Source organism: Nicotiana tomentosiformis, chromosome 1 (assembly GCF_000390325.3).
Source record: "Nicotiana tomentosiformis chromosome 1, ASM39032v3, whole genome shotgun sequence".
Lineage (NCBI taxonomy): Eukaryota > Viridiplantae > Streptophyta > Magnoliopsida > Solanales > Solanaceae > Nicotiana > Nicotiana tomentosiformis.
Genome location: NC_090812.1, coordinates 122,834,465 through 122,906,553, shown reverse-complemented (window position 1 = coordinate 122,906,553; position 72,089 = coordinate 122,834,465). Strand labels below are relative to the sequence as shown.

Below are 72,089 nucleotides of genomic sequence, written 5' to 3'. Positions count from 1 at the left end.
GAGATGGGGTGTTTGGACTGGGTCAATTCCGAATTAGGCCTGGTATTGGGCTGGAATTGATTTAGGGAATAGCCACTTTCTATTTAATTGAAGAATTGCAAATGTAGCCCATTAATTAAATAATCTTAGCAATTTCAATAAAATGTGGTAAAACTATAATTATTATATATGTTACTAATTAATTATCTATAAATAATGCATATTTCGAATTATAGCACTAATTTCAAAATATTAGCATAGTAACCTAATTCACTAAAAATTAAGGAGTAAATTTGCCAAATTAATTATAAAACATATGTAATGTATATACAAAAATCATTTTAATAATCATAAGATGGTAAATACATTTGTAATTACATAATATTAATACTACGTCATTAATTTAAGACTAGTACTTAATTAATTTGTATAAAATAGATATTCTTTAATAGAATTTACTTTTAAAGTAGTTATTGTAAGTTATTAAGTATGAATAAATTAGTTTTAAAAGGGAGGGTAAAAATTGGCCGTCAACAGCTGCCCCTCTTTGACCGGAGATGATGAAAGAGTTTTCGGGCAAAGAAATTGAAACAAAGCCAATTTTTTCCCGACTTTAGGCAGGTATTGCAAGAAATGGAGATGGTGAATTTGAGTTGGAGAATTTAGCTGAGGAAGAATCTAGGAAAGATTTGGGGATATTTAACCGAATTCTGGCTTTGAATTGCTTACATACCTCGGGCTTAACGAGGATCAAGTCTCATGTAGTTCTGGAGTATGGATTTTGGGGAAGCGACACTCGCAGGAATTGCCCCAGTATTGTATTGTGACGATACAGTGAGACGGAAGATTGGTCACTCATGGTATCTTGAATTTTGCGGCCTGATTCGAATGATTCTAAATTTAGAGGTCGCTAATCATCTTGAGATGGGATCATGGGCCTGTTACTGGGTTGGTTGTCCCCACAACGTTATAGTTCGGTCTGCTGCTAAGAAAAGGTTCCACGCTACGGTGTTTGTTCCTGTAAAACAAATGAAATACATGTATACCAATATATTATATTTCATGATATATTAAGATGCGATGTAAATGATGCAGGAAAGATAATGCATGGCTGTCGGTGATCCGTTATTTGGGATTGAAATGATGGGATACTTGATCCTGACTCGATTTGTTAGCCGGGCTGTGTACCGTTTCGCAGCTGTCGGAGCATTTGAAAATTATCCCCGCTTGTTGGGAGAGCTTGATTGTAAAAGTGCGTCTCCTCTTGTTGGGAGAGCTTTGCACTGAGAAATGTCTCCGCTTGTTGGGAGAGCTTGATTTATAAAGTGTGTCTCCGCTTGTTGGGAGAGCTTTGCACTAAAATATAAAGTATTCTTCTTTCGTGAGTGATTGATTAAAATTGTAATCATGCCTAAAGCTGCACGAACAAAACATTAAAACATTCAAAGTAATAGCGAAATGAAATATAAGCATGCTCAAGAGGTACTCTTGACTGTGAAGCTAGGTGCGGCCATCGATTGGCCGGGCGTTAGTGACAAGGTTTACAATTGTCTATCCTGGTGTCCGTGGTTGATGGAGCGGTGTTGTGGATTGCTTTTTATTGGTGAAGTTTGCAGTTTGTTATGTACAAGGCTCTAGTTGGAGAAGCCGACGTTCGATTTGTACAAGGCGCTTTGATTAATTGAGCACGCGGTTTGCTATATACAGGACTTCGATTGGGAAAGCCGACGTTGGATTTGTACGGGGTGCTCTGATTGATTGAGCAAGCGGTCTGCTATATGCAGGGCTTCGATTGGTGAAGCCGGCATTCGTTTTGTACAAGATGCTCCGATTGATTGAGCCGGCGATTTTCTATTTACAAATTTCTGTATCAGGTGTCTGATTCCGAGGCACCTGCAGAGAATTCAAGAGTTAGTTTTAGTTGTGCTTGAAAATTTTAAGTAAAAGGGAGGAGAGATAATCTTAGGTAAGTGGCGGGTCTGTCATTTGCCCCAGTGTTGTCCCAGCGATTTGTTACTCCATGTTGACCCTGCACTCAAAGAAAACTTCTTAGTAAGGCAGGCGGGGAAGTTGGTTTACATCGACCATGGTATTGATTGCGTTTGACATGATTGCGCCACGAAGTTCGGTAGATGGAACAGATTACTTTTATATATATATATATATATATATATTGAAAATACTTGTTTTTTTAAGGCAAATTCCGTCGCTTCGGATTATGACATATTACGAAAGGTTCTCCACACGTGAACGTATCCCTTCAAGAAATTTCGTCCCTTTGTTGTCGATCTTCTGTGACATCTTTGACAACGTGGTTACTTGATGTTGCGATTGTGTCCTATTTAAGGCTAATGCAGTACAGAGGTTTCCAAAGGTTATGACTGAACCCTTTCAGGTTGCCTACGTATCCAAAATGAAATCAAGTCTGAACATAGTTTGTGGGATGATAATGAAATATGATGAAACGACCGAGCCTGACTCAGGCAGCCTACGTATCCAAAATGGAATCAAGTCGGAGCGTAGTTCAGTTACAACAGATGCAAAATTATGATATTAAGAAATAAAAATGGTCGAGTCTGACTATGACAGCCTGCGTATCCAAGTGGAATCAGGCTAGAACGTAATTCAATTACAAAAGATGACTAAATCCGATGAGGATTGCCTACGTATTCCTTTCTGAGGAAATCAAGTCAGCGTAGTTCCTGAACAACATACAAAAATGATATCTGGTTTTTCTATTACAAGAGAAAGGGGGAGAGAAATCGAACCCTATATGGGTTGCCTACGTATCCCTCCGTGGGAAGTCAGGTTGAACGTAGTTCTATTACATCAAAAACCCTAACTCTACTTGTCTTCAGGCATAATATCTCTTGATTGCGTCCAAGTTGATTAACTTCATGCTGACTCTTCCATCTATTTCTGCTAAGATTAGAGCTCTACCGAACATTGCTTTGTGGACCACGTAAGGACCTTGACAGTTTGGTGCAAACTTCCCTTTAGCTTCTTCTTGATGGGGAAAGATTTTCTTTAAAACCAACTGCCCCGAATTAATTGGTGAGGCTTCACTCTTTTGTTAAATGCACTAGCCATCCTGTTCTGGTTAGCTGGCCATGACATACGACATCCATTCCTTTCTCATCAATGAGTATGAGTTATTCTTGCATAACCCGTATCCACTTTGCATTGTCCAATTTTGCTTCTTGAATAACTCTTAAAGACGGTATCTCGACCTCTGCGCGTATCACCGCTTCGGTGCCGTATACCAACATGTATGATGTTTCCCCGGTAGATGTTCTCATGGTGGTTCGATAACCTAATAGAGCAAAAGGTAACTTCTCGTGCCATTGTTTGTGATTGTCCACTATCTTTCGTAGAATCCTCTTGATATTCTTGTTAGCTGCCTCGACTGCATTTCCGATAGTGACAATTGTTCCCTTCAGAGCATATTCTTCATCTAACATGATCATGTTAGCTCCCTGATTTCAATGATTTGGCAACGGGTTGTGATTCACATTAGGTAGTGTCGGAGTGCACTGAATGGATTCACTCTTGATCAGGGTTTCGATTTCATTTTTCAACTTGAAACAGTCTCCAGTTTCATGCCCCGGTATATTAGAATGATACACGCATATCTTAGTGGCATCAAAATATTGGAGGGATGTTCAGGAACCCTTCCCTCGATTAGGTTTATCAATCATACTCTTCTTAACCTTTCAAACAATTGGGCCAGAGGCTCGGCAATCGGGGTATAAGTTCCGGGACCCCTTTCTTCAAAGTTGGGACGAGGGCGTGGTGCATACATAGGTCGGTTTTGGTGAGTAGTGGTTTGGATAGGAGCATATGGTCATTGTGGGTTTTGAATGTTGTTGGCTTGAGGAGGGTTGTATTGTGGTTGAGGCTGGTAGTATGGTTGTGTATTATAGACTGGAGGTAGGTGAGTGGTAGTGAGTGGTTGTTCGAGGAATAAGAGGTGCTTCCATGAGATAGGTTAGTTTGATAGTAGGGGACGACTGCTGAGACTTCTTCTTTCTTTTTCTTTCTGCTACCGATCAATCCTGACCAGATAGCCTTGCTGGCCGCTTGCAGTGCTACCATAGATTGCACCTTACCATATTTTATGCCCTCTTATAATAAATCTCCCATCTTAACCAGCTCGGGGAACTTTTGACCCATCATTCCCATCATCTTTCAAAGTATATTCCCTCCTGGGCTCGGATGAAGTACTTGGTTAGTTCGGTGTCGTCCAGCGGCAGTTGGGCCCTGGCAGCTTCCATCCTCCATCATCGTGCATATTCTTGAAATAACTCAGATGGTTATTTCTGCAGGTTCACCAGCGCGAATCAATCAGGAGTGATCTCTGTATTGAATCGAAAATGGTTCATGAAGTCCTCTGACATATCTTGTCAAGTTCTCTAATTTCACGGGTCCTGTCGGGTATACCAGGTAAGTGCTTCTCCTGTTAGACTCCTTATAAACAACTTCATCCTTAGTTTCTCATTCCTTCCTACTCCGACCAACTTGTCACAATAAGCCCTTAAATGTGCGTGAGGGTCCCCTGTCCCATCAAAGACATCGAACTTTGGCGATTTGTACCCTACTGGCATATACACATCTGGGTGAATACATAGGTCCTCATAGTCCAGGATTTCACTTTCTCGGGCAACTTGGAGACTCTTCATTTACCTTCTCAACATTTGCATCTACTCAAATACCGACTCTTCTTCCTTACGCCTGGCCTCGAGCTCCAGCTCGGCGTACTGATCAATCTCATATGGCACCCTAACCGTGACAGGTGTTGTAAAGGTAGGTTCGGTAATGGCATATATAGGGGGAACGTACCGCTCGTGAATAGCGGCATGTGCCACAGGTATGTGTTGGTTGGTGGTGAAAGTGACTCCGTCACAAGGAGGGTTTGTCGCATTAGTGGTAAGAGGCGGGTTCTATGATGTCTGAGGGTATTGTGGTATGTTGGGAGTGTGAATAAGGGGATTTGGTGGGTTAGCATGGGTTACTGGAGGTATGACTTGAGTGGTGGGGTTGAGGTTGGAGTTTGTTGTTTTGGCACGATGTTGAAGGAAAATAATCTGGAAGTGAATCCAAAGAAGGGAATCTGGGTGGTTAAGGAAGTGTTGTCACGGCCAGGTGCGCCAATTCTCTGATATGTTGTACCTCCTCTCTTAAGGACTCCATTTCCTTGGCCATCCTGGCCACGCGTTCATCATTCCTAGTGCTTTCCTTTTCCCCCGATCGCCCCGGGATGTCGGCTATGACCAGAGCATGTTCAGTTGGGTCTTCTGCAGCTGATATCTTTCCCGTAGACCTTAGATTGTATGGTGGATCTGCCAGTTTTAGTCGATGCAAACCAACTTTATTTTCTTTTTGGGGGGTAATAATAAAGCAAAAGAAAATAAGAAGAAAGAAAATAAAAAGAGCAAGAGTCAGTCTATTCATTTTTATACAGGCAGAAAAATCACATAAAGCAGGCAATTCGTGCATTACAAACTAGCGTGTTCCTAAAATTCGCAGGGACCTCTCATTGCCGGAGGCCTAATTCGTGGATGTTTGACGGACATTTAGACTTGACACATTTAGATCCGAAACAATTTTGTTTTCATCGATAATTTGGACTGATACAAGTGGGAACAAGGATTACATCATAGAGTTGCATGGGCTTAGACAATTTGCCCTTTTTGGAAAGTAAAGAAGAAAACTAAGGGCAAAAGCACAAAATAGGGAAAGGAGGGGAAATCAACCAATTCTAATAACCATCCCCTGAGTCGCTTCTTGCACCCTTCTCTTCTTCTGGCTTCTCTTCTGGATCCTCCTCTGGGTCTTCCTCAAACTCTTCCTCATCATCATTGAATTCAGACTCTTCCTCTGGATCTTCTTCTGGTTCTATGCTTGACTCTATCTGGATGCATTCCACTACCCGATCATCCTCTTCAGCTGGTGGCAACATATGGTCAATGGATCCCGGGACCACTTGACAATGCATTAATGTGGTCACAAGATAATGTAGCATGATATCATGGTAAATCTACAAAGCAACCACCAAGTCCTCTAACCAGGATATACCCTCTATGCTTGGGCGGGCCAGTTCTTCTTCTTCGTTAATCCAGACGTAGTACTCGGGGGTGCACCATGAATTTTGACCCATATGCATTGTTAATAGGTCATTCCACTCTTCTTGCAGTTTCCTTATCCCGGGGATTGGAATTTGGTCATTGTAGTCATCCTCGTATAGCGTCGTCCTTGTCCACAGAGGCACATCTTGAATCATCCCAAATTGTCTTAGGACCCGCAGAGGTGAGTATGCTTGAATGCCTTCTAATCCGATCAACTTAATGAAGTACTTTTGGGAGTCCTCAAGATTGCCCTTCTACCTAACCAAGAGAGTTTCCAGTTGATCCATTCTCCTGTCAGATTGGTTGGTGTTTCCCTCCATTCTTCTTGCCTATGTGGGGAGATCTAGTGTCTCATCCTTTCATTATAGTTGCGGATCATATTGTCGACACCTACGAAGTAGCCGATAGTGGCCTCCTGCTGGAAGAAGTGTTTGGTAGCCCAAATCCGAAGCAGCAAGTTGCATCCTTTAAAGAAATCGTATCCTCATACACAAGCGGATAAAGCTCTCAACATCTCGGTTAACACCATCGACACCAAAGTAGCTTGAAGATTGCCGCGGAAGGTTGTTAGGACCACTGGTAACAGGTTGATGTTGATAGGGTCCCTTCGTTTTGGGAAGACCAATAATCCCAACAGTGCCATTGCAAAAGTGATAGGCCTGAGGCCCTCCCACATTGCCTGGTCACATTGAAACTCCCCTGTATAACATTCGTAGCTTTCACAGTGCCCAAACCTGTCGAACATCTGGTCGAGGCTCACACATCCGTCCTTGATACTTCTGAGACTTCTGCTAATTGTAAGACTTAGAGCATCCAAGAACCGATAACCAGGCATAGTAACTGGCAGCACTGGCTTTCTTCCATTGAATGTCAGCTCCGTAAAACTTGTGACTTCTTCCAATGTCGGTACCAGCTCACAGTTAGCAAATTTTAACACCATTTTAGCTGGATCCCAAAATTTTATCAACAGGAGAGTGAGCACCGTGTTTGCTCGAATGTTCATCAATGCAATTAATGCCCCTAGGTGCGTCCGAAATTCATCTCAATGTTCCCAACGAATATTCTTCCACCACTGTTTCGGCTTATGCGGTGCTCCCATTACCATGCTAATTTCAGGGATGTTCTGGTTGATTTCCATTTTCTGAGGTGGGTAGAAGAAAAATATTTGGTTAAGTGTTTGCTTCAGATCCGTAAGTGTCTTGTCATGTTTGTTTGTCTTTCCACAGAAATTATGCGTTGGGTGCATGACTCGTTGACATCAGGGCGGCTTTCGTAATTGTGTCTTGGTGCCAAGGACCAACTCACCTAAGGTTTATGCAGTATGACCTATTTTACTAGAGTAGAGTGTTTCCTACTTTTGAATTAGACTGAGAACTTTGAGAAGTTATGTCAGTTGACCTGACAAAGCCATTCTCTGAAACTAGAGAGTTTTGGAAAGAAGGTTCAGAGAGGTATAAAAGACAACCCTCGCGTGCCATTGTGTGTGATAGTGTACGGCCAAGACTTGATTGGAAGAGATGTGTTGATAGTGTATATAAAGCAGTAACAAACAAGGGTGTAGCAGCAATAAGCAAGGTGATCATAGAGAGCAGATAATTGTCAAGAGCAAATAAGGCATGTAAGCATGTAATTGCAATTTCGATTATAATTAAAGTGAAGTACAAACAAATCCAGAAGCCAAATTAGTCTAAATCTGCTAAGGTCAAAACCTAAGTGTGTATCCCGAGCAGAGTCGCCATGTTGTTGCACCCTATTTTGCACTAGTCAAGACATGACTCAACATGTGGGTTCTCTGTTGTTGATGAAAGAGAGTCACCACCTAATATTTAAAGGTATACTAGGGTACCTATTTAATTACTAAGCCATGTTATTTATTGGTCTGCTAACCGGTGAGATTATGGGTAAGGGTTCTTGTTATTTTAAGGGGAAGGTGTTAGGCACCCCTTAAAATCCACCTGAGGTAGCTCTATAGGACTTAGACTAAGTTTGGGATCAATTGTTTATAAAATGCTTTGATTAGTAGTACTGCTTACTGTATACCTAAGGGGAGAGTATGATATTTATAAAAGTAATGTGAGACCCTAAAGGTATATGAGTTTATGAAGAAGTTCAAAAGATATATTGAGAGAATTTTGAAATTGGTATATGAGTGGTCTAGATTTTACAAGCTTATAAAAGAGATTGAATTATGAAAATACTTTGATTTGAGGGATGATTATTTATATAATTCTAAAGGGTGTTTTGTAAGAAATAGAGCCTAAAATTACCTTAGATTCTAAGGGTTTTCAAAGAAGAGGTTATTTGCCGAAAATTCCTTAAGGGCGATAGTTCTTGAAGTTCTTATTTTCCTTTTGAAAATGAAGCTGAGATCTCACTTCCCTTTTGAAATAGAGCTATTGTTTTACTAAGGTCTATTGTTTTAGAAAATCTTTAAAGGAAAAGAAAGGTGAGCGGAAACATAATAAGTTGTGAGCAAATTATAATTAGCGAATTAAGGATCTACTACTAACTAATTTTCGTTTTAAATCCTATATTGTTTAAGGCTTACCTAAGTTTATATGATATTAAAACATAAAAGAAAAGCATGTGATCTAATATATGAGTGTTATATACATGAGAGACGAAACAACAACAAAGGCATAACAAATGCAACCAACAATTAACTAAACTAGTAGAAGCAGTAAACTAAATTAACGAGACAGTAAATAATAATAAAGACGTTGAGGGAAAGAGGACTGGACTCTGGTGATTGAACCTCAAGAAGGTAGGCCCAGCAGTAAAGAGACACGAGTACGGCTAATTTTGGGCTCCTCGACGAAATGCAACAAGGCTGGAACTGGGCCTGAGTTCAGCAGGAACTCGGCGGCCCAAACAGATGTACATGTCAAAAGAATAAGAAAGTCATTAGATACATATTCAACATATACTCAGCATACTCTAACAACATATCACACTCTGATGCATATGACAGGTACACAAACAGATAATTGAAACAAGAATAAAATTAATACTATAAGGGGAAATTATATATTAATGTGGTGGTTTTACTTAGCTTCATATTGGAAATCTTTCGTTGTAATTAAATATTAAACCCTTAAAGAACCGAATGTGTCAATGAATTAAGAGCTAAGGAGGGAACCCCACTCGAGGTCGATGCTCCCTTTGGATCCCCCGACACTTCAAAATTCCCAAGGGACGCAAGTGTAACACCCCAGAAAATTTCGAAGTACTTAAGTGGTAAGCCCTGTAAATTTTGCAAAGAAAATAATATTTCATGGTGTCGAACTAGGCTTATGTGTTTGAGGATTGTAGAAATTCTTCGCGGCGAACTTGCGAGCCGCGGTTCGAAATTTTTGGGTTGAACAATGCATCGGAAAGTAAAGAAAAAATTTTGGCAGAAAAATGCATTTCTGCGGTCCATTATGCGACCGCAGAATAACTCTGCAGACCGTATAATGGCCGCAGAGTGAGGTAGTTAATTGGGCCAATTGGAAGCAATTATGCGGTCGACTATGCGACCACATAACTGTTATGCGGTGTATTATGCGACCGCATAATGGTTATACGGACCGCATAGTGACCACATACACAGACAGTTCTTTTGGCTATTTTGTAACCAACTATGCGACCGATATGCGGTCCGCATATCGGTTATGTGATCGCATATGGGATCGCATACCTTGTTCCGGAGCTCTATTTTTGGATTTTTAAAATCCGACCCTATTTCGTTAAATACACTCTTTAGGTCATTTTTGAGCTATTATCTGACATTTTAGAGAGAGAGAGGGTGCCCTAGAGTGAGAAGGTATTCTCCAATATTTGTTCTTCAATTCTTGCTCAAGTTTTGGAAGATTAAGAAGGCAAGCTCACTAGATCTTCATCCTAGAGGTAAGATTCTACACCCTAAACCCTAATTTCGAAATCATCTAAACATGGGTAATTAGCAAGATAATGTTTAGGCATGAGAGTTGATTATTTTACATGCATGTGATATCAAGGGGTGTAGGAATATTGTTGAACTAAGCATGGTAAAGATTGGGTTGTGGGATGATGGAATCCTCCATAAAAGGGACCTTAAAACCTTATGCACACCTTGTGTTTGATAAAATGCTCAAATGAGCTAGAAACATGATCATCTTCCTAATTGTGGTTCAATTTATTATATTTATAAAATAGATTGAAGTTGCTAAGAATTCTGGAATGTTTTAGAGTTTAAGGAAGTTCAATTGAGGTATATTGGTTAAACTCTTCTTTAAGAGTTGGAATTCTCATTATTCTTGTAAGTTCTGAGATGTTGATTATAAACCGAGTATTCCGATAAGTTTTGTGATAAAGATATATGTTCAATTCGTATTTCAAATGCTCTTATCATAATGCATTATAAATTGAGGATATGTCCCAAACTATGGATTACATATCCACATGTTATAATTTCTAGTCATGCTTTATGTAAAAGGTATTATGCCAAGTTGTGTAGAGATTGTGATTGTTATACACCTCCACCCATAATATATATATATATATATATATATATATATATATATATATATATTGGGGTGAGGCGGCATGACCACTTTGTGTAGGGGTTATGGTATTGTGGGACTGCACCTCCACCCGCTTACATTGGGGTGAGGCGGTACGACCGCTTTGTATATGGTTTTGGTATTGTTGTGGCACCACCACCCATATACATTGGGGTGAGGCGGCATAGCCGCTTTGTGTTGGTATTGGTATCGTTGATGCATTTCCACCCGCATACATTGGGGTGAGGCAGCATAGCCGCTTTGTGTAGGTTCTTGGTACTGTGGTTATACATCCACCCACATATATTAAGGTGAGGCACCAGGGCCGCTTGATTAGAGTTGTGGTATTGTACGTACACCTCCACCTGCATACATCGGGTGAGGCGGCGGGGCCACTTTGTGTGAAGATGGTTATATAAGATCTCATCTTAAATCCTATAAATGTTGTTGATAGCTTTTAATAAGATTGCTATGGTCGAGACAGTTATCTATATTCTCTTTATTCATGAATGAGTTTGGGTAAAAGAAATCTAATAGGCTTGCTCGGTCGGGTTCACTCGGTTGAGCGCCGGTCGCGCTCCACGGTTTTGGGGCGTGACATCAAGGCCCAAGGAAATACTTGTGCCAAAGAGGGTAGCCCAACCTAGAGTCGAACTTCGCTCCCAAATACCCTTAAACACAAACAACATGTTTTCCCTATGAGTTTAAGTGCCAATGAGGCCCTTCCAATGTAAACTAAATACTAAAGTATTACTTACCACAAAATATATACTTTTCCCTTTTAATAGAATAATATAGATTACTTTGATACTAAATAAGAAACACATATCAAGTAAACCTAAGAGGGGGTGACTTTAGAACACAGATAGATGAAAAATAGAAGTTTCATATCATACTGTTGCAGGAGTAAGTCATTAAGGAACAACATATTAAAACATGTATTAATAACACAACTTAACACCTTAAAAATCATCAATGCAGATTCAAACAAACAGTCATGGTAAACCACTATTACAGAGAGGTTATCAAGGTCATCAGGAATGGGATTAAACTCTCATCATGACTACAAATTCACAGATTCAAACATGGGATCCCTAAGGTCTCAACATGGTCATGCTTCTAACAGTATTAACAAGTCATCATGTTCAGATAAAATCAGTAAAGGACTTCATAAGGCTTGAGAGTAAGGTTCAGTTTTAGATTAATAATAAAGAGAAGAACTGGACATAATTTAAAACAAAAACATGGTGATGTAGAGTCAAACAGTGATACTTGCAATATTTAATCAACTACACATAGGCATGGTAAGTAAGGTAGTGACCTCATATAAGCAGGGGAACTTTGCACATTATAGAACCAATTACAGAATCAAATCAACATGTTAGTGAAGAGAGGAAATGGAAACATTGTATCAAAAACAAATTCAACTCAAACATAAGCTTAACTTAGTATATAAGTATGAAGTGATCATGTTTCAGCTCCTAAATTGATTATAATAGAATGTCTGAGTCCTACTTTCATGAAAGATAAGTTGATGATAGATGCATACAAGCTTTACAAAATCAACAGTGGCTCAAAGAGATTGAGAACAAAGATGTACTGCACAAGTTTTAAATTACACATGTATATGAAGATCTCAACTAATCATGGGACAAACAAACATAGTTATGCAATAATTACCAGTTGGCTTTATCCTAACAAGATCATGACTTACACTATGAAGAGGAAGATAGCTTAACCTCAACAGAATATATACAACAAAAGTTCATGAAAAGAAGATAGTTTAACTCAAGCAAGATAGTTTCCTACAAATGTATACAACAGTCGAGTATGATCATGAGAAGGTTATAGTGATAGCTCAGAGATCACCCTCAGAGTTAGTAGATACAGATGCAGAGAAGGAAAGTATCTAATCACTTAGATTCTTTCACCTTAGTTTAGTGATATGGACACATTGAACTTTTAGATATATCTCAACTAGGATCATCAAATAATGAACTCAACAATAAGGCAAATAAGATGCAAAGAACAATATGAAGATCACAACAGAATCATTAGTGAAGGGAAAAACATGAAGTTTAGGTACGCATGATTGGTTTAACAATAGTGGCTAAACAAAGTAAAAGACTATAGTAGTAACTCAGAAAAACAGTTAGACAAATGCAAGCAGAGACACTTCAAGTTTAGGCTCAAGGTTAAAGGCAAGGGGATATAAGTCATCTTAGTTATATTATCAGGTATTAAACTCAACTTCAAAGCTCACAAAAAATTACAGAGGTGTAACAAGACAGAGATGAGCTTACTGCAAGTTAATGAGAATTATGAAGTTCATATTGAACATAAACACATAAGAACTTAGGCATGTAGACTGTAGGAAAGCTCGGAACAAAGATTAATAATTATCAATGACTTAATCGATTATCACTTAAAGAATCATAACAGAACAAGCTGACCACAAAAGGTCATCAAACTAACAAAGCATAAATATCAAACATGTCAAACACATATAGAATAATTATAATCTATAGAATCTATCTCAGTATACTCTTGTCATTCAAGGAGACGAACAAATGAGAAAAGTGAGAGAGAGAGAGGTGCTGACCTTTTCGAGGGAAGCAGACCAAACGAACTCTCTTTGTTGCTCAAAATTCCCAGAACCTCGAGGTTAAACCATCGATAGAACTCAGCAAAAGAGAGAGAAAACAGTAAGAAATCTAAGAAGGGAAACCCTAAATAACTCAGTGTCTTTGTGTGCTTATTGCGTGTTCGTATCTGTGTGTTAGGTGAGAGCATTGAAGACCCCTTTTATAGTGTCATTTAAGGCTTTAGGGTTTCAAATTTCAAACTAATATAGTGGAGAGCGATGATGAATTGATGATGTGAGCATAGTCGGGTAAAATCATAAAGAATAGAGGGGAAATCAGTGTCGATTTTACCTGAGTATGAGAGATATGAGAGACTGAACGTTGAAGCATAAGAGGCCATCGGTCAGAACCCTAATACCCATAGGTCATTGCATTTGACCTCTAGGTGTTGAATATAAATTATGAAGCCAGCTAACGTCTCATGCTTGCTTCGATTTGAAAGGACGAAAGAAGAAATCCGGCGAGTTGAAGTTTCATCTTTTTTGTCTGACTTCTTCGATTAGGGCTTTTGAAATCGAATGGTGAAAATTGAAAAAATGATGAGATCAGGAGTACAGGAACAAAATGAATGACCATGCATGCCATGGATTTGAAAGGTCAATGGCGATTTGAGGTTTCATCTCTGGGGGTTAGGGTTCGAATTTGGGGGAATTTGAATTTTGATGGTAAAACAGGAAAAGATTCAGCGAGAATCGTGGATATGAGAGACGAATGAGATGATTTGAAGTTAATTTTAAGACATTGCACTAATTTGTGCAAGGTCTGTTGATTGATGGAGCTGGGGCAGAAGAGAGAGGAAGGGGAAAGAAGGGCGGCTGGGCAGGTGACAAATGATTTAGGGTTTTTGGGGTATTAGGGGGCCATCTCTAAGGTTAAAGATAGGAGATAGGATCTGGTCCGTTGGATCTGGTGATCAACGGCCCTGAAATTTCGAGCATTTAAGGGTTTTTAAAAATGAATTTTAATGGCCATTGGATCATAATATTTGGACGGTGGAGATGGGATCTTTGGGCGGATGTTTAAAAATTAAAGGAAAATCAGAGATTAAATGTGAGTCGTTGATTAGATGGATCAACGGGTTAGATGCATGTGTGTTTGTTTTGTGTGTGATAAATGAGGGTGACGTGGCACGATCTCATTGGTTCAATGAGAATGACATGGATTGCCAAGTTGAAAGGGGATAGGGTATTTGGACCGGGTCAATTCCGAATTGGGCCTGGTATTGAGCTGGAATTGATTTAGGGAATAGCCACTTTGTATTTAATTGAAGAATTGCAAATGTAGCCTTTTAGTTTTTAACCCTTTTAAAATTAATTTAAATAAGCTTAACAATTACAATAAAATGTGGTAAAATTATAATTATTATATATGTTACTAATTAATTATCTATAAATAACGCATATTTCGAATTATAGCACTAATTTCAAAATATTAACATAGTAACCTAATTCACTAGAAATTAAGGAGTAAATTTGTCAAATTAATTATAAAACCTATGTAATGTATATACAAAAATTATTTTAATAATCTTAAGATAGTAAATATATTTGTAATTATATAATATTAATACTACGTGATTAATTTAAGACTAGTACTTAATTAATTTGTAAAAAATAGATATTCATTAATAGAAAATACTTTTAAAGTATTCATTGTAAATTATTAAGTTTGAATAAATTAGTTTTAAAAGGGAGGGTTAAAATTGGCTGTCAACACGACCCAACCCAAGCCTACACTGACTTCGCAAAATGCAAATGGGGAAGTCGCATTTGCGACATCTGACCTCCCCTGCCCACTTCGGAATTGCGAGGCTGGTGCTAGTAATTGCGACATCAGAGCACCAGCACACTAGCAAATCTTGTTTTTAGTCCAAACCATTCCGAGACGCGTCAGAAACTCATCCGAGCCCTCGGGGCTCCAAACCAAACAATCACACTAGTCTAAAAACATCATACGAACTCGCTCGCACTATCAAAACACAAAAATAACATCTAGAACTATGAATCGGAAATCAAAACGAATGAATTTCAAAGAAAAGTTCAAAAACCTCTAGAATTGCAACCAAGCGTTCGAATCCTATCAAATCAACTCCAAACGATACCAAATTTTGTAGATAAGTTCTAAATAGCATAACAGACCTATTCCAAGTCCCAAAACCAAATTCCGAACCCGATAACCAAAAGTCAACATACGGTCAAACTTGAAAAAAATCTTCTAAAACTCAAATTTCCATCTTTCTGCAAAACAACACAAATCAATCTACGGACCTCCGAATTCGATTTCGGGCATACGCCCAATTTCAAAATCACGATACGAACCTATCGGAGCCATCAAAATACCGTTCCGGGGTCGCTTTTACAAAAGTCAAAGTTTGGTCAACACTTTCAACTTAGACTTCTTAGTCATGAGCCAAAGGGTCCAAATCAACCAGAAACCTTCCCGTAACGAAACTAACCAACCTCGCAAGTCATAAAACCACAAATGCACATGTGTGAAGCATCAAAAGGAAAAACGGGGCGCAAATACATAAAACGACATGTCGGATCGTTGCAGGGGAGGGGCTTAGGAATTAGAGCTATCATACCTTCTAATTAGTTATTGCAAAATTTGAGGAATCTCATTGTTGCTACTGTTTTTGTGCTATTGCAGACGACTATGAAGCCAAGTCTAGAATAGCCATGGTTACAAGAGCCATGCATTCAAATCACTAGAATACGATTAACCACTAAGTTCAACTTTAAACCCACAATCAACGTGCAATATTTCTAGGTTTATTTACATTTTCTCAATGAAAAGAAGAGTATCGTTATTGGGGCAAATATTAAATGCACCATATCGCTTTCCAAATTCCAATTAACTTATTGGGCGTGGCAATTCACTTGTTTATTCAGTAAAATCAAAAATTGTATGAAAACATCATTCACATCCAGTAATAATCGACAACTTAAAAAACTGGATGGAAGGACATTGTAGTGTAAAAAATAATATTAATCTAACTTAAAAAGAAGATAATTTTGAACAAAATAAACTTGGGTTTTATTTGGCAAACACATGTTTGACCATAGATTTTGCCTACATTTTGGCAAAATCCCAAATTCCAATGGCCAAAATATCACTATTATATTTTTTAAAAATTACCCCAAACTTTTTTATTTTATAAAAGAGCCCACAATTTATTATTTTATAACGATGTTGCTTCGTCTTCTCGGTCATCTGATAGTGTATCATGTAATTCATTATAAAAATAATAATTTTGTATCAAATTTATTTATGTTCAGGACTATGGTTTGCAATAATACAATGAATGTTATTGATAATAGTACTGTTGGGTATTTGTGATAGTTTTTAGAACTTGTGGGTATAAGTCATATTTCAAGTTTTTCCAAACTAAACTTCACCCAAAACAGATATCCAAACACATTTTCATCTTTAAACTAAACTTTACACAAATCAGATTTTTCAGAATAAATTTGGGAATCTATGGCCAAACGCTAGCTAACTCGTTGCTACCGGGAAGCATTGAATTTTTATTTTATATGTATGGGTAGTTAAGTTTTTAAGAAGGGTATATTAGTAATTTAATTTTTAAGTTAAAGATAATATATATATATATATATATATATATATATATATATATATATATATATAGATCATGATTACCCAAACAGAGCCTAAAAGTTGGATATAATATGTCGATTTTGTTGACGGTCTTATAAGTAATAACTAACATTTAAACAAAATCTAAAAGGTGATTCCCTGAATATAAGAGGACTAATTGTTGTTTTCTAAACTTAAGAGCAAGTTTTAGCATAAGACTTCCATTCCCAAGGCCTATCACTATCAGCCAATCGGGTGCGTACATTACCAAAATTTCAAACCTCAAGGATCTATTTGTAACTTTTCCAAACTTCAGGTGCTCCAAATGAATATAATCACTTTATAAGAACAAGACTATAACTAGCTCTGGTGGTGCTCAACTGTCGTATCCGTCGCGCCGTTCCCGGAAAGGTAATCGGAGTACATCAGAACGATAAACACTGGACAGCGAAAAGTAGAAACTAAGGCTTTTTCGTCTTTCAATGTTACAGAGGCGCTTGTTTTGCACGAGGATTTCGAAAACCATTTTCCAATCAAACCCCGGACATAACCAGAGCAAATGGAGTGTAAAGCAAGTTTCAAAGTCCAATTTCTCAGCGGCATTAGAAGAGATAAGTACTTTCATCTCCGACTCTGATTTCATCGCCGTCTCATTGAAGAATACTGGGGCCTACTCTGCACCCTGGCAGCGTATTCTGCCAATTGACACCGCACACACCGCCTATCTCAAAGCCAAATACGCCGCTGAACGGTTTCAGGTCCTTCAGTTCGCCGTTTGCCCTTTCTCCATTAGAGGTTCCAAGCTCATCGTTCACCCGTGCGTTACTTTTAACTCACTCATCTCTCTCTCTCTCTCTCTCTCTCTCTCTCTCTCTCTCTCTGTTTTAATTTTTAAATTTCAAATCGCAAGATTGTGCTTTTAATTAATTTTCTGTTCAATCAGTAGTAATGTGTCTTTAATTAATTTTCGCTTGCGTGTGTGAATTATCTACTGAAGAGGTTACAGTTAAATGTTGGGGCACATTGGAAGAAGCATGTTTTTTTCGCATGTGCCAGCTGGTCGTGCATAGAAAAAGAAGATGAGGAAAGGGTATTGTGTAGATGCAGTAGTATATGCAGTTTTCTTCATCAGATTTGCATCATTATTTTGAACTTTCAAACCCCAGAAAATCTCACATTTGCTATTGATTCCGGGGATTTAAAAGGAGAAAGAAATGTGGCTGAAGGTATCTTACCGGAAGAAATAGGATAAATGGTACTTTTTGGTTTAGAACTACAGATGGTATAGTGCTGAGATTTCGTAATGTTGCTTTCTTTGTAGCCTAATAAACACCATTGGTACTTCTCATTGCTTGAGAACATAATTTTGAGTGTTAATAGTCTTTGTCTGCTCTTTACAGTTTGGATTTCTTTTTCCCAAACCCTTCAAAATCTTTTTGGCAATTTTGATGGTGGCACAGTGATATATCTACATAGGCATCAGATGTCCGTGATGGTGGCATCAGTAGTTGTTTTATGGTGGCTCATAGAAACAACTTCACCCAGTTTTATGAATGTTTTTCTTCTTCTTTCCTTTCATTTTAACTCTGGTTGACGATTATGCTCAACTTTTTTTCAACAAAAAAAAAATGATAATGAAGAAAATGTTGTGTTCGCTCTTTCTTGTGTTAGTTAGGTGCTGGTGTAATTGAACTATTTTAGATGAAAGATTAGTGGCTACACTTATAATTTCTAAGTTGAAGAATGATGATTTTGTCTGGAAAAAAAAAACATGAAACGTGAATAACAAATGTTTTGTGCTTTTGGTGCAGATACAACTTTCATTTGTTCCCTCGTGATGAGTTAAAAATAGGGATGCCTTCTTATAGTTTCTCTTGTCAATCATCATATTTGACCTCTATGGCTCGAGAAGGTTTTGATTTCAATGCCTGCATATATGATGGTAAGCTGAGCTAGACCGGTTTGAAATGTAATGCATCACTGACATGTTTCCGTTAAGTATTCATTTTGACTTTGAATCTTAATTGCTTTCATTGTACTCTTTTTTAATAATAGTTGTTACTGTTTTCTCCTGCATACCTTTTGCTGCCAGAGTAGCTTTTGACTGAAAGCTGGAATTAACCTTCCTGTCCCCTACCTTTCTTGATCTGACAGGCATATCATATTTATCCAGATCGCAAGAATCAGCTGCAATAGATAGAATTGGAAATGCATCACATATTACCTGTACAGTGCAATCTCCATCAGGGCATACAGTTGCTGATTCCGTATTTGCAGAGAGGATCAAATCTCGACTTAAGCGTTGGATAAGTGCTTGCAGAGACACCAACAAGAAGCCTGAAGGTGAGCAAAATGGTATTGATTATTTTTGTCAATCCAACTCTTCTCTGCTCTCTCATTTATACTCGTGACATCTTCCAGATGCTTTAATCAGTTCCTTGAGAAAAATTGTCTCGGGAGATGAAGTATATGGATCCAGACCATGCTTGAGCATAGATGTATGCAGTGAACGTCAAGTGCACCTTGTGTTGGAGGTTTCTATCTTGTCTCTTTTACCTTTTGAATTATTCTCTTGAATTTTGAACCCCCCCCCCCCCCCCCAAAAAAAAAAGAAGCTAGAGATGCTGTTTATGGTAGGTTACAATAATCCAAATTTGATTATGTCTGAACAAGGATGTTTTATTCTTTCAATTGTTGTCAATCTTGAAGGTCCTGCATATTCCATTATATTGAATCAAAAATCACTTGAAGTTTAAACTGATATTTGTTGAACTTTTATATTGGGTCAGACACTGAAGGATTTTGTTGATGTCATACCTTTACTAACCCCAGCAAAGGGAGGGACGACAATGTCTGTTCGAGTTGTTTTGACAAGTTCAGAAGAAGACAAGATTCTTTTACAGGTAATTAACTAGCTTACAGTCTTTGTTTGTAATGCTTGTTAATGACTCATTTCCTCCTCTGGATATTGCTTTATACTCACAGAAGGAACTTCAAAATGAGGAGAAGGAGCATAATAAGCGCATTCGTGGCTTTCGAGAGGTGATCGATTTGATTTCCGCTTCTCAGAAACCCGTTGTTGCCCACAACTCTCTTAATGGTCAATCTCTAAGTGGAAAATTTTGCTCATGTTAGAATTTGTGGCTCCCATACCTTTGTGATATTTACACATGTTGTATTTTCTTCGGCAGATTTTACCTTTGTCCATTCCAAGTTCTTAGCTCCATTGCCATCAACGCTGGATGAATTCAAAAGTTCATTATGTGAGGTCCTCCCAAATGTACTTGATGTCAACCATCTTATGAAGGAAATCAGCCCTCTGAAAAAAGTGAACAATTTGCCTGCAAGTATCTCATATTTGAAACAAAGATTTTTTGCCCCTATTGATATGGAGATATCTAACCAAGGCAAGTACCCCCAACATCATGAGTCGCGAGTTAGAACAATCGTATTTCCACCTTTCTTTATAACAGGGAGATCGGTTTTATGGCCCATTACAAGTGTTATTTGAGTTATATAGCCCTTTTCACGGGAGATCGATAGAAATTAATACAGGAGATTAGTAAATAAAATATATGTAGGATCATTTTTCTGCAATTCAAATTGTAACTGGTTATAGGAGATCATTTCCTCCTTTATAACGTGGTTATGCTTATAAACACTTGCAGCATGTAGCCAGCGGGAAATGGCAATATTCCTGTGAAGGAAGTTTTCCTTCTTGCTAATTTATTACAACATTTTTATGTTTAAAAACCTACCTATTCTAGATTCTCTCTCATCTCCCTCCACCCCTTCCCCAAATTTTTCTCTTTTAGTTATGTTGCTAATTGGACTCCACTATTTCTGGTTTTGCATGTAAAATTGCCATTTGGTTTCTTTTTCAACTGTTTAGTTCAATTCTAATCAATGTTAAATTACTTACAGCAGCTGAGGCCACGGAAGTGAAGACTCTGGGACATGATGTTTTGAAGATAAGCGAATTGTTTGCGAAGCTGTACTCCATACTAAGAATTGCACCAAAAGCTCCTGAAGCTGCTGAGGGCCATTTGCCTGATGCAATTGAATGCTACTTAAACTTGTTCAACCCTTGCTTTGCCAGTTCTCATGGTCTTGCTGATGAAGGTGTTAGTGTGTGGACTGATAGTACTAGAAAAATTAGTATTAAGAATCTAGTTTTCCTATGGGGATTCAGGGGTGGGACATCTGCAGGACAGCTGAAAAGCCTCCTACATGGTTCACATGAAGTTCTCCATAATGAATTTGATGTTAGGCTAGTGGATAAAAGTTGTGCTGTAGTTGTTTTTGGGAACCCTGGCTTTTCGGAAGTCCTGTTGCAGCTAATGGATTCTGGAGGTATCTGTACTAGTATCCTGAAGGAGATGCTGGCAGACGGCCTGACAGCCGCAGGTTATGAGGCGTACCAAAAAGTCTGTGAGTTAGGTCTATGGGAAGCAGATTTGGCCAGTTCATTCGAAAGGGCTTTGGAAGAAAATGATAGCTTCTCAGAAGCTCACTCACAGGAGCTTCCAGGGATATGTTGGAATAATGATGAAATGATTAACCTGGATGACCTTTAAGACAGCTCCTTAAATCTGATTCATATCTAACATTACAAGAGCCAAGAGAGGCTGCTTTCTGGTCAGTGGCGAGTTGATATACTATGATCCTATAGATTTTGTTGGTGGCCTTTTATTGCCATTGGAGATGTATGCAGGAATCAAATTGATAATTGATGCATCAAATGGAGTGAGTAGCTGCTGACATGGAACATTCAGCCATTGAATTTAAGTAAACAGGTATCCTAAGATTGATGGCATTTGCTTCTTTCAGGGTGGTCATGTATTTTTTGGACGATGAGATCTTAGGATAGCTGAATGTTGGAGGATAATTCAGTAGAGTGGCATTATTTGGTGTAGCAAAGAATCTGTTTATTGGGTCGTCGTTTTCCTTTTCCCCCTTGAAGTTCTTGCCAAGTTTCTAATCAGGTGGTGTATGTTTGAAGTTTTAGAGTTTGCAAACATTGAGTGTTTGCATGTGAAGCAAAAGTGTAATGAGATTATTTCCATAATGTCTTTTTCTCAGTTGATGTCTAAAAGCCTATCCAACGCTCTTTTTGAGCATTAGACCATTGTTAAACAAAACATAAATAATTCAAGCTATCAAATATATGAAACTATGCTGATTATGATACTTTTTATCCTTTGTGTCTTTGTGCTTTAATGTTCAATTATACTTCCAGGGATGCCTACGCTACTTTTTTACGCATGAAAAGCCAGATGGGATTTTTAGTTTCAGTTCTCAAATATCAAACTAATCAAAAAATGTTCTCCAAATATGGAATGCAAGTGCATTCTACATACTGCCATAGTTTTTCTTGAAACTCTTCATAAGATATACACCTCTCTTTATCTTGATATCTAGTTTCCAAACTTAGTGAAGTCCCCATACCCGGTAACCCAGCCTCAATTTTTCAATTTATGAGCATTGTACACTTATATTTATCTTGAAATAAAGCAAAAACAGAAGACGGATAAGACGAACATATTGATAAGCAGATTAAAGGTGTCCTCACATCGCATACACACTTAAGAGATAAATTTACACCAATTTTTACTTTTAGGGGGATGATTTTGATTATTTTATTAGGTAATCTTCTTTAACGTTGAGACCTGAAAATTGCAAATCTGGAAGACGGATTATGTTCAAATTTTGATACTCCATTAGACTTTATGGCACGTTTTACAATATTTTATTGCAAGTTGAATCCAGAAATGCCAGAAGTGGAAGCAGATCTCGCAGCAAACAGCTAGCTTTGCTGCACCTGCTCTTCTTAGTTAGCTAAAGCTAAAACTGTTGAACATTTGCACGCTGACACGAAAAGCAAACTCAAAAAAGAGTAGCTCTGCAGCAGAAAATCGAAAAAAATGGCAGCGATGGCCTTGAAAATTACAATAAACTCTAATCCCAATACCAACGGTGTACTTGCGCCTCCTCCGAACAAGCTACAGGCTCATCTTTTACCCTCAAATCAAAAGATTTTTGGCCGAAGAGTCCTCGGGAGTACACCTCTCTCATTGAAACGAAGTAAAAGGAATTGGCATGTGCCACTTCGAGTTTCGAGTTCGAGTCAATCTTCCGCGTCAAACCCCTTTGATGTTGTCATAATTGGTGCCGGAATCATTGGGTTGACCATCGCCCGCCACTTGCTCCTTTCCTCTGATCTCTCCGTCGCCCTAGTTGATGCTGCTGTTCCTTGCTCGGGCGCAACTGGAGCAGGTAAAAATTTATCGATACTTTGACGACCAGACCCCAAATTATTAGATATTGGAATGAAATGAGTCCAAATAGAGCGGAATGGATAGTGAGGATTTATATGCCGACCCAACTAGCTTGGAATGGAGTAGTAGTAGTAGTTATTGTTGTTGTATAGTTGACCCCAACTAGTTAGGAATCAATGTCTAGTAGTAGTTTTGTTGTTATGGTTGTATTATATTCTTATCAGAGGCGGACTACTCAGGATTTGAACTTTATTAGTTCCACTTCAAAATCGTACCGTAGTTCATTTAATTTACTGCGTTCCAAATCTATCATTTATACTAAGTGGGATTTTTAACACATACAGGATCTGAGCTTTCGGATGAACCCATATCTGTTCGCCCCCGATTCTTATGCGTGCCGTCTTGGCTAAATGCTGTATATATCTTTAGTTGCACATGCCTCTAATCACGAAACTGATATGATCTAATATGCACAATGTACAGTTTTCCACAAAGGGTACAATATCAGAGTGGGTGAATCAAGTTTAAAGTCTTTGACTCTTTTAATCCACATGCTTAATACAACGAGAATTAACTCAAGTTTATTCAAATTCACGAGCTATGCCAGTGTATTGATTGTAGTTAGATTACCCACAAATATCAACTGAATAAGTATGGCAATGGTAAGTCTTTACACCTCTTACATTAGAAGAAGTTAATTTGTTTTTTATAATAACTATTTAAAGTGTTAACATTTAGCGTTTCAAATTTCTTCATAAACTTCTCTAAGGTAGTTGAACAAGTTATAAGCTCTTATTCTCTCACCCTAGAAATTTGGAGAACATCATCTGCTGGCATGTCATTTTAAGGAGGAACTTATCGAATGATATTCTATTCCTACTGTTTCCGGTGTCTTGACTGATTAATTGTGGATTTTTCTTTACATTTTCGTTGGCATTTGAGCTGGTTCTAGGTCAAGGATACATATGGAAGGCACACAAATTGCCAGGTACTGATAAGTGGAAATTAATGATGAGAAGCCATCAATTATGGGAGAGCCTAGCCAAGAGCATTCAACTTCAAAGCATGGATCCTTTAGAGGTACTTGGCTGGAAGAAGACAGGTGACTTAATATCCTTCTATGTATCTGCCTTTCAGTTATTCTACTTGCCGCTGTTTAGTCAAGGGGCTTTAAGCGCATAACGCAACTAAAGTGTGGGCTTAAATAAAAAAGGCACATTGAACTGAAAAAATAAAAAAATATATTTAATTTGGGAAAAAAGTAACAAATTCATTCATAATATTTTCCTTAACAGCTAATATACCTATTATATTTGTTGTTTAGTGCCGGTTGATTAAAGACAGAACTCATAGGCAACAAGGTGCACGCCTTAGTGTCTTGTCTCATATTGAAGTGCAACTTAAGCAAGGTGAAGTGGCCTCCTTGAGCTTTTCTCAGCTTCAGGGCTTAAGCGGCCTTAAATGAGCCTTTGACAACACAGAGTCAACTTACATTAACTCTGTACTATTTAAGACTTTAGCAATGAATCTGGAAATTTATCATGTTATATGTCTTGCTATTCTGACCAATGTGTTTCTGAGTGCTACTTAAGCAGCCCAAGGGGTTAGAATATGATCGAAGAATCGTGAAATATCACATCATTTTCCTGTCTTTTAGAAGACATTTTCAGTACTGAGGAGGTCTGTTCCTCCTTAATGGTACACATGCTCAATTGTAATTCTTTTTCCTTTTTCTAGAACGCTCATTTACAAATGACAAAAGGTGGTATATTCTAGGACATCAGTCTGGAAGATTTTTCAGGTCTGAGACAATTCTGGTAAATGCAAAAGTTAAAGTCACTTCATATTTGTCTAGTCCTTCTCTGTTTAATAGACTTTCTGCAACAGAGAGCCCAACATTCTTTCAGTCTGTTCAAAATTGCTAGATTGGCGCTCATTCTTTGCAACTCCGCACCTCGTGAGCTAACTTTTGGGGTTGAGTTAGCCCAAGGTCCACTTTCTTAACATGATATCACAGCCACATCCATTTTGTTCTTGGTTTACCCAATATTAGACCCCCATGTCATGTCATTCATGCTCCAATTGGCAGGGTTGGTGTGCAAGGGGGGAGGGTGTTAGATTGTCCCATATTGGTTGAGGGAACATGTTGTTGTCTCCTTGTATGGTCTTGGGCAATCCTCATGACTCGAGTTGAGTTAGGCCTAAGGACCATTTTCTTAACAAATATAATGTGGATTTTGCTTTATACTGTTCATTTGAAGGCATGCTGACCAATTTATTTGGGACTGAGGCGTAGTTGTTGTTCATTTGAAGGCATCTTTCACCTTTTTTTTTCCTCCAGTATACATCCTTTTTTTGTAAACACAATTTAGAAAGCAATTCTAGTTGATATCTCATGTAAAGGGATGGTATGGAGTTTGCTCTTCTCCTGCCCTTCCCTTATACCTATCTCACGTGCACAGGCTAAACAAAACCTTTCTTCTGTAATAACCGTTACTATCTCAGTCCTATCATATTAAAGAGTGTAGGGGAAACCACTGAGTGAAGTTCTTATTATCTGGCAGGAAGCCTTTTAGTTAGTAAAACAGCAGATGAGTCAGCAATGTTAAGAAGGAGGGTAGAGGAGCTATCACAGGAGGGGCTGAGAGCAGAGTTCTTGTCCACCAATGACTTGCTATCAGAAGAACCAGAACTTGTGCTTGAGAAGGAAGGTGGAGCAGCTTTTTTCCCTGATGACTGCCAATTGGACGCTCACCGTACTGTTGCATTTATTGAGAAGGTCTGTTCCCTTGCCTTCTTTCTCTCATTCTTCCTTCTCTTCCACTTTGGTTCCTTCTTCAGGAATAATCTTTAGTGTTCTTCTCTCCGGGTTATCTTACAATTCTTATATATGAAATTATTTAAGTCGTTGATCATTGTCCAGGGTAACAGGCGTTTTGCTGTTGAAGGGAGATATGCTGAATTTTATCATGACCCAGCTATTGGATTAGTTAGGTTTGGCAGTTTCCATTTTTATTGATGTTTGAACTATTACTTGTCCATGTAATCACTATATTAATAAATTTCAAATTCAGACCTGAAAATAGCTGCGAGGTTGGAGCTGTTCAAACTTCCAAGACTACATTGCATAGTAAGAAGGCTGTTGTAATTGCAGCAGGTTGTTGGACTGGGTCTTTGATGCATGACCTGATTAAGCAACCAGACATCGAGCTCGATCTTCCAATAAAGCCTCGAAAGGTTTTGGATAAGATGTAACATGCCCATTGCGTTGTTTTTTTTGTCCCATTTGTTTTTTCGTCTTATTATCTTTCTTTTTTTTTGTTTGTTTGCTAACGCACCCGTAGTGGGTGTGTTTGTCATCTTATTGAAGAAAGAATAAAGGAGTAAAAGAAAAAGAGATTTAAATATTTGGTTTAAGAGAAACCATTATTTGTTGATCTTTTGTGGATCAACAAATAGACCCTTGTGGTCCGGCCTTTCCCCTGACCCCGCGCATAGCGGGAGTTCAGTGCACCGGGCTGGCCTTTTTTTTTTTGTGGATGCACAATTTTTAGTCATCTGTCTCATTGCTACAACCAAATGGCACATAAAGTGGAAGAAGGGGATGCATGGAAGTGACTACACTCATTCACATGCCGATGCTCATATACCAGCTCGGACCAGACCATTACTGATATCTCTTATTTCACTCTCGTGGCTCCATTTGCCATTGTTTACATCATTGTCACTATATTATAAACTTCATTTTCTTCTCCTTGGGGGGGGGGGGGGGGGGAGTTCAATTGGGAGAGTTATATCTGATTCATGGTTCTTCACATGCATATGCTAGTTTGTAAGCCACCATTTCTTACCCTTGCCCTCTCTGTTAGTTCAGAGCATTTCTTTAAATTCAGCTGATTCCTTGTTTTGCCTTAATAAGTTTTCAGAGCCTGCAATGTAAGCAACATAAATCCATACAATACTTTAAAGTAAACATGTGATGTTTTGTGGATATGTAACTCGATGCTCACCTGATAATAGTACGAACTATACTTTCGTTTGATCCCCTGCCTCCCCCCTCGAGTGAACCGCTTTATTGTTAATTCATATTTCCGTTACTTCTATGGAGGGATTGCTAGATAACCCAATTGGGAGAGTTATATCTGATTCATGGTTCTTCACATGCATATGCTAGTTTGTAAGCCACCATTTCTTAACCTTGCCCTCTCTGTTAGTTCAGAGCATTTCTTTAAGTTCAGCTGATTCCTTGTTTTGCCTTAATAAGTTTTCAGATCCTGCAATGTAAGCAACATAAATCCATACAATACTTTAAAGTAAACATGTGATGTTTTGTGGATATGTAACTCGATGCTCACCTGATAATAGTACGAACTATACTTTCGTTTGATCCCCTGCCTCCCCCCTCGAGTGGACCGCTTTATTGTTAATTCATATTTCCGTTACTTCTATGGAGGGATTGCTAGATAACCCAAGTTACAAGCTTATTCGGAAAAAAGAGAGAGAGCATAAAACGAGAAAGAAGAGAAATGAAATCAAAAGTTGCTCCATGACTTCTTATATCAGCATATGGCATCTGTATTGATCCACTTCCTTTATCGCTTTAACTGGTTATTAACTTTAAATAAGATATCGTTTTACAAGCTCAAGCTACAAACTCTCAGAAGTTAGAAGAATTCGAATCTCATAATGGGCTGTCTGTGCGTCATTCTAAATCGGGCCTTAAACGAATCCAAGATTGTCAATGAGTGTCCTTACAGTACTGTCTATAGTTCCTAAGCCTATCCAGCTCAAATAGGGAGATCAGTAAGTGAATATCAATATAAAAAAAGGTGAAGACAGTGGACATAGAGAGAAGTATGTAATGTGTAATGGCAATTCCATTACACATTCTATATATGGATCTACCTCCTTTTTTTTGGATCAGTAGGATCTTCCTCCTAGTCATAAGTTTTTCTCATGAGACCTTGTTCCTACTTGTCAATAGACTCAACCTTTAAATATTTTATATTCATATATTTGTGAAGCTAAATTTTGCCTCTATAAGCAGGGTCACCTGCTTGTGATAGAGAATTTCAAGTCGTTCAAGCTGAATCATGGAATTATGGAGGCAGGGTATGTCAACCATCAGTCAGCAACTCTCAAAGCTACTGCATCTGATTTAGGACCTGTCTATAATGCACAAGATTTGTCTGTTTCAATGACAGCAACCATGGATGCATCAGGCAGTCTTGTCCTTGGTAAACTATATCCCATTGTTGAATTGTTTGTCCCTCCTTTCTTTCACCCACAACCAATATGTCTAACGCAATTAAGCTAGATATGGATAGCTCCAAGCTCCATTGCACCCCCTTCTTCCGTTATAATGCAAAGGATTAATTGCTTCTTGTTTCTAGTTTTTCTCTCTCTAAGGGGTCGTTTGGTTGGGAAACAAGTTATCCAGGATTAATTATCCCGAGATTGTTATCTCACCCTCCCATAGGGATAAAAATAACACTACAATCCCGGGATTAGTAGGGATTGTTATACCGCGATTTTATCCCAATCAAACGTGGGATAAACTCATCTCAAATTTTATCCCTGGATTAATTATCCTTTATCCCTCGTACCAAATGAGCCCTAAGTTCATTAATTATTCACTGCAATTAAAGTTTTTCTTTAAATTAGTAATTAAGCTTATTTCCCTATCGATAAAAGACTGTTGATAGCCAGATCAATGCACTATCTTTTAGGAAGCTGGTCAGCATGCAGGAAAGAATGTCTACCTACTGCAGATGCTCCTTATGTAGAAGTCTCTTGTTTAAATTGCCTCATCTTAATTTTTAAAATTTAAACTATTAAATAGGGGACACTATCTTTTTTTGGGCCAAGCATGTGGAAATATGCTATTACAGAGTGATACTGAGAATTGAAATTAAGATCAGTTAAATTGTATAAAACTGTATTATCTAAAAGCTTAAGTTGCTAAAGAGGTGACACTTTTAGTTATTTATATAGGTCTACCACATGTTATGTAACATAGAGCTTTGCCTAATTTCTGATGTACTTCTTTGAAAGTATGGACAATCCAGCTAGGATATATCATTCGCTTTATGTCTTTTCTAACTTTGCTATTTCATGATATCTAGAGCCGTTTGGACAACTACTGGAAAAAGTTGTTCCAAAACATATTTTGGTGAAAAAGTTAGTGCAAGAAAAATGTGTTTGAATTGTCGTAGTTCTTTGAAGATTTGTGGTCTTTGTTGAGTGGAAGAAAGAGCTTTTAAATTGAAAAACACCCTCAAAGCTTCTCCCAATTGAAAAAGCTTTTCTGTAATAACTTTTCGCAAAATCTCCTTTTAAAAGTCAACAAATATATTTTTCAAAAAAGTTTCAGAAATTTCAGAAACGATCAACGTCTCATGCTGTGTAACTATGATAGCTGGAGGCACTTGTCCCATCTTTATGGTATCTGGTAGTCCAATTATATTGAATAAAATCGTAATGGAAGAAGGAAATATCCATTTTGTGCTATCTTTTATGTCATCTTATTATCTTTCTGTCCATCTTTTTTGTCTTATAATCCAAACCCTTTAAGGTAAGTGTGGTTTCTATAAATGTGCACTCATGGCTATTCACCAAGATCTTTTCTTACAGGGAGTAGCCGACAGCTTGTTGGGTTTAACACAGAGGTTGATGAATCTGTCATCAATCACATATGGCAGCGGGTTGGGGAGTTCTTACCTGCTTTAAGAAAAGAGTCGCTTGAGGATTTGCGTCAAAGCGGAGAAATTAGAGTAGGATTGAGACCTTACAGTAAGTGAAAACCAGAATCTTTTGACTTGTTACTTCATGACTGAACTACTAAAATAATGCCGAAGTTGTAAGCATGCTCATGGGCTTGGCTTTATTTTGATTTAGTTCCGGACGGAAAGCCTGTCATTGGGCTTGTTCCTGGATTTTCAAATGTGTTTCTTGCTGCCGGGCATGAAGGAGAAGGACTGTCGCTGGTACTTTTCTCTAATCTCTTTCTGAAGATGAACTGTAAGACATTTTTTATTAGAAACATACTAGTTTTCATTTTAATATGAGTCCGCTTTTCATACTGTCTTTTCGAGTTCTTATATGCTTCTAAGTTGAACTGTAATAATCATAGTCAATGCTTCTTCTTACCAGGCTCTAGGAACAGCTGAAATGATTGCTGATATGGTATTGACCAATCCTTGTAAAGTTGATCCAGCACCTTTTGCGCTGCTAGGCCGGTGCTTCCACTGAGCAGTGAGCCCAATGCAAAGGTTGAACACTTATGAAGCCTAAATTTAAAAGCTTAACAGTCTCAAGGTTATATCACATCCTTATGTAACTGCTCATGATGTTGCATTTTGATTATAGCTTTTTGTCTATCATTTCTGTGCAATAACTGAATAGTGAGAAATTACTACAGTTTTTACTGGATGTGGATTTCTCAAAAGATAATGTAGCAAGGATAAGTTGATGAGTTGTCTTTGGGATGCAGTTCTTAGGTTCTGAATGAACTGATGATGTAGCTTCTATTGATAGAGACATGCTGGAACCATCCCAGCAGAAGACTCATCTTCCCGGCTCTCCAATCCTATGGCTCTTATGTAAAAATAAAAAAGCAAAATGCTTTTGATGTGATTGATCTCCTTATGGATTTAGTGCTTGCAATGCTTCATCTCGAGCTCTATCTGTTATAGCTCATGCATTGTGCATTTAGGGTCATTTGTTCCAGCTAGGAGTATTTGGGGTTGGGCTAAAGTTGGGCAGTTTTGTTGGCCCAGATTAACCCAAGCTATTAGATGGGTTAATATGGGCACAAGGCCTGCTCAACCACCCATCAATGAATATGTTTTTAGCCCAACCGCTTAAGTCCAGGGGTTGAGCAGGTTACACTTTTTTGGGATAATTTTGTCCCTAGTTTTACCTAAAGTTCCTTTAACTCTATTCTGTATAAAGGAAATAGTAAAGTGTTCTTCACGTGGTTGTGCTTCTTATAGATAAAACGCTCTGAATGTCGTAATTTGAGTTATGATATGTTTTAGCTCTCCCTGTGTTTATTTGGAGTTGAATTTTCTTTTTCTCATTAATTTGTCCAAACCTGTGTGAGCTTTAAGTACTAGATACATGGTTAAGGCTTTTCCATCGGTCCTTTTCTTTAAGTAAGTATTTTACACTCACTGATACAAGAGACTTGATGAGACACACTTCGACAGATATTTTATAATTGTGATTACATGGATATGCTATTAGGTATCCCTGTTGCTGTGATACCCTGGCCTGATTTAACATTGGAGACTGTAGGGTCCAGAAGCTTGTACGGGATATTGGACGGCCCCTGTCTGTTCTTAAGTTTGGAATCTGCATTTCTCTCCACTATCCTTTTATGCACTTCGTTAAGTTCCTCGGCAAATTGCTCTAACCTTTGCTTTACCCATACGTCATCTATCCAGTTTGGAGATTGTCGTTGACCCAAGTATACTTCATCAGATGTATGCGCTGACAGTACCTCTAATAGCGCCAAATATAGGGTAATCTCAGACCTGTTGGGTAACATGTTGAGAAAGAACTTGTCTGGGTCATGGAGAAACTCTGCGTACTCTCTTGTCCCTTCCATCGCGATGAAATTCCGACATTTGGTTGGGCGATTTAGTGGATGACCCGCATATTCATATTGTCCCAAGTTAACTGAAGCATGAAGACCTGAGGAAATCCATATAAGGGTTGTGAGAGCCTCTACTAGGTCAGAGACGGTAGTCATTGAGCTCCACCATGTTTCGTTACACTTGTCTCCATGACCAATTTTCCTAATCTCTGACCACCATTCTTGGATCTCATGGTCAGATCTCAGGGAATTATCATCCTTGTAGAAATATCGACAAAAGTCTGTTACCCATCTCTTGGTTGCTACCCAGATTTCTAGTCCATCTGCACCATATGGATAGTCTTCAAAGAGAAGCTGAACCCCAGCCAGGCATTCTGGGTTCTGGAAAGCCAAACCTCTGCAAGTTTCGATTAATGTGTTATTTTGTGGTATTTAGTAGTTTTAGCTATAATGTACATCAGCAGATTTAGTGGTGATGGAGGAAAATGTTTTCAGATATTTACTTTATCTAAAATAAATGGTGGAAAATGTCTAAATGTTTTACTTCAGGAAATCATTCTGGGATCATTTTCCATGTTTGTTCTAATGTAAAATTAGGTGAAATATGGTAGTAATATACAAGGTGGAAGATAGCATATGAAAACAAATGGTGTTTTAGCGATAATATTTTAGTATGAAGATTTAGAGTCCGTTTGGATTGGCTTAAAAAAGGTGGCTTTTCAACCGAAATAGCTTTTAAGCCAAAAAGCGATAAGTTGGTGTTGCCCGGCTTATTGCTTTTAGCTTGTTTTAAGCAGTTTTTGACTTTGCCAAACACTGAAAAAAGCTAAAAAGAGTTTAAAAGCTGATTTCACCAGCTTAAAAGCCAATCCAAACACCCTCTTAGTAATAATGTCTAATTGTTGGTCTCAAGATATGGAGCAAGAATTGGGATATCTCTAAAAGTTGACGACTTCAATAAGAGTTTGGATATCATTAACACAATGGTTTTCACCAATAAGTGAAGAAAGTAGTTTTCTTTCTTTTGATGGAAAATATTTTTCTTGGAGAAGCATTTTCAACAATTCAAGATAACCGAACATTGAAAATAATTTCAACAAGAAAACATTTTCCGCATACCAAACACTCATTAGGGCACCAAGTTCATATGTCCCGCTAGCATACCTTTTCACCAAATCACCAGGGAGGCTTTGTTCATCAAATCTCCATTCCTTATAGAGTGAAGAAGATAGCTCCATCGAGGCTTCTCCAGAATAAAGGGTCTTCTCGAAGATTCCTCCAGCTTTTAAGACAGTAATCCGAGCCAGTGCATTAGTATGCATAGTGTCCTTGAAATGAGGATCCAATAACCGGTGAATCGGGTGCATAACACTCAACTGCCTTCTGGTGGCAATAATGAATGGCTCTACAACTGCATGAGTTTTTAGCCTACAAATTCATAATGTCCATGAGTAATGTGGAAATTCAATGAATTGCTACTGCTACATGATTTTAGTAATATTACCAGTGGCTGATTAGCTGATGATAACCAGAGTCGTTTACTGCCACATGAACTTTAGCAAGCTGCCATAAGGCTGCCTCTGATCCATTGGTCCCTGGACGAAATACCCTGTGGATCTCAGTGCCAGATGACAGCCCTGGTAAACTTAGTTCTATTGCCAATGGCTTTAGCGTGGCATCGTCCTTTAAGAATAGCAAAGTTCTGGATGCATAGGCACATACACCATTTTTGTTTATTTTTCCTAAAAATGGCATGAGGTAGTCATGGTGGTCCAAGATGAAAATCCTCCATTGGTTCATTGCCTGCAGCGTTGAACTGAACTTATTAGGAATTTTGAATGTTTGTTTGTTCAAGCTCTTTCCAACTAAACATTTATGATTATTGCCTTTGGAGGATATTTCATGGGTATACTCTATGCTAAAGTATAAATGACGATGTAATTGGTCTAGAGTACGTACCTCTTGAAGAGTGAGGCCATCAAGGTTTTGTTCTATGTGTGATCTTCTTATTGAACTCCATATTCCATTCTTGCTTCTCGGTGGAAAAGCCTGTGATGTCAAAACCATAGCATCAAACAACATATGAAACTTATAACACGCTTATTGTACAAGCTTGCATATAAGATGTGTTAGAGTGTCAAGTGCTGGTGTGTTAGAATCTTGATTTAGTAGTGTTGGCTGTTAGTGCTAAGTTGGTCTCTCCTAGGTTAAATAGAAGATATGAATTGTATGTTACACCTACAAAATAAGTCTATTATATCTTACTAATGTCGAATTATTTATTTATTCTCTTACTTTCTCTTATTTTTCTTAGGAAAAAGGGTCAAATTTGTCCCTGTACTATTTCGTAATTGAGCAACTTTGCCCTCCGTTTAACTTTTGGTCTAATATTATCCCTACGAATTGGAGAAATCTCGTTTTTGCTCGACTCCTAAAGGAGCTCCAACCTAAGTGTAATTTTAAACCATAGTCAAAATTCGGACCTTTTTCCTCAAAGAATTTGGACACATGGATTTCCCCCATTTTATGTTGGAGCTCTATTAATAACGGGCAAATACGTTGCCAACGGAAAGGACATGGACGGTCCAAAAATATAACGGAGTACAAAATTGAGAAAATTCAAATAGTACAAGGGCAAATTTGGATCTTTTCCCTTTTTCTTATATGTTATCAAAGGCTCTGTGATATTGGTAAGACTTAAGTAACTTCTTCTTACTGGTAACTTGCCAAATTTTCTTTCTTTTGCGCAATTTTACTAGCGACAGCATACTTATTTCTGGTGATCAAGGTACTATGCCTTTTTCCTGTTGACCATATCGGCTACACTATGCCTCTTCCTACTGATTGCTCAGTCGGCACTACCTCTTTCCGACCTCTTCTGTTCACTATTCTAGTCATCGACCCAGCAGCAACTTTTCAATAAAATTCTAGCAATCGGAATTTTTTCAACAAAATTGCAAAAAAGAAAGTTGTCTCGAAAGACCTACAATCTCTTGGAATTCACGTTGACCTAACCAAAAATAGGACACAATGGAAGAAAAAGATCTATATGGGCAATACTTATTAGTTGGGACTATGTTTTAGCCACGTTATTACATTTACTTTAGGTCTTATATTTTGTAGGAGTCTTTTAGTTATATATGAGATATAAATCAGAAGAAAATATAGAGAACTATTATTGTTGTTATAATTATTATATGGGTTTAAGATACGCTTAAATGGATCGGCATGATCAGCGAGAGAATTCATATAACCGACCCCAATTTACTTGAGATTGAGGTGTTGTTGTTGTTTGATAAGAAATAGACCATGGGTTCAACTCAACCCCAATAAGCTAGCTCATGAGGTGAGTACTGTCCGAGATCATATAAGGAGACACAACTATTTCCTCCACCAATATGGAACGCTTAACACTCCCCGCACGCCCAGAGCTGGATATCTGGAGTGTGGACAATATAACATGGGGGGCCAACACTGGGTAAACCAACAACAATAACAACAACAAACCCAGTGGGGTATGGACAGTGTTTTAAAAGGCGTTTTCGGGGCGAGGCGCCCCCAAGGTGATGGTGTGGGGCGAAAATCTCAAGAGGCATACGCCCAGCAATTCGGGGCGTACGCGCGTTTGAGGCGTATTTTTTAGTGAGGCGTAAGCCTCGGAGACTTTTTCAAATTAAAACACAATTTGTTAAATAAGTCCTTCATATAATACCCAAATTCTCAAAAGTCAGCTTGGTAATTACTCAAAATTTTTTAAAAGGGACTTAAATGTATTAAATTTAAAAGTCAAAACCTTTTTTATTGATTGAAGCCTAATTTATTCCCAATTCTTTATCTTGTCCGCTAGTCTGTTAATATCTCCCAAAGGCAACGAATATTCAATTTTTTTTTTACAAATACAAAGAAAACTTCATTCTTCTTCATAGCAGCAAGTTCAAAGTTCAAATTGCAGGTTAGTCATCCTTTTTGTTCCTCCACGTAGAAAACTTTATTCTTTTCGACTCAAGTTATTTGTGCTTGTAAGTAGCGTATAATAGATTGTTTTGACTAGTTTTTTGTGGGGTTGAAGCACATCTATATATATATATATATATATATATATATATATATATATATATATATATTACATATTTATAGTTTTCTTCAATATTTATGTAATTTTACCTGTTTATAAATATTTACTGTAATTATATTATTTTATAAAATATTAAAAATTAAATATCTATGGGACTTACGCCCCGTGCCTCGGGGCTTACGCCTCGCTGAGGCATATGTAAAACGCATCGCCTTACGCCCACGCCTTTTAAAACACTGGGTATGAGGAGGGTAGTGTGCATGCAGACATTACCCCTACCTTGAGGGTAGAGAGGTTGTTTTCGATAGACCCTCGGCTCAAGGAAAGATGAAAAGAAAGCAGTAGCAACAAATAGTAATAACAGCAAGATAATAAGAAAACAGGCGGAATGATCAACATGTAGTAATAGAGATCTACCAATAATAGAATACAAAGCTAACTACTAATATTGCTGGTATGGGGAAGACACACACTCGACTACCTACTAACATTCTATCCTAATTCTCGACCTGCACACCTTCCTATCAAGGGTGATGTCCTCAGTGAGCTGAAGCAATACCAAATCATGCCTAATCAGCTCTCCCCAGTACTTCTTTGACCTACCTCTACCTCTACCTCTCTTCAGACCCAGCGAGGCCAACCTCTCACACCTCCTTACTAGGCATCTGTGCTACTCCTCTTCACATGCCCAAGCCATCTAAGTCTCGCTTCCTGCATCTTATCCTCTACCGAGGCTACTCCCACTCTGTCCCGAATATCTTCATTTCTAATATTAGCAATTCTGGTATGCCCGCACATCCATCTCAACATCCTCATTTCTACTACTTTCTTCTTCTGGACATAGGAGTTCTTGATTGGCCAACGCTCTGCTCCATACAACATGGTTGGTCTAACAACAACTCTGTAAAACTTACCCTTAAGTTTAGGTGGCACATTCTTATCACATAGAACACTGGATGCGAGTCTCCATTTCACCCACCCGCTCCAATATGGTGTGTAATATCATCATCAATCTCTTCATTTCCTTGGATAATAGACCCAAAGTACTTGAAACTATCTTTCTTAGGGATGACTTGTGTATCAAGCCTTACATTCACGTCCGCTCCATCGGTCTCGTCACTGAACTTGCACTCCAAGTACTCAATCTTGGTCCTACTCAACTTAAAACCTTTAAACTCCGGAGTGTCTCCAAACCTTCAGTCTCGCGTTAACACCGCCTCGTGTTTCGTCAATCAGTACAATATCATCCGCAAAATAACATACACCATCACCTCCCGTTGAATGTGGTGCGTCGGTGTGTCCAACGCCAAGGCAAGTAAAAATGGGCTAAGAGCTGACCCCTGGTGCAACCCCAACACAACTTGAAAGTGGTCTGAATCCACCCTACTGTCCTCACCCATGTTTTAGCTTTATCATACATGTCCTTAATCACCCTAGTGTAAACAACAAGAACACCCCTAGCCTCCAAACATCTCCATAGAATATCCCTCGGGACTTTGTCATATGCTTTCTCTAGATCAATGACTATCATATGTAAGTCTCTCTTCCTCTCCCTATATTGCTCCACCAACCTCCTTACAAGGTGAATGGCTTCCGTAGTCGAACATGAACCCGAACTGCTTTTCGAAAATAGACACGCTCCTCCTCACCCTCGCTTCCACCACCCGCTCCCAAACTTTCATAGTGTGGCTCAGCAGCTTGATACCCCTATAGTTGTTGCAATTTTGGATATCACCGGAATCATCGTACTTCACTTCCATTCCTAAGGCATTTACTCTGTCCTAAAGATGATGCTAAACAACCCAGTGATCCATTCCAAGCTTGCTCTACCCACGCTCTTCCAAAAGTCTACCGGAATTTCATCTGGCCCGGTCGTTCTTCCTCTGCTCATCTTACGCATAGCCCCCTCGAACTCCCCAATTTTAATACGCCTTCAAAAACCAAAATCGCGACGACTCTCAGCGTGCTCCAAATCATCCAACACAATACCCCTGTCCTCCTCTTCATTTTTGAGTTTATGAAAGTATGTCTGCCATCTACGTCTAATATGCGCCGCTTCCATCAGTACCCTGCCATCCTCGTCTTTGATGCACTTCACTTGATCCAGGTCACAGGCCTTCCTTTCTCTCGCTGGGTAAACGAAGAATAGGAATGAACTTGGCTCTTATACTATGATAAAGAAATACCTCTAACTCAATCCCAAAAGCTGGATCATGAGGTGAGAGTTGCACATGACCATATAAAGAGAATATTTCATTTCCTCTACCACTGTGAGGCACTTAACATATTGGAATTCTCTGACGAGATTCCAGCGACCAAGTACTTTTGAACAAGATTCTGGGGGTCAAAACTTTTCCTTTTGCGGATTTCCAGCAAGTTTCCTGTCAACTATTTAATTTTCTTTGCATCCAAGACAAACAAATTCAAATTGGCTTCCATACTCAAAATTTGAGGAAGCGTGTTAGAATGTAAGAGTTAGTGTTGTACGTGTTAATTTAGTCCCTAATTGGTTAATATAAGACACGGACCTATAAATAGGCATGTTTTGTATTCCGTTATAATTATCCATTTAATTCGCTTTCCTTCTTTTATTTCTCATAAAATGCATTCACTGTCATCACGAGAAAGCACTTATTTTTAGTACTGGATTTATTTTTGCATTCCCCTGTAAGAAAATTATGAAGTTTCTGGTTACGCTTATTGTAATTCGCTTTAGGAAGCAAAAGCATATTAAGCTTACCTGCAAACACTGAATTAGAGTTGCATTAATTCCTGCAAGCATCTGACGCCCAAACTCCTTATCATCCTTCCATGCAAGTTCGTTCCCTGTGCATGAATAATCCAGACATGAAACAAAACTTGTCTTGGAAAAGAAAGATTCAATAACCTTCTATTCAAAACCAGCATCACCTGTAAATAACTGAGGCATTGGAAACTTTGCTGTGTAACCTTTGATCCCACGTTCAGTCTCCTTGAAAATCTCTTTTGGTAGATGAGTTTCCAGTTTCCTTATCATCCATTCTTCCACCCCTTGGCTTTTCTTTCCCGAAAATAGCTCTTTGATTTCATTGAATGACTTGAATTGGTTGGTTTCTTCTCTTAACATCGATCCCCCCTGAGAAACAACATAGTGCAAAGAGGCCTGGATAACTTTCTTCGCAATCTCTGATAGTTTCTCGGGGCTAAATCTTTCATCTGGAGGGATACAGCTGTCTATCTTGAACATCCCCTTCTCTTTTTCTGTTCAAAGAGTAATAGTTTAGGAAGAAGAATATCATAGTCCATGTTATTTCTGTGACTAGAAAGTTATACTAGAGCGGGAGAGAGATTTCTTGCCTGAATGAATATGTGGTTCACCATTTTTTCCTCTCCTTGGATATGGATAAGAAACTGAACCTCCTAAAACAGGCCTTTCCCCTCTCTGAGGATCACCGAGATCATTATAGAAATCGTAGTCATAAACTCGATGCCATTCTCTAATGCTCCCTGCAGTTCCATCTCCTCTCAAGGTATCAAGTTCTTGTTTCCTCAGTTGCAGGAGACTATTTGGTGTTTGGCTTGGAAGATAACACTAAGCATCATAAGATGATCAAAGGCACTACATATCTTTTTGTTGAAAGATCTACATGAGAAATGTTTTATACTCACAGTGTTTGAGAAAAAAATCCTTGCTGTTTGAATTAAATGATTGGGATAAATCCAAGAATTGCATTCAAAATGAACCATCTGTCTGAATATAACTTGGAGAGATATTGATTGAAGAAAAAACTTGTGTTTGTGCTGGTTCCAGATGACAAAAGCTCCTGGAAATCCAAAATCTCTGTCAACCTCGAATGTCAATTCATACTGAAAACCTCTGTTACCATTAGGCTTGTTGTGGATACGTTTCCCATGATTGGGGTGCACTTCTTGACTCAGCTTCCCTTTCCCCGTACCTATCCAAATAGAGGAGCAAATCTATTGTAAATTATGAAAGAAAAACTAGTAATCATAGTGTCCATATATCAAAGTTGGCTTACTTGGGTCAATTTTAGAGAGACTGTATAGTTGAATACGAATAGCTTTTCCAAGACTTGATTTTGCAGGGCAATGTTGAATGATGATTTCTCCTTTAATGGACTCTGTATGTTTCTTGCTTTTGGCCAGTTGAGCCTTCACACTTCCTTGAAAACCATTCAGACAATCAATTATCCTTGAATGTTCCATCGTTTTCTTTAATTGATATTTGGGGTCAAAATGTTGTCGTTGCACTATCAGAATTTTCTAATATTTCCCCTTTGTAAATGATATATGAGAGAACAACATCTTACTAGGCGAAGAAAGTTAGTTATAGCTTGAAATTTTAGCATTGCATCAGATTCATTGCCTTGCTTTGAGGTTTCCTTTCAGGTGCTCTAGCAGACTAGTATATACTTTAGCAGTAAAGCTTATTGTCTAATCTAGATGCTTATAAACACGAGCACTTAATATGACAGTTTTTGAAAAATCATGGGATCATATAGAATGGGCACAATAGGATAAAATAAACTTATTTCATTTGAAGTATTGGAAGGTTGTTTATTTTCCCACCATTTTATCACAAAGTACAAGATGTGTTATCAAGTTTTACTGTTAACTTTGAATAGGCAACCAGCTTATTTTCGGAAAAAATAATTATCTTTTTCATTCCATGTGCTATATATCTAACCATTGTCTCTTGCAGAAGATTAAAATTTTGAAATCTATAGATTTTGGATCAAGCCAGACGAATCAAGAATGCTTATTTGGATCACAAAAGCTCACCAATATGATCACATGTCTAGGGGTGTCAAACGGGCGGGTCGGGTCGGATATGAGCGGATCGAAATAGGTAGTTTTTAAAAACGGATAAATTATCCGACCCGACCCATATTTGAGACGGATAAAAAATGGGTTATCCGGCGGATAATATGGATATCCATATTATCCATGGCTTCTTGAATATGATCACTTTTGGGAGAATTTCTAGTCTCCCAAACTTGAGGAACCCCCGAGACTTTACAAATATAAATGTTAAACACATTAGTTATTCATTGGTTATTCATTTGTTTAACTATTTTCTAAGTGGTTCTTATCCATATTAGACCGTTTTTAAAAAGTTCATTATTCAACCCATTTTTTAATGGATAATATGGATGGATAACTGTTTTCTTTTAACCATTTTGCCACCTCACAACAATCAAAATGAAGTTTTGGAATAATGTATCAGCAACCTCTCATTCGATACACCGTCAAATCCTAAACCATAAGAAAAGCACTGTACATGGAAGTAGTAGCTTTATAACCCGTTTGGCCAAGCTGGAAAAATCAGCTTATTTTGAGAAGTACTTTTTTCAAAAGTACTTTTGGTGAGAAGCAATTTGTGTTTGGCTAATTAATTTAAAAAGTACTTCTAAGCAGCAATTAGTGTTTGGCCAAGCTTTTAAAAAATACTTCTAAGTGTATTTTTCTCAAAAGTGCTTCTAAAAAAAGTGTTTCTGGGAAGAAACTACTTTTTTCTGTTTCTCCTCAGAATCACTTTTTTTTTTCTCCTAAAAGTTTGGCCAAACACTTCAAATTTGAAAAAAATACACTTTTTTGGAGAAACTTGGCCAAACAGGCTATTAGGATTATCTTTTCCAAATAACGTAGCATTGCATATTTATAAGTTTCTCATCAAGAAGGAACATATTTAGTTGCCATTTGTTTCATCCGAGTGAATAGTTGTGCTTCCTTCTTACTTTCCCAGATGTATCAAAATTTTACTTACTTTCTTTAGAAAATGAAGGAAATAAAATTATTTAGTTAAAGAAAATTAGAAAACTAGGCTGAAGGAAAAGATCAACCCTTCAAAAAAAAACATGCATCCAGTATGCAATTGTATGCAATTGAGGAGTATTTTCTCTAACTTAATGATGTTACGTAAAAAATTATTCTAAAAAACGACTAACTTAACGATGTTAGGTAAAAGATTATGCTTAAAAAATAGACATTATCAAAACTACTTGACACCGGTCTAACTGGCTTTTAATTAAACATGCTTATTTTTCACTTTTACATTATTTGTTATTATCATTGTTTAAATTAAGATAAAACGCTGAGTTGAAGTGTGGGAAAAAGAAAAACTGAGTTGAAGGAAATGTCCAGACCTTCAAAATAAATATTAGATAAGTGACATGCTTTGTGGAGTATTGGATGCTATTGCTAGTATAATGGGAGCAAAGTTGATCCAAGGTACGGACTAAGTGTATCTCTTATATTATGGTGAGGAAGGGAAGAAATTCCACATGAATCAACTGCTGAAAGAAATTCTAAAACTTATCATCTATTTTCATTCCACGAGTTACGTTGGAAACCCATTTAATTTTTTACCTTATTAACATAATTTTAACGATTTTAGTCTCCCCGACTGGAAACTCCTTCTGAGAGGCGGCTCAAAGAAAGGCTCAAATAAAGTGGTGGCCTAACGCCAAACCTTAATAAGAGGCCTTAAATTTATTTACTAATTTTTATTTTATTTTTTGTTTTGTTTTTATAACGATTGCGTACGGATCCTTTTGTATGTATTTTGATCATTTACTCGGTTAGTTGCTAGCTCTTACCACTGGAGATACTTCGTAACTCAACCTCACTAAGGCTTATATAATATTCTATAAGAAAATTGATGGTTAAGATAGTTTTTTATAAATTCTTATAATATAGTAATAATCTCATTTTGTACCACTAAGTAGATTAAAATAACCTCATACGAGAAGGGGGTTGCTCAGATGGTCAATACCCTCCAGCTACAACCTCAAGGTTGTGGGTTCGAGTCACCAAAGTAGCAATAGTTCTACAAAAGGGATCAAAGGAGAGGAAAATTAAAAAAAATATAAATAAAAAAGAAATAAGTTCATGCCCCAAACCCGGGGAGGCGTGACCGGCGGTGCCATACTCGGCCCGAGCGTACCACTCTGCAACTGTGAACTCTGGAGGGGTAGCCCTCAACTTAGGCCGACGAGGCCTACCTGCAAACTGACAATACCAATCAAGGTCGACGGGGCCATAGTCTCAATCATCTAAAAATAACGTCTCTCTCATCTGAGGGGTAAACATACTCAAAAGCTCATATATACAATTGTGCAGGCCGACGAGGCCGCCATGAACATCTACTGATATACAAAATATACAGAACTCGTCTACAAGCCTCCAAAGATAACAGAACTGTATTATGGTCGGGACAGGGCCTCGACCTACCCATCATACTAGGAAGGTCTATCCGCTTGTTTATCATGACATGTAGGCATGAAATGCAGCATTCCCGGCAAAAGGCATGTCAGTACGAAATAATGTACCGAGTATGTAAGGCAATAGAATAACAGAAAGCTGAAGCTGAATTGATAACATAATAAATGAAAGTAACTAGGAGTCAAAGATGATTTGAAGATATGCTTACCTGCTAATACTGACTCAGGTCTCTCAATATAGTAAGTAAAATAGTTGTCCGGCTCTATAAGGCTCGGTACGAGTAACTGCTCTACCATAGTAGGCTCGCTCATAGGCACTCGGCCACAGTAGGCTCGATATATAACTTATCATCTGATCAAAGGTTGCCCAATAGGGGCCTGCCCACTGATTATAGCTCGGTGGTGGTGAAAATATTGTAATACTGAATTTATATATAAATCATCTACTCTCTTAAATGAAAGAACACAATACTTAACTGAATATAATGTCATGATAATGGAAAATACTGTAACTTATGAGACTAGGATAATGTACATAAATTCAGGGATACGAACTTCTCTTTATGTCTCGTTATCAAACGCATGTAGTTACGGGATCATGCCAAAATGAAGGAAAGGTTTAGCCTTAACATACCTTAGCAATCTTCTCTCTAATCGTCAACCAAGCACAATATGATCTTCTTATGCCTACAATGAGTAAATCGACTTCGTCGTCATCATATAAGCGTTGTAACTCTCATATTTCAAAATCAATATTCTATAAGAAAACGGACAGCACCTCCCATGTTTGTACTATATCCCATAAGTTACTAAAAGTTACCAAACAACCCAAACAATAACAATATAATTCACAATAAGCTCTCTAATTACTTCAACAACCATTTTGAGCGGCAAGCTCGATTTACGATCAACAAAATATATTTTGAATTCAATTCCTTTTTCATGAATCTGCCTACAATATCTATAACATCATACTTATACTTACCATATCATTTTCAGCCCAAAATATCATAAGAATAATCTTAAAAATTTGTCCACGCGTCTAGCACTTTAACCTTTATCGTCAACCTCTTACTTATCATGTTATCTTCTTCAATCAACTTAATTAGTACATAGATAATCTTAACAACAACAGCCATAACATAATAAAACTATTTATAATAATTTTCAGCCACAACAAACTATATATATAGCCTCAACACATCCCACAAAAAGAGATGACAATTCCTTATGCCATGTCAATTACTATCTTGTAGATTTCGACTCAGACAACTCAACCAACACATGATTAACCTTAATCACAACCAATAACATGATTTAATTACCTTAGGTAGTAGATAAAACTTGAAATCCCCAGCGTGTGTAGGTCACAACAACCCCCAATCACACCACAACACTATAGGAGTTGTATTCTTTTCTTGGATCAACTTTTGTGTTCAAGTTGGTGCGTAAACACTTGTATTTTGCCTTGAAACTCTAATATATATATAAAGGAGGGACTGATTATTACCTTAATAAATAAGAAAAACACAAAATCTGAGGTTACTTCACTTCACTTGAAGAATCCTCCAAAACAGCCACAAGATGAAAGACTGCGATCTAGCAAGCACCACGAGATTTCTAGCGTCGGATTCATATTTTTATCTTTGGTTTTCACTATAGAATCATATAGACTCCTTTGAGAGTGTTTTGAGAGATTATAGGGTCTGGTTGGGTCGAAAATATGAACTCAAATGAGCCTTGCCCCGATTTTTGAAGGTTGGAGAATCATCTACCGCCTAAGTGAGCCCCATAGGGGCTGCCTGCGCAGTTTTGTGAAAACGTGAATATCTTTATATTCCGATGTTGTATTGATGAACGGTTTAATGATATTGCGAGAAAAGCTCTACTACATTTGACCTAATTTTCAGCACATTTATGAATGTAACTTGTGATGACCTTTGCCAACTTTTATTCCATAACTCGCTTGACTTCAAAATATAACACAAGACTATCATACGACTAGAATAACTCATAACATAACATCATTATCATTTTAAGTACCCTAGTCTCACCCCAAAAGTATATGTTATAACATTTTCAACTTGTTGACTTTCAACGAAATTTAATTTCTTCAATTCGTTTAGCTTCTAAGCCTTCCAACCCTCTTGGTACTTGTTATTCATGATCTTAAATATTGTAACCTCTATGGTAACATGATTAACTTACTTTATATACTTTCAAAGATGATATCATTTCTGAGCTTACATCAATTGACTTACGACATACTTTTACGTATGAAAACATGAGGTGTAACATCATTCCCCCCTTTGAAACATTCGTCCTCGAATGTTGACTGATGCGCTTATCAGCCTCATAACCTATAACTCTTACTAATATTTTAATATTGTCCTTGCCATCTAGGCAAATGTTCTCTGAATAAATCCAAAGTCCAGGGCATTCCCCCCTTTAGGCCTCTTTCTCACACCGCGACTTGTGGTTGAAATTCTTCCGATCTCGTAACTGTTGCTACCTTCTGTCATGCAGCATGTACGACTATGTCCTCGTATGTGCACCTATGCGACTCTTCTCTCCTTTTTCCTCAGCTTTTAGCCAATCTCTAGGCCTCAGTTTGGGAACATATATAGAACTATGACAAGCTGTCCCTCTAGGCATCTATAGGTGTACTAAAGTTCTTCGCTTGGTACTTTTTTGAACTTACGACTATTACTATATCTTATTTCATAGACTCGATTATCTATCCTTATGTTTTTACTACTTCTAGGTAGGTCATACCATACCATAACTCTTACTTTGGTTTATTATTACTGAGGTCTGCTACCCAAATCCAGGTTACTCTCTCGTTGTTTATCCTATATGTATAAATCTAAGTCATTTAATACTTTCTTATTATTGTTCATCTAAAAAATGGCATCCTAATCTCCTCTCATACTTTGAAACTTTTATCCATATATTGTTAATTCACCTTAATGTTGATCTATAATCTACCATTGATAACTTGAAACCTCTTACGTAATACATTGTCGCTAGGACTCACGTCTTATTGAGGAATATCTGAAGTGATTTGCTTGATCCACCTAGGGATGATCTATACTTCAATAACCGTATTTTATAGTATCCCAACGTGAATCATCTTATGGGGGTATTCTAATCCCGTGCAATTCATGAAACCCCTATTTTTTAAATCATTACTCAATCAAAGGCCTAAACGTCATCCTCTTATCTATCACAATTACACCCTTATTATACTATTAGGGAAGCGTTCCATCTCTTCTAAATGCTCCTAGTCTTAGGCTCCTCCGAGTTCATTTAGGATATAATGAGCTTTCTATAACTTACGGAAACCTTCAGCCCTCTTGTTTTGATGGGCTAAATCCCGAGGCCTTACCTATTCTCGTCAACTTCTCACCCACCTTTCCTTGTCATTACTCCTATCTACCTAAAATCTTGTCACTCTTCCATACTTTAGCTTGTGACCTACACATATCTATTTATATTACTCGCAACCTTCCTTTAACTTGCTAGTACCATATATTTCCTTTTGTGCCTTCGCAGTTTTCTTTAAATGTAAGCAATTAATTTTCCTGATCGTTCTGCCACTTGTTGCATGAATTCTTGGCTTATCTTATTGCCCACGAATACTGGAATTTTCTGTAACTCATATGATCTCAAATATAACTTTTGAACTTTTTTTTTTACTTCCCGTTCATTAGCCACGATAGGTGCCACTTTCTTATGGAGTGCATACAATGTTGTAGTGAGATTGTTGTTACAAGACCATTTCTTCTTCAAGTTACTATGCTTAGGTTGAAGCCTTCTTCCTTATTTTCTCAGCTAGTCTTTCGTTGTAGTACTTAGGGGAGACCCTCTGATTCCTGTAAAGCTGCGATTTTATTACATCGTATACCCGAAGGAATTTTTAATATTCTTACTCGCCTATAATTATCCTTAGTTACTTACCTCCGCACCCTTGTGCTCGAAGGGTTGCTTCTGAACTGAAATTTTGATTGTCCCCCAGTGGCACTCTATTTTATTTACATAATACTTATATGGTACCTTTAACTACCCCAGCTCCTGAATATTTCTCAAGGATTACAATGCCATATCTGCGAGACTGAATTCACTATGTTGGGGTTCACTATGTTTATCTTGCACGATCTGTTGATTTGTCTATATCCTTTTGTCCAACCATAACTAGGCTCTTCCTGAATCAACTACTAACTACTCATTGGTCCATTCTCACCTCTATATTCCGTGTAATCTCTTTTAGGTTATACATTTGTCTTAACTTACATTTAGCACTAGCTCCTTATGTATCAAGTGTTCATTCGCACTTATTTATCAATAGCATCCTGTGCGTGAACCCTTACTGACTCTCCCCGACTTCGTACTTGCATAATGTTCTAGAGTCGTAACATATCTGTAGGATATGAATAAATGCAATCACATTCCTTTCGCCTTTTTACCACATTCTTCCTTTACTATTTCGTAGTTACCTGAACCATATAACTCCGACTTAATACTATATCACACCGTTTTCCCCCCTTTAGGGAAGTACTAATATTTAATTCTATGAAGATTTACCTATAAATGTTTTACCTTTTCATCTTTGGCGTCTTTTCACAACTTCACTGACTCTTACTCGCCTTGGGGTAACCCTTCTATACCAAGGATAACTGAATTTATTACGCACGAGGGTAACACCTAGTGTAACTGGCACACTTAGTCCCTTAAGCTTAACTTTGCTCATAGTACTTGCTTTAGGGAAGTGACTCCATGAATGACCTTTAAAGGTTATTCTATTGTTGTCCATTCTATTATTGTCAGAACGTGATCTATGAAATTCTCACGATGCCGACTATTATCAAATCCTTCAGTCCCTAATTCATGTTCAATTTCACTAGCCCATACTGATTTCTATTACTACAGGGGTCTAACTTTTCCTTCTGGTAATCACGTTGGAGTCATCAACTCATTTCTCGAAATGAGGATATGACTTTATGGCTTATACTCTTTTATTGTCTCAACGCCTGTCACCTCTTATCCTTTCCTTCACTTGACTATAGACTCTGTCATCCTGTCATATTTTGATTTACCGTTATCACTCATTTATTATATCTTACTTATAATTCTTCATTTACTCTTTTCTTATTCTCCTGCTAATATTTCTGTGTATCACTTTATTCTGAAAACTTCAACAAAATATTCTTTCGCTTTTAGCTCCCTAGGCTCCATCTCCTGGCTCTTCGGGTCGCCTAACATTCTCTCTTTACTAGGGACGGGGCCATACTAAGGTAAATATTTATCCCTTCTAGGATTCCAGTGCCTATCTTCTGAATTTTCTGAACATTCTAGTATTCATATCTAACTGTACTATTATGGAGTGCACTATCTGGGTATCTCACAAGGAGAACTATTACCACATTTACAAAATCCTTCGAAAATGCCATCTAACGCTAACAATCCATCCAACTTTTTCGTTTACTCTAACCCAGCTTGATCCCGATATCTCATCTTTCTCTTAAGCTATATTTGTTAGCTTCCATATGGCATAACTGAGATGAGTATGATCAATTGTACATACCTCTGTTACTATTGAAGGTAACTCAAAATGCTTATATTTTTCTATCTGAATTGTAAATACTAATAATCTTCACTAACTAGGTACCCCGTACCCTCCTTCATCTTGCTTATGTTACTTGTTAAAACTTATACTTTTACCTTTTGATACTTCCATGGCCTACTATTCACGGGGTTTGTTTGATATTCCCATCTAAGGGTCATAAGCAGGAAATTTGCACATCTGATATGCATGATCTGATAGGGCCTCAATCTGGGCCACGAATGAATGAAATGCAGTGTTCCCTGCAAAAAAGATGTCAATACAAAATAATATACCGAGTATGTAAAGCAACAAAATAACTAAAAGCTGAAACCGAATTGATAACATAATAGCAGAAAGTAACTGGGAGTTAAAGATGATTTGAAGATATGCTTACATGCTCATACTGACTCAACTCTCTCAATATAATAAGTAAAATAGCTGCTCGACCCTATAAAGCTCGGTACGTGTAACTACTCTACCGTAGTAGGCTCGCTCATAGGCCTTCGGCCATACTAGGTTCGGTATCTCGGCCATTTTGGGCTCGCTCATAAACGCTCGGCCACAGTAGGTTCGATATAACTTACCAGCTGATCAGAGTTGCCCAATAGGGGCTTGTCCACCGATTATAGCTCGGTGGTGGTAAAAATATTATAATACTATATATATATATATATACACACACACCCTCTGCTCCATTGAATGAAAGAACACAATACATAATTAAATATAATATCCTGATAAGGGAGAATACTGTAACTTATGAGACTAGGATAATATACATAAATTCAGGGATACGGACTTCTCTTTTATGTCTCATTATTAAACGCATGTAGTTACAGGATCATGCCAAAATGAAAGAAAGGTTTAGCCTTAACATGCCTTTGCAATCTTCTCTCCAATCATCAACCAAGCTCAATATGATCTTCTTATGCCTACAATGAGTAAACCGACTTCGTCGTCATCATATAAGCATTGTAACCCTCATATTTCGAAACCAATATTCTACAAGAAATCTGACAGCACCTCCCCTATTTGTACTACATCCCATAAGTTACTAAAAGTCACGAAACATCCCAACAACAACAATATAATTTACAATAAGCTCTTCGATTATTTCAACAACCATTTTGAGTGACAAGCTCGATTTACGATTAGCAAAATATAATTTAAATTCAATTCCTTTTCCATGAATCTGCCTACAACATATACAACATCATACTTATGCTTACCATATCATTTTTAGCCCAAACCATCATAAGAATAATCTTCAAAAATAGTCCACACGCCTAGCACCTTAGTTTATTGTCAACCTCTTATTTTTCATGTTATCTTCTTCAATCAACTTAATTTGCACATAGATAATCTTAACAACAATAGCTATAACATAATCAAACTATTTATAATCATTTCCAGCCACAATAAACTATATATATAGCCTCAACACATCCCACAAAAAGAGATAATAATTCTTTATGCCATGTCAATTACTATCTTGTAGATTTCGACTCAAACAACTAAACCAACACATGATTAGCCTTAAGCACAACCAATAACATGATTTACTTACGTTAGACAGTAGATACAACTTGAAATCCCAGCTGGTGTAGCTCACAACAACCCTCAATCACACCACAACACTATAAGAGTTGTATTCTCTTCTTGAATCAACTTTTGCGTTCAAGTTGGTGTGTAAACACTTATATTTCGCCTTGAAACTCTAATATGTATGAAGGAGGGACTAATTATTACCTTAATAAACAAGAAAAATACGAAATATGAGGTTACTTCACTTGAAGAATCCTTCAAAATAGCCACAAGATGAAGGACTACGATCTAGCGAGCACCACGGGGTTTCTAGCATTGGATTCATATTTTTATCTTTGATTTGCGCTCTAGAATCATGGAGACTGCTTTGAGAGTGTTTTGGGAGAGTATAGGGTCTGGTTGGGTCGAAAAAATGAACCCAAATGAGCCTTGCCCCAGTCTTGCAAAAATGTGAATATCTCTCTATTTCGATGTCGTAACGATGAACGATTTAATGTGTTGGAAATTAGACTCGTAGACCTTCAATTTCATTGGTGGATCACTCTGTAATTCTTATTATATTGAGAGAAAAGTTTTGCTACATTTGACCTAATTTTCAGCATATTTATGAATGTAACTTGTGATGACCTTTGCCAACTTTTGTTCCACAACTCACTTAACTTCAAAACATAACACACGACTATCATACGACTAAAATAACTCATAACATAACCTCCTTATCATGTTAAGTACCCTAGTATCATCTAAAAGTACATGTTATAACATATCCGACTTGTTGACTTTCGACGAAACTTATTTTCTTTTATTTGTTTAGCTTCTAAGCCTTCCAACCCTCTTGGTACTTGTTATTCATGATCTTAAATATTTTACCTCCACGGTAACATGATTAACTTACTTTATGTACTTTTAAAGATGATCTCATTTCTGAGCTTACATCAGTTGACTTACGACATACTTTTACGTACGAAAACATGTGGTATAACATAAGCAGCCCCATACAAATTTAAAAAAAATAAAAAATAACCTCATACATTTAGAATAATTCAAGTCTATTTTAAAGTGAAAAAATAATTTTATTTACTCTTTATAAGAAATAACTATCTCCAAAAGATATTTTATTTTTTTAAATTATCAAAGTCGTCATCAAGTTATTCATTTTCATGTATTGCATGTTTCTTATAAATTTTAGCTATTTAGCTGAATACTTTCTATCACATTCCATAAAATAAAGTATAAAATCTAATCTCTTTATTAATTTATAACATATAAATAATATATAAAAATAAATAATTTTGGGGCCTTCAACTTGGTGTGTGTGTGGGGGGCGCTAAAGCAATTGCTTTAGTGGCCTCCCCATTGATTTGGCACTGCTCCTTCTTCCTCCTTCTCCATCTTTTCCTTCGCCCTCTTTCTTCTTCTTCTTCTTCTAATAAATTATGAGAATGCAATTAAAATTGAAAAATAATGAAATATATGCTGTAAAAAATTGAAGACTCTTTGCTAATTTGTAGTTGGAATAGAGTGGTGATATTCCATTAATCTTATATTATATATCCTTAGTGATGTAGATTGATTTGGTTGGAGAAAATTGAAGAACACCATGTTGGATTTTATTGAGCTTGAAAAAGAATTATTGAAGAAGACAAAGTTAGTCTATTATTTATGAAGATTTACTATAAATCTAATAATTTAAAATTATTGGTATTGATATTAGAAGGTTATTATCAACACTGGAGTTGATGTGGACCAATTTTGAAGCAAAAATGTGTCGATTAAATATTTATACAACAAGTTATGGTGATATGTCAGAATTTTTCAGCCAATTCTGATGGTTTTCAGGATTTATGGTCAACACTTCTGGCAACCCATCAAGATCTGACCACAAATCCTGGTTGAATTGTTAGATTTTTCGCCAAAGATCCTGGCGGTTTTTGTACAGAGGTAAGTTTTGCCCATCACTTTAAAATCCTAGCGATTCGTCATGAGTTAGCTAACTAATATTGGCCGCAAATCTATTATTGTAAAGCTTTTCTTAATGAAGTCAAAACTTAATTGGCGACACTAAAAGATCCTATTTGTGCAAATTTCCCCTTTCATTAAGTTAGGCTAAACAAACTTCAATTCACTATATAATTTTCCATGACGATCATCAACTTGGGTTGCTGATTGTATGAACATATAAAGCGGTAACTGCATAGATAGCCGCTTTTGGACTATCAATTAAACTATAACCGTAAATTTATAGGATTTTACAATTTTCGTTTACTTCGGAACCAACTTCAGGCATATACGACGGAAGTTGTAAAAATTCATGTATGAAATTCGCAGCAAACTTCCGATATTTTCTCCTGAAATTTGGCTTGCCAAGGTCAAATTAACGACATTTTTGGCTGATCTTTAGGAATTTATGCATGAAGTTCAAGCATATAAGCATTATTAAGTTCAGGTAAAACTATTTTTGCCCAGAAACAATAACTTATTTTTCAAATTTTCACAATCTAATACACGATTCAACACATAAATTTACTCCAGATGAGCTCAAAGGTGAAACTTAAGTTACAAACTCATAAAGAATAAATCTCAATCATCAATTTATCTAATCAAAAATAAAACTAATAAATATATTTTATCATCTTCAAGCTTTTTAAAAAAAATCTTCAATGGTGAAATTTTTTTAAATTGCCACTCATTGCCTAGTTCCTTCATATAGTGAGCTACAACACATTGTTGCCACTACTTAAAAAGTTTTGATAGTTCACTTAATTTATGCTCATTTTTTATATTTAAAATTCAAGATTCACTTCTTCAAGCTTGCAACAATAATGACTTTGCTACTGATAATCGTTAACCGGCTACAAATGGAAATAATTTAAGAAAGTGATTTTGTCTTAAATGGTGTTGTGCAAATATGTTGCCCATCGAAAATTCTTCACATATAAACGGGAGATTGACAGGAATGGCCCTGCAACGGGCTGGTATTAGCCTAATGTCCCTAAAAATGACGATATTTAAAAATAGCCTTCGAACAGTTACATAGCTCTTCAGGAGTTTCTGTACCTGATTAAATTGTTCATCTAAGTTCACACGATTGTCATACTTTTGGTCTTAAAAATTTCTCTACTAAATTGGTAGAGTTGATGTTATTATAACTTTACCTATCTGTTAAGTTGTTTATCGAAGTGTATCCGATTGTTATACTTTTGTTCTTCACGGATTTTTATACTAGGCTAGTAGAGTTGATGCTATATTTACTCTACATATCTCTTAAGTCGTTCATCGAAATCTTCTGATTCACATATTTTTTGGGGTTATTTTAACAAAGTATTTTTCGAATTTGTAATTTTAATTTCGATCAAACCACCCCAAATCTATCCCAAATAATCTCAAATTTGAAAGAAAACTTCCAAATACCAGCGCGAATAATTCCCAATCACCAATTTAATGAAATAACACTAAATCAAAATGACACATTTTGTCTTCTTCAATACTTTCTAATGTCCAATATTGTAGTTTTGAGACTTTTACAGTAAATTACCAAAAATTGTGTTTGAACTAAAAATTTAAGCACAAATTATCAACATTCAAACGATTTTAACAATAATTAATTATCAACTTCTATTTTTTTTACCACCAAACAAGAATTTCAAGCTTTAAAATTTGAAAAACTATGGCGTTCAAGTCAAAAGCGAGGATCATATTTTTTGGCCTAATACATCGACAACCTCTTAAGAGTTGTCCCCACTTTTCACTTAGACACTCCATCTTAAGCCTGTTCCAACTTGAACACTTTAACTAGATATTAATTGTGTCATTTAGACACAAAATTGATAAACAACTAAACACAAAAAATACGTGTAATTCACACGCCAGGATAACAAATAAGATGGAGCCACATAGATTTAACTTAAATAAATAAATAAAAGTTTTGAAAAAAGAAAAAATTAAAAGGAAAACAAGATCCCCAACCCCCTTTTGTTATCTTCCTCGTGACTCCCCCTCTCTTCCGTCTTCTTATGCCAAAAAGGAAAAGAACGAAGGCAGCCCATGTTGTCTTCTTCACAAACTCACTCTTGTCATCATTCTTCTTTCTCCTAATCTCTACCCCCAACCCTCTACAATACTAAGAACAAGCATAGAACCTAGAAATTAACTAGTAACAATTTTTCTATCATGGAATATTAACCCCAAATTGCTGAAAAATAAATCCACCAATAATGAACATCAGTGGTTTAATTTATTTTCAATGGCCAAATTGGACCTTTCAGAGATGCCCATGTCGCTCAGATTGGATCTGCAATGAAGATTTAGTGATGCCCCAAAGTAAAAGCACTAATCCAACAAGCTCGCCAGTGTCGGAACCTACGTGTTTCAAATCCGAAGAAAATATTCAAAAAGATTAACGGTATCTGAAAAGAGAAAGGTCAAAATTGTGTGAAAATCACGAACGACCTGCAAATTGAATTTGAGTTGAGAAAAGAGGAGAGAAACGAAGAAGAACAAATGTGTGAAATTTTTCCGGCAAACTTATTCCGGCAATGAAAAATAAAGCATATCATGGTGTGTGAAAGAAAAGGAGGAAAAAGAAAGAGAAAAAAATTTTAAAAAGAAAAATAGATCTCCCACGTTCTTAAAAAATAGTGTAATACACGCATTATGCCACATCATCAAATTGTATTTAAACGACACAGTTAATATTTGGTTAAAGTGTTCAAATGGAACGGACTTAAAATAGAGTGTCTAAGTGAAAAGTGAGGACAAATTTAATAGGTTGTCGATGTATTCTGCCTATTTTTTTTTTAAGACGAGTCAAAACAGGAACATTCCACCACTACCATCCCATTTGGGGTATACGTAAGAGTGGCATGTGGGCCGGTCCAGGCCCGGGACCGCAGACCATATGGGCTTCTGGGTCTAAACGGTCCTTAACCGGTTAGAACCGGGACAGTGGAGGTGGACCGGTCTTCTGGGCCGGTCCTTCACAAAAAGACCGCAAGACTGGGACCGTTTGAGACCGGGACTGGGCCGGTCCTTAGCGGGCCTAAACGGTCCCAACGATCAGATTTAAAAAAAAAAATTCTTCCCGTTTGGGCATTTAAAAACTAGCCGTTTGGTCTGCCGAAATAACCGTTGCCTATTTGCAATATAGCCATTTAACCCACCCAAACTTTGTTTTAACCCCAAACTTTTTATAATTACACTTTTCCCTATTTTCAACTATAAATACTCCCTCATTCTTTCATTTTTCTCATAAAATCATCAATCTCTCTCTAATTTTCTTCTATAATTGCTACTATTGCTTACTTTATTGTTACAATTTGTGAAAAAATTGTGAAGTTGGTGAATTGAAATCTTCAAGTCTTCAACGATAATCAATTTTTAACAAGTTGTTCGTCATTTCGGTAAACTCGTTCCAACTCTTAATTTTTAATACTATAGTTTTGTTTGTTTTATTTATTTTCTATTATTTGATCAATTAAGATGATTTCCTTAAAAAAATATTTTGGTAAAAATAAGGGATAATCCAAGAGTGGCGAATCTAGTGGCCAATCTGTTCCTTCTCCACTTCCTCCGGCTCCCCGACCCAAACCCCATACACGTCCTACACCTGCTATTCTTGATAGTGATAATAGTTTATTACAATTTACTTAGAGTCAATTTTGCCATAATGTTGGAGTTGGTGAACAATTAGACCATGAATTAATGAATGCTCTTTATTCTAATCCAACTATTGATGAAAATGATGAGGAGAAAATAGATTTTGATGAAACGTAACCGGATGATGATACACCCACTAGTCTTGCTCCTGACGTTAACCCAACTAATGATAATCCAAATAATGCCCCGTCTGACCCTCATGTTACTACCCCTACTTTTTATAGATAACGTACCAAACGGACAGAAACATCTATTATTTGGCCATTTTTTACTTAACTAATTCCACAAAATAAGGCTAAGTATAAAACTTATGGCAAGGAGTTAACTTTTAAATATTTTAAATATTTTGGATGGGGGGAGGGGCGAGAACTTTGGCTAGACACATATTGATACACCCTCAAGATAAAGTCAATTATCTTCGTATGAAAGCCTTGGCCGAGGGGACAAGCAAGACTTCAACTCGGTGATTATAGAGCGTCTATGAGGGAGAGGTTGGAAAAATCAGTACTTTTCAGAGATTGGATTCGTTCGGAAAGAAGAAATTTTGGACTTGCTGAATCACAACCAGAGGTAGACGAAGCTTACGAAGAAATGCTAGCTGAACTTGCGGAGGATTCTGCTTCGCCCAGAAGCGGTGATGACCAAGCTTCTTTTCCGCCACCACCAATGAAAATTCCTCCGGACCTTAATGGATTTATCAAGTTTGTAAGAGATATCATGTAACTTGTATGAACAAAAATTAGTATGTATTATGTAACTTGTATTTTGACACATCTTGATTAGTTTCATTTTTTTCTCAATGGTGGTATTAGCACCTTGTTGTGCTCATTCCATAGGGGGAGGAAGACTAAGAAAGATATTGCCATATTTTTTTAATACTATAATAAAATTATAATGCATTGCTTTGAATATCTCTTTACAATATTTTTGTCTTTAAATTTGAATTAAAAAATTTAGCTCACAATTCTATAATATAATTTACAAAGAATTGCCTTAGATATTTTTATTACTATCTTTTTTTCTCTAACTTCTATAAAAAAAAATTTTAAAAAAAAAATCCGTTGGGACCACTTAGGTCCACTTGGGCCCATTTAGGCCCGGGACCATTAATTCGTGACCCCGGTCCCGGACCGATTCCTATAAAAAGACCACCAAAATCGGGACCGCAAAAACCGATTAAATTGGGACCGGCCCACTTACGCCCGGGACCGGCCCACGTGCCACCTTTACAAGCCGTGCAACTTTTTGCTTATAAATGAGAACGGCCCGCAAGACCGTTGGAGCAGCCCATCCATCTCGAGAAGGAAATTGGGCCGATATCGAAAACCAAAACAAACCCTAGCTTCAAGAAACTCTCTCTCATTTATAAGCCCCCTCTCTCCCTCTTCCTCTGTAAACAAACGCTCGACTGCTAATTGCATTACTATTTTTCTCTCGGTAGTCTTTTTATTCTTCCTTTTTCTCTTTGGTATTGTTTTGGATTCGGGAAAAAAGCAGGTCAGCTTCTTGGCTGGAATCGAACCTTAACGATCCAGTCAATATAATTACAAAAACTTGCGAAAAAGAAATAGCCCAGTATCACTCGCCTGACTCTGATTCTTCCCCTTGATTTTTCAGGCCCTTATCCTACTGGCACATATCATCCCGATTGCCCAATACAATTATGTTTTCGTTTTCTTTTGTTTTACTTTTACATCATTCATTTCTTATGATTTTTTTATGAATTATGCTTTAGTTTTTGATAATGAATGGTTGGTTTTCAGAAATATTGAAAGCATAAAAACAAGCAAACGCACTCTGTCCCAGAACCATAATTAATGTTTTGTGGCAATTTCTTCGTTTGCAAAAGTAATGCTATTTCAGCTTCCAATTTACTCGTCCTCTAGATCTCTTTCTAATGATCTTATTGGACACATGGTTGGATTACATTCTTTTTACTTTGTACTATTTCCAGTTATTGATTGTTTTCCAATACTACTTTCGCACGAAACTATTTCGTATGCTGCTTTGGTTTTTTAAGAATATTAGCAATGATGTTGATATCAGGGTTGATTATTTGAACATTCTTCTAGGGCTAATCCATTGACTTGGAAAAAATCATAATCAGGGTTTACATTATATTAATCCTTCCACGTCTCTAGTAGAATGCCTTGGACGGTTCTACTGGATTAAATTAGTTTTGTATCTGGGTTTGATACAACTTCGTTTTGAAATTTATACTAAAATTGGATCATTTAAAGATTCTAAGCAACCCGAGAAACGTGGGTGGGTGTTAGAAAATTTAGCTTTTCAAATCTTTCAAACACTTAGTAAAGTAGGAGGTGGTGACAACTACAAAATTAATGCAATTCTGGTATTTTGGAAGGGCTGGAAAAATGAATACAATCTAGTGGATCATATAGAAAGATATGAACACAAGAATTTTTTAGAGCAAAAAGGATTCTGTTATTAGCATTATGTACACAAGTTTAATATAAGACATGCGTTCAATCTACTACTAGTATATGGTTTATTATTTTATAGTTATTAAACATAATTACTATAATTTAAACATGAAATAACTTTTTGAAATATCTTAAATAAGGAATAACTTTATTCGAAGAATATCAATTACTATGACAATGGTTGAATATTTTTAGAGTTGAACTAATATTGTGATTTGGACCTGTCTTTTACAGACAATCCTTTTGATACAAATTGCCATAAGCATGATTATGACTGGAGTCAACAACAATAACGTAACTACTGGAAATTATTATTAGGTTTTGATACTACTAAACTCATTGCATCTAAATCATAGCTTAAGTTTTTATTTACTACACTGCTTATAAATAAGTTTTAAATATATAATTTGCTTTATTTTAGGTTCATACATACATATAGACTTCACGTGGTCAAAATTTGAATTGATCTTTAAAGAAAATTATTTGAAGTTAAAAAAAGCTTATGAAAGTTAATTTAATAAATTATTTTACAACAAATCGGGAGTTCTACAAATTATATATTTTCTTTATATCTCAATCTTATTACTACATTGATATGTTAAGTAACCATTCCAAAACAAAAAGTTAATTTAATAAATCATTTTACAACAAATTCGGAGTAGTTTCTTTATATCTCAATCTTATTACTACATTGATACGCTAACTCACCAATCCAATTCAAAAAGTCTCTTGACAGAAATTAATCTCATTGTATATATAAATCCGTAGTCATATTTTTTTATGGGTAGGTGCAAAATATGTTGTGCATATTATATGTGGCAATTATTTTCAAAAATGTTTTTGGTATTATACCACATTTAGTAAAATGAAACGTATTACACATTTAAACCAAATTAATAGCCTGTTTGACCAAGCCTTTAAAATTAGCTAATTTGTGAGAAACATTTTGTGTTTGGAGTGCTTTTTAGTAGCAATTAATATTTGTCCAAGATTTTAAAATGTGTCTCGAAGTGTATTTTTTTTTTTCAAAAGTGCTTTTAAAAAAAGACTAATTTTTCTATTTGTCAAAAACTGTTTCTGCTTTTAGTAAAAAGTACAGTTTTTTCCCTTCCAAAAGCTTGGTCAACCAAACAAATACTTTTGGCTTAAAGAAAATAAAAAGGTTAAGTTAATAATGGATAATTTGATAAATATAAATTTATCCTAAGATAATTTTATCCGGTAAAAGTTAAGTTTCTATTTATGATTCTATTTTTTCTGCAATTATTAAAACATATTTTTTAGTATTGTCCAAACATCTCAAATCCTAAAAAATTGATTTTGTCCTTCCAAAAGCTTGATCAATATTTTTTGATTAGTTGTTGAAGAAACTTATCATTTATCAGTTTGAACGGTTAAGATTAGTTGGCAAGAACAAATATTTCTCAATATTTAACTCAAGTAAACCTATCATACCGTAGATCTTACAGCAAAGCAGTCATTGTTAAGTTCGGTGGAGACATATTTGGGCCATTGCTCACTTTTCTGCCTTTGTATCCGTCAAGAATTGCATAACATCTGCCCCCAACGACGGCAGTAAAATCCCAACAAGACATGCATATGTCAAAATCATTCCTAAAATATTTAGACGTAATGTAGCAATAAGGAAAGAATCAGTCAAGATCGGCCAGGGAGCAGCGTGATTCGTGGTCGAGATGTCAACAATGACTGAGGTCGAGCACCGTTGATAGAACAATAACGACTAGTTTTTGAAATAGGATATTAAAGAAATTATTCCCTGCACTTGTTAGAGTTATGTCTCTAATAAATAAAGAAAAAAGATAAGGAAGAAAGGCATGTAATATTCACTTGACAAGAACACTTTTCAGAAGAAGATTCTCTATCTCTCTAGCAAAGATACAAATATTACTTTTTTATCAACATTCTTGCTCATATTATTCCAAGTTTTTCCATCAGATCCGAGAATAGTTCGAACATTCTCGGAGTTATCTGTCATACTTCATTGTCACGAGGAACAATCATCTAACTCATTCATTATTGAGTGAATCATTCCTTCTATTTACTTAAATGTCATTTATTATTATTTATTGCTAGTTACTCCTCCATTATTGTTCATACTTTTGGAGTATTTAATGCACGATATTATTAATCCCCCACTGGATCAGCCCCATATTATCCGTATTTTCAAGATCCACGTTTAGGAATATTATTATTAACTAGGTTTAACCCATCATTACATAAAAATAAAGGTTTAACCGTAAGTCATACTTTTTGGTCAAACAATTTGGCGTCGTCTGTGGAGATTTTCTAGTTAAACTTTTAGTTTCCTCTAGATCTACAACTAATGCGGATTGCTAACGTAAAAAAAAAACAAGAACAAGATTCCCTTTCTTTGTATACACAGATCTAATATGACAGGTAGCAGAGAAGAAAGAGTGAGAATAATGAGCGACCTCCCAACCAGCCTCATGAGCATCATCAATGAGAGTTCTGAAGTAGTGGATGAGGACACAACGCCCAATGCCTCCCCCAGGTGAGGCGGGTCACCCCTCCTCACTGTAGCATCACGAAATCTCTTTGTAAGGGAGCCTCCACATCCGTGATGGAAGAGACGCCACCGGTAGTAAAAAAGCTCCTTGAGACTTGGCTAACTGATATGCTAACCAACGTCCTCCATAAGCCCGTTCGGGACGCGGCTACAGAAAACGCAAGGACTTGCATTATACCACCAACAAAAGAGCAACATGATCAACTTCCTCCTCCGCCTGCAACGACATGTATTACTCACAATGTTGTTAACAATGCAGGTGACGACGCTCTCGCAACCATTATGAAAAGGATGGAGGAAATGAAAAATGAGAACAAGGTACTTCGGGACCAAATGAGAGAACACCAAGAAAGGGTCGATAAAATACCGGGCACTCTTAAGCTCTTGCAGAAGAGAGATACCGGTCGGTTCGTAGAGCAGCCGTACAACGATGATGCCGCCCCACATGCCATACCAAAGACCTTCAAAATGCCGCCCTATCTGAAGATATATGATGGTACGACCGACCCCGAAGACCATGTGACCCACTACGTCACCGCCGTAAAAGGCAATGACCTCGCCAAGAACAAGTATCCTCAATTTTGTTGAAAAAGTTTGGCGAGACCCTCATTGGATGAGCATTAACATGGTATTCATAGCTGCCCGCGCGTTCCTTTGAAACATTCAAAAAAATGGTCGACAAGTTCGTAACGGCCCATGCTGGGGGCCAAGAAGGCAGAGGCGAGAGTAAACGACATATTCGCTATCAAACAGTCGCTGGGAGAGGGGGTAAGGGACTTCCTTGCCCGATTCAACCGAATAAGAATGACCTTACCGAATGTATCGGAAGGGATGGCTATCGCAGCTTTCCAAAATGGGCTGAGCAGAAATGGTTCAAGGGCAACAAGAAAATTATTAAGTCGGCTTATAGAGTACCCCCAATGACTTGAGACGAAATACATAACGTATATTGCGCCGAAGTCCGAGCAGACGAGGACGGCCTCAATGGGCTGACCCATCGACTGACCTCGGTGCAAGCAGAATCCAGGAAAGATCGAAGAAATAATATCAGAAGAGATCTCGCGGACTCGCGACCTAAATGGGAACGACATCTCCCATATGTCAGAACCACCCCTGCGTCCTCATCCCACCATGAAGAGGGCCCACCCCGATCAAGAACAAGGACTCACCTGAATGAGAGAGGTATGCCCCTTTATTATCCGCTCACAATTTTTGTGTGTTGCCTACAGAGATAGTCCACACCTTGGAGAAGCTCGGACCGAAGGTGAAGTGGCCACAAAAGATGAGATCAGACCTGAATACTAGAAAATCAGACGCCCTCTGCGAGTTCCATCAAGAGCGAGGAAACAAAACAGAAGATTGCATCGCGGTATGACAGGAGGTCGTAAATATGCTACGACAGGGTCACCTCAAAGAATTGCTGAGCGATCGGGGAAGGACCATCTTTTCTAGAGGACGTGAACAACATCAAGGGCCACCGAAACCGCCCTCGCCGACCCGCACCATCCACATGATCATCGGTGGCAGGGACGACGCCTCCATCAACAGTGTGAAGTTCACCACAACCTACAAGCTCAAACGGTCGATCACCCATGAACGGTATGATGAACTCGAAGAAAGTAACATCTTTGATAAGTCGGATACCAACGGTTTGGCCTTCCCTCACTATGATTCTCTTGTTATCACTTTACGAATTTTAGATACCGATGTGAGACGGATTATGGTAGACGATGGGAAAGGCGCGTGCATTATCCAATCCCGAGTACTTGCACAAATGAAACTCATTGAGCGAACATCCAACGAGATTACACTCCCCGTCCTAGTAGGTGGCGTCACTCTGGAAACCACATTCCATATCATGGACCAGGACACTGATACAACGCCATAACAAGGCGACCATGGATACACACCATGAGAGTCATCCCCTCCAGCTTGTACCAAGTCATCAAATTCCCAACTCCATGGGAAATATTTTGTATACGAGGGGAACAACGCACGTCCCAGGAATGCTACCGCATCGCCTTAGACTGTACAACCACCCAACAAACCAAGGATAAAGAAAAAGAGGAATTCAGCAATCAACAAGGTCGAGGTTGATGTGCGATGATAACGAGGACGTCATCAAAGACCCCGATATGGTCGAGGCCGCAGGCAGGATCTACTATAGAGAACCTCGACCCCGTTCAGTTAGACAGCAACGACCACAACAAGAAAGGTTACATCGGCAACAAACTTCAGGAACCAGGTAAGTTTCGTGAATTTTTAACTGCTAACGCGGACTTGTTTGCTTTTAGACATGCATATATGCCAGGTATCCCAAAGGAGATCGTCACTCACAAATTGAACGTCGATTCATTCCACCCCCGGTGAGGCAGGTTAGGCATAAGTTCAACTTCGCAATTAATGATGCAGTATGTAAAAAAGTGGAAAAATTGTTGGAAAATGGCTCCGTCAAGGAGTCGAAGTACCCCCAATGGGTCACCAACGTAGTCACGGTGAAAAAGAAGAACGGAAAATGGCGTATGTGCATAAATTTCACTAACCAAAGCTTACCCTAAGGATTCATTTCCATTACCCCATATCGACCAACTCATCAACCAACGGCTGGGCACGAACTGCTAAGCTTCTTGGATACCTACTCGGGCTATAATCAGATCCTTATGGAGGAAGAGGATTATGAAAAAATCACCTTCATCACCCACCAGGGGACGTACTGCTACAGGGTCATGCCCTTCGGGCTGAAAAATGCAGGGGTAACTTATCAAAGGTTGGTGACGAAGATGTTCGAAGATCAACTCGATAAAACGATGGAAGTCTACATGGATGACATGCTGGACAAATCCAAAAGGAAAGAAGATCACATTGACCACTTGTATTAGGGCATACCAAATGGAATTCAAGTAATACAGAAAGAAACTGAACCCCAAAAAATGTGCATTCGGCCTGACCTCAGGAAAAATTTTGGGTTTCCTAGTGTCACAACGAGGTATCGAGGTCAATCCCGACCAAATCAAGGCCATCGAAGGGATACCAGAGTACTTGACAACCAAAAAACAGGTTCAGAGTTTAGCTGGTCGTATCTCCGCCCTTTCAAGGTTCATTTTGCCATCCTCTGGTAGGTGCCATAAGTTCTTCGGCGTACTAAAAAAGGATAATGACCTCCAATAGACCCCTAAGTGCGTCCAAGCCCTGAATGAGTTAAAGGTGTACTTGTCATTGCCACCATTGCTTTCGAAACCAGAACCGGGACAACCCCTCCTCATCTATCTTACCGTGTTCGAAGTAGCTGTGAGCGTGGTCCTGGTCCGAGAAAATAAAGGTACGCAATCTCCCATCTATTACATTAGCAAAACACTAGTCGACTCCGAGACAAAATACCCCCATCTCAAAAACCTGGCTCTAGCCTTAGTCGTAGCTTCACGAAAGCTTAGACTATATTTCCAATGCCACCCCGTATCAGTCGTCACGACTTTCCCCTTAAAAAGCATTTTGCATAAACCTGAGTTGTTGGGCAGGTTGGCCAAATGGGCCATCAAATTGAGCGAGCACGATATCACATATCGGCAGCGAACGATGATAAAGTCGCAGGTCCTCGCCAACTTCAGTGCCAAAATAATGCCCGAAGTCGAAAAGAATCCGTCCACTCTTCTCCCCAAACACAAGACCTCCGGGTCCTGTACACTGATGGCGCGTCTAATATGTCAGGGTCTGGGCTGGGACTCATACTCGAAGTCCCAACAGGCGAAGTGATTCGCCAGTCCATAAAATGCCCCGACATGACTAACAACGAGGCCGAGTATGAGGCCGTAACTGCAGGATTAAGACTAGCACTCAAATATGGGGCGAAGCGACTAAGATTGCGTTATGATTCTCGACTCTTGGTCAACCAAGTGACAGGGACTTTCCAAATCAAGGAACAAAGGTTACAAAAGTACCAGACCGAAATCTGCAGACTGCTACCTGAGTTCGACGAATGTCAACTTGACCAGATCCCCCGAGCACAGAATACCGAGGCAGACAGTCTCGCCAAATTAGCCGCAGCCACCAAAAACATTATAACCGGAGAAAGAAATGTGGTCCACCTCCCCAACTCATCGATAGATCAAATCGAGGTAAGAACCATAAACTTGACTTAGGATTGGCGCAACCGTATTTTTACATATCTGCAGGATGGCGTACTCCCAGATGATAAAAAATAGGCCAAGAAGTTCCGAATGTAAGCAACGAGATAAAACATCATTCATAACGACCTATACAAGAGAACGTATGGCGGCCCTCTAGCGAAATGCTTAGGCCCAAATCAGATGCGGCGCGCCCTTGAAGAAGTATACGAAGGCCACTGTAGAGCTCACTCCGACAATCGAGCTTTGGTCAGATGCCTCATACGGGCAGGGTATTACTGGCCCACCATGATAAAGAAGACCGCATATTTCGTGAAAAAATGCGAGCAATGCCAGAAGTATGCCCCAATGATTCACCAAGCAGGCGAACACCTACACTCAGTGACTTCCTCTTGGCCATTCATCAAATGGGGAATGGACATCGTGGGCCCCCTTCCGGCGTGACGAGGTAACGTACAATTTCTTTTGGTTTTAACTGACTATTTCTCTAATTGGGCAGAAGCAGGAGAATTCGCCCAAATACGCGAACAGGAAATGATCGCCTTTATATGGAAAAATATCATATGCCATTTCGGTCTCCCCAAAGAGATCAGCTATGACAACGGACTCTAGTTTGCGAGAAAAAAGGTCATTGAGTTTTTAAAAAAAATGGCATATCAAAAGAATACTCTCAACGCCATACCATCTCGCGGGCAATGGGCTAGCAGAATCCTCCAATAAGTCGATATTGAACATCATGAAGAAGAAACTCGAAGACGCCAAAGGACGGTGGTCGAAAATATTACCAGAAGTACTCTGGGCCTACCGAACAATGCCAAAGACGAGCACAGGAGAGACGCCATACTCATTAGTCTATGGGAATGATGCAGTAATACCGGTCGAGGTCGGGGAGCCCATCCTAAGATACTCCCACCAGAGCAGACCCCGGAACGATGACAATAGAATGCAGGAGCTCGACAAAGTCGAGGAACGAAAAGATATGGCCTACGTAAGAATGGTCACCCAAAAGCAACAGGCATAACGCTATTATAACAAAAAGGCAAGGATCAGGCCACTCAAAGTCGGGGACTACATACTTAAAGCTAAAACAGAAGCAAGCAAAGACCCGCGGGAAGGCAAACTAGGAACAAATTGGGACGGCCCGTACAAAATCACGGCAACATCGTACAAAGGGTCATTCCAACTAGAAACAATGGAAGGAAAGCGACTACCAAACAACTGGAATATTACACACCTCAAGTACTTCAACTTTTAAAATATGGTGTCCCCAAAGTAGTACTCTTTTTTCCCTCACTTGAGTTTTGTCCCAATTGGGTGTTTTCGAGGAGGTTTTTAATGAGGCGATGAAGGGGATACTTCAGGATTGAAGTGCATACATACGAAGGCACTGGACGACTAGTTCATTGCTCGACCTCTCAATACTTTTCCAGGTCGACCAATAAAGGGACTAGATAGACTGGGACTGGGACTAAAATGCCAGCCAAAGCCCGGAAAATATGTAAATTTATCCAAGTGTATGAACAAAGCACAAATGCATGAAGTTTATTTCCATTTTCTCCAAATGTACAACCAAAGCAACGTTTGCCTTAAAATCATACCACCAACAAATGCCACACCTAATCGGTCGTCGGCCATAATCAAGCATAGGTTATATTCAACCTCATTCGAATCAACACCTAATCAGCCCTTGGCCATAACTAAGCATAGGTTATATTCGACCTCGTTCGAATTAATACCTAATCGGCCCTCGGCCCTAACTATGTATAGGTTACATTCGACCTCATTCGAATCAATACCTAATCGGCCATCGGCTATAAATAAACATACGATATGCTCGACCTCGTTCGAACTAACATCTACTGGACCTCGACCATGATCAAACCTAAGTTATTTTTCGATCTCGTTCGACACTACTCGAGCTAAGTTATTACGACTAAGAAAACCAAGGCACCAAGCAACAAAATCAAAAAACATACAAACTCAAATATGAGAAGAAAGAACCAAGTACAAATAACAAAACTGGTATTTCATACTTAGAATATATTTTACAAAGGCTCGAGAAGACGCCCACAAAACAAAAAAAAGGAAAAGAAAATCTACTAATCGCCGCCTGTCCCAGCAACGCCATCGGCCTGATCGCCTAGGCCATCCCTATCCGCCCCTTCACCATCACCATCGCCATCAGGATACTCATCCTCATACCAGGAATCCTCTTCAATCTGATCCACCCTCGCATCCTCCTCATCGTCACCGACCTCCAATGTAGCAGGATCGTAGCCACAATCAACCCGATCTCCATGTGCCTTAACACGAGAATCCTTGAGGACGGTTTTCGAAACGGTTCCCGCCCTCATCAGATCTCTGAATATATCCAGCTGTGCCTCGGCGTGAATCCACTCCTCGTATAAATCTCGAGGAATATTAGAAAAATTAGAAACACGGGAAGAAGATGGTCGAGCCAATAGTGGTGCCTTCTCGGCCTCCAGAGCGCCGCCTCGATCACAAAGGCCAGAAGCCTCTTTCTCCAATTCTCCAATCCGTTCATCAAGCCGCTCTTCTTTGAGTCTGGCTGTCTCCAAGGCATTCTCTCAGTCAGAACGAAGAACACGAATTACAATCTCCAAAGCCTCCGCCTTCCTCATAGCCCCCGACCGAGCTAACTCTGCCTTCTCGAGATCTGCTACCTTCTCGGTGACCTCGCCACTTAAAGAATCAGCTTTAAATTCACAGTCCTCGACCTCGGCGCGCAACGCGACCACCTAGGCTTGGAGATCGCCGCACTGTGCTTCGACCCCCCTGCTAACCTCCAGCTCCTCTTCTTTGTCCCTTAGCTCCCCCGTAAGAACGCTATATTTTTCGATGACCTTCAGCAGCTCGTCATCCTTTTCCTTCAGCTCATCTCAGAGAGCTTGGAAATTGCCGCCCTTGCCAAACCACCTACAAATTTTGCGATACTTACCATGATACTCGCGGTATTTTTGCTCCATCTTCAGAAAAATAGCCTTACGCCTCTCTTCTCTTCGGGTGCTTTCAATTTCCAAAATCACAGTCTGAAAGAGAGAGAAAAAAAATGAAGAGTAAGAACGAAACAAACTTTGAACTCGACAAACAAAAATGAAAGAGGTCGGAAAGCTTACCCTGAGAGCGAGGCCGGCTATGCTCCTAGATAAGGTAGCGTCATCCAGCTTTTCAAGGTTTTTACCTTCCACATCGGAATAGAGGGGACCAAGGGACGGGACCACGTTCTCCATGTTAACCAACAAATCTCGATCCATGAGGATCGCAATGGTCCACGTGGACCCCTCCAATCTTACTTCGAGTCAGGTAAATCCCTCCCCCATCATCCTCACCTCATCGACATCAACATCAGATCCCGTCTCATAACCATCCTCGGCTACGCACTTTCCTTTTATATAGGCCAGCAAAGAGGGACCCTCAGTCGGTCGCAAGACTGATGGCTCATCTTGCCGCAAATTATCAGAGACTCTCGTCGATGGTCCTTCAGCTTCCATCATGGTTTCAGGAAGAGACATACCCTCTACGACTTCAGTCGATGGAAGAACCACAGGCGATAACTCGGTGTCATCTTCAAGCTCTATGGTCGCTATTTCACGGATGACAAAATTGCCCCTTACTGAATCCACCACCCGGGCAACCCCATCACCGACGTCCACCGATCTTCTCTTACGGGGAACAAAATTCCCATCACTCGGCGATGATTCCTCTTCCTCGTCCACTAGATGAAGCAAAGGGGAAGCCGGAAGCTCCGCTGTCGATATATCCACGGGCAGAGAAGAAGCCGGTAAGGAAGCAGCAGTAGGTGTGGCCGACGAACGAGTAGACCTGGCCGCGACAGAAGAACAAACAGAAGCATATGACCGAGCAGGCCTAGCCGCTGTCACAGCAGGAATAGACTCCGAAGAAAAAGCATCCTTCCTCTTATGAAACGCAGGAGGAGGAGCCATCGGCCTCCTCAAAGATCCTCGAACCGAAAAAGTGAGATCGAAGATTGTCACTACCGATAATAAACTATAGCGTGCAAGAGACCATGCAGTCAAAACAGAAAACAAACAAAAAAATAGATGAACTCACCGGCCAAGGAAGAAGCAGGCCCGAACTTCTTGAGAAAGCCCGGCCACTCATGAATCCCCATAGTATGAGGCAGAATCCGGCCAACCCAATCGAAAATGTTCCCAACCAAAGGAGGAGGCACAACCTTGTCTGCACGAGGAAGAGACAAAATGTTAGAGCCTACGACTAGAAATAGACAAATCAAATACCTTTCACAAAAAATGGATACTTACGAGCATGATTCCAAGTCTCAGGAAAACCGTCCGCGTTGGCTACCACGTCTTCGGTTCTGACAAAAAGTAGTTGAGCCAGAACTGATGATTTTCTTTGTCGTTCATCACCACCACCATGCATTTACTTGGTAAAGATGCAACATCGTTCCTCTATAAAAGCTAAGGGCGAAGAGATGCATCAGATGTCGGAGTGTGACCTCGACCCCGGCCAACTCGGCGAATTTTGAGAGCATCCTGATAAGCTTGTAAATATATGGAGAGAGTTGGGCCGAGCAGAAACCGTAATAACGGCAAAATTTCTCCGCCAATAGGAGACGGGGGAGAGTATAGTCGACCTGGAAAGGATATGCATAGAACGCGTAATATCCGGGGCGGTGGATTTGCACACATCGCGCCCTGCTCGGACTAGATTGATATGGGCAGGAATGTTGAATTTTGCCCTAAGCTCGGCCAGATCGGCCTCTTCTATCACTGACTCCAAGACTTCGGGCTCACCTTCAGGCGCCTTCAAAAAATCGGACCTTACTTTCTCACTACGAGGGATTATTTCCTCCACCGTAGGAAAATTCTCTTCCTCAATGGCGACTGAGGCCCTATCAGCGTGAGGGGGTATAAGCACCGCCAAAGGGACATGGTCAGTTGTCATACCGGAAACAAAGGGTACACTAGCCATATTGATTAAGGGAGGATATTTGAGCAAGCAAGTGTTAGAAGCAGCGAGAATCACTAAAAGCAGTAAGAAGATATGCGGCAATTGAGGAAGAAGAAGGAGGCAAAGGATTTTGATAAGAAGATACAAAACAATGGGAGAAGAAGAAGAAGAAGAAACAGAGTTTTCTGATGCAAGGGTTTTGTAAAGATTGAAACGTTACCCACACACCCCTATTTATAAAAATTTAAGCGTCGAAACCAACAAATTAATCCATCATCACCTAGCACTATAACCGAAGCAGCAGATTCAATCAGAAGACGCGCGCGAAACGAAGCAACGTATCGGGAAATCGCGTCGTAATGACGTCTGTCGCCATGACCTCATCCTGATACGTGGGACATATAACCCCAGAGGTTATAGTTCACAAAGGGATACGCTGCCAACTCGCCCTAATCATCACGACTCGTTCAGGTCGTCTAAACACGTCGACCATGTTACACAATATCCCTCATCGAGCCCGTCTGAGTCGAGTCTCAATAAGCGGAGGGACTAACTGTATAGGTCAAAATATGCCATAGAATATTTAGGGTAATATAGCAATAAGGAAAGAGTCAGTCGAGGTCGGCCAAGGAGCAGCGAGATTCGTGGTCGAGATGTCAACAATGACCGAGGTCGAGCACCGTTGACAGAACAGTAACGGCTAGTTTTTGAAATAGGATATGAAAGAGAATATTCTAGTAAATATTCTCTGCACTTGTACTATTAGGGTTTGTTAGAGACATATCTCTAATAAATAAATAAAAAAGATAAGGAAGAAAGACATGTAATATTCACTTGACAAGAACACTTTTTAGAAGAAGATTCTCTATCTCTCTAGCAAAGATACAAACATTACCTTTTTATTAATATTTTTGCTCATATTATTCCATGTTTTTCCATCAAATACGAGAATAGTTCGAATATTCTCGGAGTTATCTGTCACGCATCATTGTCAGGAGGAACAATCATCTAACTCATTTATTATTGAGTGAATCATTCCTTCTATTTACTTAAATGTCATTTATTATTATTTATTGCTAGTTACTCCTCCATTATTGTTCATACTTTTGGAGTATTTAATGCACGATATTATTAATCCCCCACTAGATCAGCCCCATATTACCGTAATTTCAAGATCCACGTTTAGGAATATTATTATTAACTAGGTTTAACCCATCATTATATAAAAATAAAGGTTTAACCGAAAGTCATACTCTTTGGTCAAACAACATGAAGCTCCAAATATTTTTTGATTAACTGTATTTGCAGAAAATGGACTTTAATATTTGAATTATTAGTAATATATTTAAAAAATCTGTTTGAGAAATAGATAAAGTGAAATAATGAATTTTATTCTATCAAATAATCAACATTATTTTTTTTCAAGTCAAATTAACGTTAAAATACAATTTCAACTTTCAATACATCAAAGACGTCACCTCACGTCTAAAATATATACATCCAAGTTCCAAGTTCCATAGTTACACTCTTTCAAAGATGCCAACCAGAATCCATTCCTTAAATATTCCTCAACTTAATTTCCTAATGTGTTTATATGATAAGTACTTAAACTGATTATTATAACTAGAAGAAGAGGTCTGATCATCTAGATGTCAATCTTAAAGCAAAAATCTCAAACAATTCCGAGCAAATTCTAAATCAGTTATTTAACGATATTAGTGGCTATCCTCAAAACCATCCTCCTTTTCTCCACCTTCAATTTTCTTCCTTTTTCTGTATATTAACATCTTCTCTAAACCTTTTCCCCAGTTAATTGGATCCGTATTTTCTCAACAAACTTGTAACCCCTTTTCTCTTTCTCTTTCTCTTCCCTTTTTCAATTCAAGTAAATTAAGATTGTAAATCACCTTGAATTTTCCTGTTTCCTTTCTGAAAAAGAAAAACTAGAAGGGTGGGTATTCATTGATTTTCTTATTACATTTATTTGGTTTGGGCTGTACGTTTTATCCAAGAAATGGATCCAGCAGAGCTACGTAGAGTTTTTCATATGTTTGATCGAAATGGAGATGGAAAAATTACTAGGAAGGAGCTAAGCGATTCATTGCAGAATTTGGGAATTTACATTCCTGAAATAGAACTGGTGCAAATGATCGAAAAGATTGACGTAAACG

General features: G+C 38.2%; 4 protein-coding genes across 8 annotated transcripts in view; 3 read left to right on the top strand and 1 right to left on the bottom strand.

Moving 5' to 3' along the window:
* The first annotated feature begins 17,219 nt into the window (after window positions 1-17,219).
* On the top strand, window positions 17,220-22,066 carry LOC104100501 (poly(A)-specific ribonuclease PARN-like). 2 transcript variants are annotated; one of them, XM_009607740.4, is made up of 8 exons: window positions 17,220-17,686; window positions 18,681-18,811; window positions 19,024-19,212; window positions 19,291-19,403; window positions 19,659-19,772; window positions 19,855-19,969; window positions 20,061-20,276; window positions 20,797-22,066. In XM_009607740.4, exons 1-8 carry the CDS (start codon window positions 17,352-17,354, stop codon window positions 21,444-21,446), a joined length of 1,863 nt encoding a protein of 620 aa, XP_009606035.1. In that variant the 5' UTR covers window positions 17,220-17,351; the 3' UTR covers window positions 21,447-22,066. The 2 variants fall into 2 exon arrangements, with proteins under 2 accessions (XP_009606035.1, XP_009606034.1); XM_009607739.4 differs by having other exon boundaries at window positions 20,794-22,066.
* A 314-nt stretch (window positions 22,067-22,380) lies between these two features.
* Window positions 22,381-39,950, top strand: LOC104100502 (uncharacterized). Of its 4 annotated transcripts, none has more exons than XR_011412513.1 (10): window positions 22,384-23,145; window positions 24,100-24,249; window positions 25,712-25,926; window positions 26,071-26,141; window positions 26,222-26,384; window positions 28,195-28,384; window positions 29,781-29,939; window positions 30,045-30,133; window positions 30,300-30,464; window positions 39,612-39,950. XR_011412513.1 is itself a non-coding variant. In XM_009607743.4 (9 exons), exons 1-9 carry the CDS (start codon window positions 22,794-22,796, stop codon window positions 30,314-30,316), a joined length of 1,440 nt encoding a protein of 479 aa, XP_009606038.1. In that variant the 5' UTR covers window positions 22,381-22,793; the 3' UTR covers window positions 30,317-30,782. The 4 variants fall into 4 exon arrangements, 2 of the variants coding, with proteins under 2 accessions (XP_009606038.1, XP_009606036.1); XR_011412514.1 differs by lacking the exon at window positions 39,612-39,950 and adding an exon at window positions 30,640-30,782; XM_009607743.4 differs by lacking the exon at window positions 39,612-39,950 and having other exon boundaries at window positions 22,381-23,145; window positions 30,045-30,167; window positions 30,300-30,782.
* Window positions 31,266-40,027, bottom strand: LOC104100503 (linoleate 9S-lipoxygenase 5-like). Its single transcript, XM_009607744.4, has 9 exons — window positions 39,841-40,027; window positions 39,470-39,756; window positions 39,158-39,392; window positions 38,732-39,061; window positions 38,562-38,647; window positions 33,706-33,795; window positions 33,251-33,549; window positions 32,911-33,174; window positions 31,266-32,143 (listed from the first exon to the last, which is right to left on the bottom strand). Exons 1-9 carry the CDS (start codon window positions 40,025-40,027, stop codon window positions 31,375-31,377), a joined length of 2,547 nt encoding a protein of 848 aa, XP_009606039.1. The 3' UTR covers window positions 31,266-31,374.
* A 31,691-nt stretch (window positions 40,028-71,718) lies between these two features.
* Window positions 71,719-72,089, top strand: part of LOC104100504 (calmodulin-like protein 3) — a 1,078-nt gene continuing 707 nt past the window's right edge. The window contains exon 1 of the mRNA XM_009607745.4: window positions 71,719-72,089. This exon is cut by the window's right edge and continues 707 nt beyond it. Coding sequence (XP_009606040.1) covers window positions 71,933-72,089 — 157 coding nt within the window. The 5' untranslated portion in view covers window positions 71,719-71,932.

Coding starts and splice junctions, on each gene's coding strand:
- LOC104100501 (XM_009607739.4), top strand. CDS start 17,352: ATGTTACAGAGGCGCTTGTTTTGCACGAGGATTTCGAAAACCATTTTC. Junction 18,812..19,023: donor CAATGCCTGCATATATGATG/GTAAGCTGAGCT, acceptor TTGATCTGACAG/GCATATCATATTTATCCAGA. Junction 19,213..19,290: donor CACCAACAAGAAGCCTGAAG/GTGAGCAAAATG, acceptor GACATCTTCCAG/ATGCTTTAATCAGTTCCTTG.
- LOC104100503 (XM_009607744.4), bottom strand. CDS start 40,027: ATGGAACATTCAAGGATAATTGATTGTCTGAATGGTTTTCAAGGAAGT. Junction 39,393..39,469: donor GGATTTTTTTCTCAAACACT/GTGAGTATAAAA, acceptor TATGATGCTTAG/TGTTATCTTCCAAGCCAAAC. Junction 33,550..33,705: donor ATGGCCTCACTCTTCAAGAG/GTACGTACTCTA, acceptor TCAACGCTGCAG/GCAATGAACCAATGGAGGAT.
- LOC104100502 (XM_009607741.4), top strand. CDS start 22,794: ATGGCAGCGATGGCCTTGAAAATTACAATAAACTCTAATCCCAATACC. Junction 25,927..26,070: donor CTGTTGCATTTATTGAGAAG/GTCTGTTCCCTT, acceptor ATCATTGTCCAG/GGTAACAGGCGTTTTGCTGT. Junction 26,142..26,221: donor CCAGCTATTGGATTAGTTAG/GTTTGGCAGTTT, acceptor TTTCAAATTCAG/ACCTGAAAATAGCTGCGAGG.